The 72,089-nt window shown below is 36.1% G+C and overlaps 3 protein-coding genes across 13 annotated transcripts in view; all 3 read left to right on the forward strand.

The window, feature by feature from the left end:
* LOC131151894 (uncharacterized) overlaps window positions 1-10,791 on the forward strand; it is an 18,496-nt gene extending 7,705 nt beyond the window's left edge. For both annotated transcript variants that reach the window (XM_058103361.1, XM_058103362.1), the window contains exon 3: window positions 10,204-10,791. In XM_058103361.1, coding sequence (XP_057959344.1) covers window positions 10,204-10,457 — 254 coding nt within the window. In that variant the 3' untranslated portion in view covers window positions 10,458-10,791. The remainder of the gene's footprint in view (window positions 1-10,203) is intronic.
* Window positions 10,792-22,800: 12,009 nt separating this feature from the next.
* On the forward strand, window positions 22,801-44,224 carry LOC131151025 (B3 domain-containing protein REM14-like). 9 transcript variants are annotated; one of them, XM_058102185.1, is made up of 9 exons: window positions 22,801-22,939; window positions 23,043-23,397; window positions 23,465-23,544; window positions 23,805-24,033; window positions 24,645-24,721; window positions 24,826-25,093; window positions 27,607-27,733; window positions 43,897-43,937; window positions 44,029-44,224. In XM_058102185.1, the coding sequence occupies exons 1-7, from the start codon at window positions 22,865-22,867 to the stop codon at window positions 27,699-27,701; spliced, it is 1,179 nt and encodes a 392-aa protein (XP_057958168.1). In that variant the 5' UTR covers window positions 22,801-22,864; the 3' UTR covers window positions 27,702-27,733; window positions 43,897-43,937; window positions 44,029-44,224. The 9 variants fall into 9 exon arrangements, with proteins under 9 accessions (XP_057958168.1, XP_057958170.1, XP_057958171.1 ...); XM_058102187.1 differs by having other exon boundaries at window positions 24,648-24,721; XM_058102188.1 differs by having other exon boundaries at window positions 23,474-23,544.
* Window positions 44,225-50,172: 5,948 nt separating this feature from the next.
* On the forward strand, window positions 50,173-53,810 carry LOC131151027 (B3 domain-containing protein REM8-like). Of its 2 annotated transcripts, none has more exons than XM_058102194.1 (5): window positions 50,173-50,288; window positions 50,435-50,791; window positions 50,888-50,967; window positions 51,228-51,465; window positions 53,497-53,810. In XM_058102194.1, exons 1-5 carry the CDS (start codon window positions 50,219-50,221, stop codon window positions 53,733-53,735), a joined length of 984 nt encoding a protein of 327 aa, XP_057958177.1. In that variant the 5' UTR covers window positions 50,173-50,218; the 3' UTR covers window positions 53,736-53,810. The 2 variants fall into 2 exon arrangements, with proteins under 2 accessions (XP_057958177.1, XP_057958178.1); XM_058102195.1 differs by having other exon boundaries at window positions 50,179-50,288; window positions 51,272-51,465; window positions 53,497-53,625.
* The last annotated feature ends 18,279 nt before the right edge of the window (window positions 53,811-72,089 follow it).

Here is a 72,089-nt window from a genome sequence, read left to right on the forward strand (position 1 = left end):
ACTTCCATCAGATCGAACTTTGACTGAGTAAACCCATTTACAACCCAGAGGAACAATGGTGGGAGGACAAGGCTCAATGTCCCAAGTGTGATTAGTCTCTAGAACGGCAATTTCTCTCTGCAAAGTTTGTCGCCAACAATCATGCTTGGCAGCGTGTGAGTAGGATGTGGGAATATCTAAATTGGACAATGCAGCAGTAAGAGCTGAAACAGAATTTCTAGAACTTGAAGAGGGAAACCCATACCTATCGGGGGGTACAAACACTCGAGAAGAGCTACGTACCAGAGGCTCTGGAGGTGCTGCAACTGACTGAATCTGGAGCATGGATCAAATATCGGATGAGCTACCGGAAGAGACTGTGGGCGGGAGCGTTGCGTATACACAATACTTGGTTTAAAACGAGAACTGACTTGATGAGGATTCGAGAACTGCTCCTCAAAGGAGGGGACAATCACAGTAGAAGAGGAGGGTACAGAGGACAGATGAAAGAAATGTTGATTTTCAAAGAAAATAACATTCCTAAAAATGCGTGTATGATGTAATGTAGGATCATAGCAAACAAATCCCTTTTGACACACATTATATGCCACAAATGCACATCGAATAGATTGAGCAAATAATTTATGTCGCTTATGAGGAGGTAAATTAACAAAACATATACAACCAAAGGTACGAAGGTTATCGTAACTAGGTTGCTTAGCAAATAAGTGGAAATAGGGAGACTCCATGAGTAGGAATTGAGAAGGTAAACGATTAATTAAGTAGCAGTTTTCAGAGCCTCAACCTAGAACAAGGATGAAACAGAGGATTCCAGCAAGAGAGTACGTACCCCATCTAGGAGATGATGATTTTTCCGTTCGGCTACTCCATTCTGTTGGGGAGGTAGCAGGACATGAACGTTGATGAATAATACCTTTAGAAGCCAAAAATGCCCGAAACTCAGTAGACACGTATTCACCACCAAAATCTGCCGTAATGTCTTCATAGAAGTAGAAAATTGATTGTCAACATACGCTAAAAACTCAATGAAAGTACGAAAAACCTCAGATTTAGAGTGAAGAACGTAGACCAAAGTAAATCTTGCTATGATCAACAATGAAAGTCACATAGTATTTAAAATTTTCATATGAACTAACCGGAGAAGGTCCTCAAACATTGCTATGGATAAGATCAAAGCACTGAGAAACTCTACTAGCATGCAAGGGGAAGAGAAGAGTTTTGCTTTTACCAAGTTTGCAAGAAGCACACTTTAAGAGATAAAGAAGAACGTTCTTTATTACCAAGTAAACCAGAGTTCAATACATGATATCAGATCTGAGTATTGGGATGGCCTAAACGACGATGCCACACCCTACTAATATTTTAAACATTATTACAAGCAAAATACTTAATAGAAGAAACTGGAGAACATGTTGGAACATGCAAAAGTAGTGGAAACAAGCGCCCCCCTTTAGGTCCCTTTGCGATTGGCTCCCTCGTTACCTAGTCCTGCACAACACAACCATTACAAATTAATAGCACAATTGTTATCAACTAATTGACCAACAAAAATAATATTCGTGGAAAGCTGAGGAGCAAGAAACACATCAGTGAACTTAGAAGAGGCATCTTCGACAACAACTATTGGTAAAGAACTGCCATTGGTAGTCTGAATAGCTAATTGACCAGCGTAGGGCCGAACATGACATAGGGTAGTGGGTTTGTTCGTCATGTGATTAGAGGCACTCGAGTCCACATACCAGAGTTTAGTAGAATTGTTACCTTGGAGCCTCATTGCTGATAATGCCGAAATTAGCATTTGTTGCACCATTTTGAGTGTGTAGTAGTTCGCTGTAGGAGGTGCAGGATTAGAGGAGTCACTTGAAGAGGAGCCAGGGCCGCAAATGTCATTGTGGGGGGTACACTAATAGATGTTTGTAATGCTTGGGCCTGACGATTCTTCGGGCGGATACGACAGTCTTTGATAATGTGACCCTTCTTCTTGCAATAAGAGCAAAATTTCTTGGAACAATTAGCAGCGATATGCCCAAATTCTTTGCAGCAAAAGCACTACAAGGTGCTAGAATGCACAGGCGATCCTCATCGTTGAGCAGCATAAGCCACAGGGACAGACCCTTAACTACCTTGAGATTGTGCCAGAGTAACTTGAGTTCTAAGCCGTTGTTCTTGACGAAATAACTCACCAAAACAAACATCAAGAGAAGGAACAGGAGAGCGATTTTGTAGATATGAGCGAATAGAATCATACTTGGGGCGGAGTTTCATAAGAAACTGATCACGATGACTAGTCTCGTGAAGACGTTGAATGGGAAGAGAGGAAACAGGAACATCCGCAGTAACCAGATAGAATATTCGTTCCAAAGAGTCAGAAACCCCGAATAATAATCTTGGATGGAATGATTGTCATGTTGAAACATGGCAATCACATGCTCTAACTAAAAACGGTAGACACCGTTATCATGATGTTGTACTGTTTTTAAATAAGTCCACATGGATTGAGTGGTGCGATAAGGTCGCAAGTTGGGGACAATATGTGGTGCAACTGAGCCAAGAAGCCAAGACATAATCCGAGCACCAAGCACAACCCATGAAGGACAAGCCACTTAATCCTTGGCACCAAGCACAGCCCATGAAGGACAAGCCGCTGACTCTTGGGATTTATCAGGATTGGGTGCACAATCCGTGCCATCAATATGACCCCAAAGATATTTTCCTTTCAGGAAAAGTTCAAATTGAAAAGCCCACGTAGAATAATTGTTGTCCGTAAACTTGGCACACATAGGTGCGGAGTCCATGCTAAATAAAGGAGAAAATCGAGAAGCTAAAAAAGACAGATTGTGCTGAAAGAAAAAGACCAGAAAATCTAGAAGCCCAAAAAAGGGAAAAAACAACGCAGGTACAAAGAAAACCAAGAACAACCTGCCTGCACTAAAAAATAAATCTTGAACCAAAAAAAAAACTTGCTGTGCTGAGAATCACAAGGACAGAGAAGCACCAGAAACAGCAGCATAGAGAACCAAGACCAACTTTCCTGCTCTTAAAAAAAAAAGAAATCTTGAACCAAGAAATCTGCTGTGCCGAGAATCACAAGGACAGAAACTTGCTGTGCTGAGACAGAGAAGTACCAGAAATGGCAACAGAAAGCTGTTGCCTGCTTGCCGAGAATCACAAACAGCAACAGAAAGCTGTAGCCTGCTTGCTGAGAATTTCAAGGACAGAAACCTGCTGTGCCGAGACAGAGAAGCACTAGGAACAGCAGCAGAAAGCTGTTGCCTGCACTAAAATAAATGGCAAACCAGATTACCTGCTGTGCTGACAGCCACTCAGCCACAAAAGTATTGAGAACAGAGAACAAAAAAAAAAAAAAAATTCTAGAAAAGAAAAAAAAACCACAACAGCCACAAAACCGAGAAGACAAAAATTTGAAGGGGAAAAAAAACTTAGCAGTCGGCTGGCTCTGATACCATGTCAAAGTATTTTGTGAATGGCCGAATGATTTGGCCTTAGTTCTGTATATTATATATAGACTTTACAAGAATGCTATACATGGAAAGTAAATAAGGTCCAGCATGATTGTAGCCCTATACATGTGAACTATAATCTGTTAAGCCCTATACATGTAAACTAAATATGTGCTAACTGTACAAAATAATGAATTGAAAAATAAGGAAATAATTGTGGGCTGAAGTAAGGAAATAAATCTTTTGCTTTGCTGTTTGCTGTTCCGTTGACAACCCCCTCTTCTTATTCCTTCAAATATCCTCTACCACATCATTGGCCACTAAAATATTGTCAAAAACGCCCACCCCAAAAAAAACGCCCACCCATGCACTTTGAGCGCTAGAAATAGTATTAGCAAGCACCGCACTCAACCCATTAGCTAAAACTTTAGTGATAATCTTATACACACTAGAGACAAAACTAATAGGTCTAAAATCCTCAGCCTTAATAGGTCTGGACTTTTTAGGCACCAAGGCTATAAAAGAGGAATTAATGTTTTTGCTTAAAATTCCATACCAGAGAAATCAGCAAATCGCCCTTAACAGCCTCCCAACAATCTTAGAAAGCAGCAGTATTAAAACCATCTGGTCCTGGAGCCTTATCCCTTTCCACCTTGAAAACTACCCCTCTCACTTCTCATCAAGCAGTCTCTCTAACCAACTCTTTTGATAAGCAGTTATAGGACTCAAATCTAAACCCTCTAACATCAGTTGGCAATGATCCTCCTCAAATACAAATTTTGAAAGAAGTTAGAAATAATGTAAGCGGTTTGACCTTGGTCATTGGTGACTCTCCCTCCCTCCACATCTAACTCCCCGATCAAATTCTTATTCCTCTTACCTTTTGCCAGCCTGTGAAAGAAAAGTTACAATCACCATCTTTAACCCACTTGAATTTGGTCTTTTGCCGCCAAGTCCTCAATTCCTGGAATATCACCTCTTCCAACTCATTCTTCAAGAATCTTCTAATCTCCTTACTATCCGAGAGGTTAGTCTCTTCCTCCTTCCTATACAAAAAAGCTAGCTCGCCCATGAGTCTAGATTTTCTAATTCTAACATTGCCAAACATCTCCTTATCCCAAACTTTCAGTTTCTTTTAACATTTCAGTTTTTCATGAATCTGAAACCTTCCCAAGCCCTATCCATTTCCTCTCCTCAAGACTTCCTGACCAAAGGCTTGAAAGGCACATGGTCCAATGACATATTCTTGAACCTAAAAGGGGGTAGGACCCCATGCCACCTTACTAGATTCCAACAAAATAGGAAAATGGTTGGATGTGGTCCTAGGGAGAGTACTTTTGAGTTTTGAATGAGGTTCTGAAACTCATCCTCCCATTCCTTGCTGAATATGAATCTATCCAATTTACTGGCGACTGCTGTTCCATAATTTAATTAATTCCTATAAAATAATCAGTTTCCTCAGAACAACAAATCACAACACACAAAAAATATGGATTTGGAGATTGTGGGATTGCACTTGGGAGTAGTGTTCGTAGTTGCTTCCCTACCCATATTGAATAGGGATTTCATCAGTGGTAGTTCATATCCAGTGAACCAATCCAAACAATCATGCAAACATTCAAATGTTCAAACATTCATGAAGTCGGTCAATAAGTTCCCTTGAGCCTGATGCTTAATCATGTCATTGGTCCAACATCCTATTCAATCAATGACATTCATACCTAAAATATATACTTCAACGACTGTAGAATATAGTAAACATAAACCCTAATCATGCTCCTGCTCATTAGGCAATGAAGAATAAAAACACAAGCACCCAGTTGTATACATCGAGTATAAAAGGTACCAAACTTCTAAGAGTTTAGAAAATTTAAGTTTCCTTTTCAGCATAATTCTGAAAGCTTCCTTTGTTTAGTCCTTGCGCTCCTCACTCCTCTCTAATTCTAATTGGCTCAAAGGATGCGGCTTAGGGCCCTATCTACAGGCAAACATGTGCCTTATGGTCATGGTTTTGCCTTGTTGGCCACCAAGGGTCTAGAATATTCCAAAATAATTAATGATTCAGAAATAGGGCGTCTCAACATTAAATAAGAGAGTAAACACTAAAAAGCAGCAGAAAAGGCAGGTGCACAAAGCAAATTTGAGTGCCATAGATTAGCATTACGGTGCCTGTTGAGGTGTTGCACACTTGCACCTCATTAAAGGCCTATTCCAAGTCTTCTTCTTTTGCGGGTTAATCCTTTTTTCCCTCAAAATTTTCAATTTTAGAAAGTGTGTTTTACTCCTAAATTTGCATTGTTATCTTTTTTTAGTCTAAAGTTAGCCTGAAGTGATTACTTTTTTCAAGCAAGGGATTTTTATGACTTACGAGAGTGGGCCTCTGTTTGATTAGGCTAAGAGACACGCAAAATGTATATAGCATAAAATTGATGGAGCACATTGCTCATGGAATTGGAAATTTATAGTACTCCATAAACTATAAGTGGAATTCTGGAAGGGATTGACTTTTTCTAATGATATGCTTTTATTTTTTTGTTCTCTTTTTTTTTTTTACAATTTTATTTTGATTTCTTCTTTCTATTGGGTGTTTCTTGTCCTCTAGTTTTATTTCTTTATGTCAATTTATTTGATGGAAAAAGAACATTTATTAGAATAAGAAAGAGAATGTGCAACGACGAAGACAAGGAACTCTCATAAACAAAAGGAAAACAGAAAATTAAATACTATCAGCTCAAGGAAGCCTTCCAACTGTGCTTAACATCCTCACAAGAACTCTTAGGACAACCCTTACTAAAAGCCCAAAGGGATGCCAAGTACGTGTCGTGTCTAAACCGGATCATTTCTTGTCTGAAAGTTCCAGTCAAATCCCCCATCAAACATAGAATAAAACACACTTCCAAAAACTACCAGAACCCTCACTCTTCCTGAATCCTGTAAGGGAAATACTCAGCATCTCTTCCACCGACTTCGTACATGCCAAAGCCTCAACAAAATCAAATAATCTATTTGACATGCCTCAACTAAATGGACAGTGCAAAATAAATGGGAAACAATGTCTGAACTGTTACAACCAGGGGTGCCAAATGGTTCAGTTTTGGGCAAAACTGAAGACTGAACTGAATTCTGCAGCTTATAATTATTGTAAACTGCAACCAAACCACAAACTGATGATGATTCAACTAATCAACAAACTGCATTATACCAGTTCAGTTCAGTTTATTAACTGAAAAATAAATAATTTAACTTTCTGAAGAGGCCCGGATGGAAGGCCCAATGCTGATCTAATAGGTGGAGAAAGGCCCTGATGAACAAGGCCCAAACTTGGGTTAAGCTTTGGCTTAAGGCCGTCATGGGAGCCGCTAGGCATTGAAGAGGGGCCTGGTGGATTTTTATCACAAAGAGAGGACTCCCACATCTTTGAAGCAACGGATGTGGGACAACTCAAGCACCTACACTTGCACACTTGCACTCCCCCATCTTGGTGCTGTAGCATTTCTATTTGTCCCACTGATTAGGAAATGTGGGTTCACCAATCTTCCTTGTATATAAAAAGCTTCCGTCTTGGGGTATGAGGCAGTATGTGTCAAGCCCCGAACCCAATGGGGGTCTAGGGTGCGACTTTCTATAAATATGTAATAACTATAAACAACGGAAGTAAATAAAACCTCAAATACTTTTATACCAGAGTACTAATTAATTGTGGTCCAAAAATATCTCCAATAACAAAGTTAACATTCTTTAAAATTCCAAAATATAATAACATATCCAAATGGTATTACATTAATATTTTTTAAACTGCTCTCTCTAATCCCGCCCATGTGCTTGTTTTGCCTGATTTCTAGTATGTTCTTCAAAGCTATCTGTAAGGTAGGAGTTGAGACGATGCTCAGTAAGTAAGATTGATTATATCAGTGTGTGACTAAAATGAGGTTTACTATATCATAATTTCGTACCAGTAAACATTTAAGATTATAACTTCAAAATTGCATTTGAAAAACTGTAAAACATATATAAATTTCTCACTTGCCTTGTAAAAATATCTCTTAGGCCTTGCAACTGTAGGCCCTGTTCTCATATATATATATATAAATACTTTCTCTTATACTTTTTCTGTAAAAATCTTTCTTTGCTTTGATACAACAATTGTAACTTTCCCTTTGGGGCTTATTGGCCGTGGCAACAACGGGCACCTATCAAAGCACTAGCTGCGAGTGGGGGACATTAGCTGCCCCAAACTAGTAAGCCCCCGGGCGGAGAGTCCTACTTCGCTACAATCATTCATAAGCGAGAGGTCCTGTGGATTGGGAGACATTAGCTGTCCCTTTGCTCTGATACCAACATAATTTGATTTGAAGACATCTCTTAGGCCTGTTAATTGTAAGTCGTGTTTACCTCCATGACTGAGTTGAGTGGTCTGAAAACTGAACTTAGCTGGCTAGCCGACCAACCTAAATCAAACTGTAATTTTAACTGTAAGTGAGGATTTTCCCTATTGAGTCCTTGTTCGGAGCTAGGCGTGCATATATATATATATATATATATATATATATATATATATATATATTTTCACATACATATATGCATATTATTTTATATTCTCTACTTCTGTATATATATTTTTGGGGTTATTGCAGTATGTCTCATCAAAGCTAAGCCTTTTGTTAATTTTTTGCTGTAACAAATTTTCTATTTTCATTTAAAATTAAATTTTATAATGATTTAATAAATAAATCTACATAATATCTAAAATTTAAAGAATTATGTTATATTTCGGTTATTTGGTGTTTTGGGTTGAGTATATTTCTAAAACTAAAACCGAAAACCGATTTTGAAAGATATTTGAGACCGAAATCAGGAACCTTGAATGGAAACCGAACTGAAATGTGAAACAGTGTAGTTACGGTCCGATTTTTGTTAATTTTTGTACTCCCCAAGTTGCAACACAGAAAACTCACCTCAGGAGACAAAGCTTTTGAAGGCCTCCTACGTGCTTAGGATGTTGGTGTTAACTCTATTAAGGGTCACTACCCAAACAAAAACTTACTCTTAGAATGGCCTTTGGCCTTCCAAATGCAATGATCAAGTGCAGAAGACATATTAATCTTAATTAAGTGACGAAAAAGACTTACTATTTACCCAAAAAAGGTCCAAAACCTGCATCTTGACATGCCCTCCTATTAACGATATGGCAATTTTCCAAAAAAACAAGCAAAGAAAAAGCTCTTTCATCTCCCTATCATTCAAGTCCCTTTAAAATGAAGATTCCCCAAGTAAAAAAATCACCATCTGAAATTAGAAAGGAAGAATTGACAACATTAAGGAGGAAGGAAAGATGATAAAGTCGAGCAAAAGTAATCTATAAAGCTGAATCAAAGTAAGCTATAAAGCTGAATCCCCTACAGAAACATCCTCCCATTAGTGAGTATGAGCACCATTACCCTTGTTTAAACCTGTCAGAGGAGTAAATATATTCTAAACTGACAAAATGAACCTCCAAGTACACTCTAGATGAAGGTCTAGAACCTAGATTAGCATCCCATCCATTCAAATGCCAGCCAGATTTACTTTGTATAAATAGTGCCATGGGGAGTTCACCTCCAGGGGAGACAACCAGAACCATTTGCTCTCCTCTCTTAACTTTTTAATGACCCTGCCAAGAATTCTAAACAAAGACGAACAATGCAATGGAATGGTATAAAGACTAGCTTGGATAAGAGTGATATACGACCACCTGAAGAGAATAAAGAACCTTTACACCCACCCAAACTCTAACTGCCTTAGTAACAACAGTGTCTAATAAAGCTAAAGAACGGGATTCCCCATCCAAAGGGTTACTTGTAATTCCTAAATAAGTCAAGACCAATGTGAAACACCACACCTAGATAAAGAAGTTAACTCCATAACTCTTCCATTGAACTAAGATTTACAGCCCCAACACCACCCCTTCCCCAGGTTAATTTTAAGATTAGAAATACTCTTTAATCTGATCCATCATATCACATTATCACGTTTGTCTCACTGTGAAAACGAAGTATTATATAATCACTTATGGTTCCTAGGCTCAAGGCCTTGATATTAGTTACTCTGAGAATCCACTTTTTATCTTTTTCTCTTAAATTATCTATTATTTTGAAAACCTTTGTTTACATGCCCTTTTAAGGGCCAGTTTGGTTGAAGAGAAGTGAAAGCAGAGAAGAGGAAGGAAATGGGTTTCTCCCCACTTCTGTGTTTGGTTCACTTAAGATGGAGAAATGAGAAAAGAATGGAGATAGAAAACAAGAGAAATTAGAGAGACTTTTTCCTCTCCCCCAAATCAGGCGAGGAATATAGAGAAGTGGAGAGAAACCATGCAAAAAAGGCTAAAGATGCTTACCCTGCATTTGGGAGGATGGAATTTGGGACTTGGATTTAGATTTGTATGAATTTGCATTAAATCTAGTATAAAATTTTATTTTCTTCCAAGTCCACACAAATCCAATCCCAAACCTTGAAATCCATGCTTCCGAACACCACATTAGACAATTTTAAAAAATAGTAATGCAGGGGGGGCATTTTTGTATGCAATAATTGACCTTTTTTTTATATTTTATATTTTGTAGTTTTTTTTTTTTTTTTAAAGTTATCGTGTTTCTGTCCACTTTCTCCCTTATCAAATAATGTTTGGTTTCTTTATCCTCTCTTCACCTCTCTTAAACCTAACTAGTCCTAAGCATTTTGTTTCTTCAATTCTAATGGATGGTAGGTGGAAATGTATCAACTGATCACACTGAGGACATAGATGAGACCAATAAAGATGATGGAAAAGAACAGGTTGCTTCAATTGATGATCATCTTACACCTGCTGAGAGGCGGTATATTGAGCAGAGGGGGCAAATTGATCTTCACAGAATGGCTAAGACTGCCAACAAATCGCATCGTGATCGGATTCAAGATTTTAATCAGTATCTAGCAAACCTAAGCGAGCATTATGACATTCCGAAAGTTGGCCCTGGTTGACTCATCCTTGCTGACCAGGGAACTTCCACTGCTCGCCATTGTTCGCAGTTATTGGGGGGGGGGGGGGGGGGGGGTCCAACAGTCTGGAAAATGCAATTTTCTTCAATCAAAAGTGTTCATTATGTATTCTAATGGTCTGGACTTTGCAATGTGATGAGATCTTTCACTGCATTGTCATAGTCTGGACTTTAAAGTGCAAAGTAATGGGAACCTTCACTGCAATATTTTGTATGATAAAATGTTATTTGGACAAATTGATGTGGCTGCATCTGCATGGGAGGTCTAATGCAGAAGCTTGTTCAATAACTATTCTTTAATGCAGGAACTCTTTTTTTCACCTACCCCCCCCTATAAAAAAAAAGGAAGTAAGGAAAGAAGATAAAAATTCTTTGAAAGAGCTGTGGCTGCCCTCCATCTGCTAATCTCTAATTAATACATGGGTTTCTTGACAGAGGCCCTGTCTCTACCAACTCCTTAATGCGGGGGTGACAAATAAGTGCATGCTTGGACGATGAGAATGGATTCTCTCTTTCTCTCTCTCTCTCTCCCCCAGTATCCTGCTAAAATAGCTTTTTAGAATCCGTAACAAGTAGGATATGTAACAAGTAGGATATATATAGGGGTGTGTTTGAGTTGAGTTGAGTTGAGTTGACATATCAAAAGACATGAAATCGACTCAGACTTGAAAATGTTAAACTCAAAATTCGACTTAATATCATATTTGAGCTTGATTTGATTATAAATTAATATTCAATGTATATATAAATATTTATAATGTACATATAATATAAAAATAATAAGATTAAAAAGTTTGATTAACTCGAGCACTATAACTAAGCTTGAATTTGACTTGTTAAAATATTTGAATAGTCTGAACTCGAGTAGAACCGAGTCGGATACGAATAGCATGTGAGTAAACTTGACTCATTTGCACCTTTAGATATATTTGAGGCATAATTTGTATTTGGCTTGTCAAAAATTACCCCTATCATTTGTTGTTTGATCTATCTTAGGACATTATTTATATTCTCGTCTTTGTTAGGGGTTTAACATATGATGCGTCAGTGTCAACACATGCCATGAACCCTAAACCAATCCATGAATTGACTAATGGATGGCCAAGCAAGCTAAACAAGAGCCAAACAACAATCATAGAAATTCACATAGAACCACAAAATTGGTCACAGTTGCAGCTAGAATCTTTTCAGAAACAATCAAATTCCACCAACTTAAATTTTATACAGGCATCTACTAAATCGAATTCATTTACATCCCTTGAAGTTGTAATCATCTTGTTTTTATAAAAAAAATCAAAATTCATTTTACATGAAAATTTTGCCAATGGGTGGACTTTGACTTTAGATGAGATTGAAAATAAGTTTGAAATCTATATATGGTTTCTTTAATTTTGGTTCTCATGCCATATCTCTACCATTAAAAAATGAGATTCTCCTTCTCTTTTTAACATTCCCAAATGTCCTTATAGCTATACAATAATATTCCAAAAATTTTCTTATAAATCTATAAATATTCTAAAAAATTTCCTATAATAATTACTAATAAATATTCAAAAAACATCCCATAATAACCTATAATTACCCGAAAAGAATATTATATTAAATACATATTTATTATTTTTTTAAAAAATAATTTATTAGTTTATTTTATTACAATTATCACTCAAAAGGCGGAAGCGGGCATTGCGCATGCCCGTGGCTAGTGTTGAGAAGGAAGCTTCTGATATGAACAGGGGCAGCGGCGCCGCCACTCACCGGCAGCCAGCTCTGGAAATGGGAGTATATCTCCAGAAAGCGAGGCAGGGGATACGGCGGCGATGGCAGCAGCAGTTCTGGCGGGGTTTCCGGCGGGGTCGGGTGGGAGTCGTAGCCTCGTAGCTAGGTTTTTCTAGGGACAGCAATTAAATGACTCAATTAGTGGGTGATTTCTCAATTGGCGATGGGCAGTGCGGTGGTTCTCCGGTGGCGGAGGGGGTGGTGGCTCTGTGCTGGTGCGGCGGTGGTCCGTGGTGGGCAGCGTTTGTGTTATGGTCATTTGGGGGGGGGGGGGGGTGGGTTGGGGGGAGGGGATGAGGAGATGAAATGGGTATAATGAAAGATTTGTTTTCAGTTTTTTTTTTTTTTTTGAAATCTAAATCTGGAGAAAGAGAAAATATGGGCGGGAGTTCTGAACTTCCGATTCAGGTGTATGCATGGATGCTGTTAACAGTGAGGTAAACGGTCAAGGCCCTCTGTTCAAGTCTTCAGTACATCCGAACTCATCAGAATCAGAGACCCTTTCCCTTCTCCATTAATGGCATCTTCAAGAATCCCTCCAACTAAACCCCATTTCTTTAAGGCCCTCCTTCCAGGTTTCCACCAAGGACTAATGATCACTACTCATCTCGCTCTCTCTCTCTCAACCCATATTATAAATATGAATCAGCCTAGCCTGTTATTTGGAGATCTCATTTCTCTTTCTTCAACCTGCAGTGTATGATTCCTTTAATTTGTTCTTCATAAAATGCTTTTGAATGCAATATATATTTGTTTATTTATTGCAGTTGATTCCGGCTTCTTTCAATCAAGTACTTATTGGATGGTACTCATGGTGTATATTGCAAGCAACTGTCCTGAGAAGCAGCAGCACCGGGAAGCATTGGCTGGTTAATTAAGATAAACGGCCGGCGTCCAAGGACAGTTGGCCGGAGTTTGCCCGAGATCATGACTTGCTCTTGGGCGATTTCTTGGTGTTCAGGCATGAAGGGAACTTGATGTTTCATGTCATGGTCTTTGACCCAACTGCCTGGGAGGGGGAATACCCACCCTTTTCCATCCCACACCCTGCGAAGAATTTTAAAGGTAACCTTATGATTTCTCCCTTAAGGTGCAATGGCAATATTGATCTGAACCCTTTGCTTTTCATGCCTTTGTTTAGTGCTTGTTCTTAATCTCACTACACACATTGTTTTTTGATTTTAAAGAGTCCAACGAGATTTTGAAGAAGAATCCAACCATGAATATTCATCCTAAAGAAAAAAGTTACTTCTTTATCACTTGAGCATCGCTTTTTTTTTGGGCACTGTACCTTATTATAAGCATCGCGGGATGGTAAGTGTTTTCCATAGAATAAACTAGCAGAGGTTTTCATGCTATCTTGTAGGAAAATGATGGCCTTTTATCCAATGTATGTACATAGTATGGATATGGTTATAATTGATTTTTGGTGTTTGTGGTGGATGTTCATACGCTATTTTAGCTTTCACTTCACGAGAGCAAGTGGCTTGAGTGGCAGATGCTGCAAGTTGATCCTTATAGATGAAAAGGGAAAATCATGGCTAGTGAAATTAGGGCATTGGAAAATTGAAGGTCGAGTTTATATTGGGCATGGTTGGCATGATTTTAGTTGCAAATGGCCTAAGGAGTGGACACACTTGCATTTGAGCTAATTGGGAAAGGAGGCAAGCCCATTATTAATGTTCTTAAGATTTAATTTCTTAATGAATATCCATTACTGATCACTGCTCTTTTTGCTCCCTTTCCCTCTAAAAAAAATGATTGACTAGTCTAAGTCATTAGTGCTTAATTCCTTGGGCATTTTACTAATTACTACTGTGCATGGTGCGGTGGTGATGGATGGATCATCTGTGACTTTTGACAGTGCTGCATGCCTTCCCCCTTGGCTGTGGGACTTTTGACAATGCATGCCTGAGTTTTTTCCCGTTTTATTATTAAAAGGAAATAAAATATTAAATAATATTCTTATTGGGAAAAATTTTTTCAAGATACTCACGTAATCTTACAGCACCAATCTGCGAGATTTATCGGCTATATATATATATAAATTAAAATTTAAAATGCTTCTAACCAATTAAAAAAATAGAATATTTTAATTCGAAGTTAATAAAACAAAATGTGTTTTAATTGTAAAAAAATTATAAAATATTTTTTTCAAGGAAGGCTTTTGAATGTACTCAATTTTTTCGACAATTGAATTAATAATTATTTGAATTTTTTTTTTAAAAAAATAAGTTTTTTTTTAAAATAAATATACTAAAAATACTTATAATAGATAAAATTATTTTTAGATAAATATTTTTCTAGAAAAGTATTTTTTGTCAAAAATTCTTTTCATTGGAGCATAAATTATTTAAATCTCAAGGAGTTAAATTTTTAGACTTATTTATTCATAATGATAAACTATTATTGTAAAATTAGAGTATTAATCAAAAGAACGTGATATTTGCAAACATTTTAATAAAAGAAATTAGAAGATATTGATAGATAATCACGAATCTAATTTTACTTACTAAATTAGCCCTAGTTAAATAAAAATGAAAAAAATTTATTTCGACTTATTTGAGTGGGTAAAATCCTTAAAAATCATACTTCACTCGATTTAATATATATATACATATATATAGCTCATACTTCTATTATTTTGAAAATAATTTTTTATCTATTATTTGTCATAAACTCATAAAAAGATCACATTATTATTTGTTTTATATTATCAAGATAAATTAAAATCAAATTTATAATTAGTGTACAAACCAATAAACAAGTAGTAATTAAGTGATCTAAATACACTTAGCAAAATAATAGAGTGGTATCGATTCTATGAAATTAAAGTGATTATTATGACCTCCAGCAATTTCAGACACTTGTAAATGTTGCAATACCATTCAAACTTAAAATAACAAAAAATTGCTATCCATTGTCATTTTGGGTGAAGGTTTCCGCACTTTGCATGTTGCAACATTTATATAATTGTTATGTGTCATTTTTTATATTTGGCAGTATTTAATTCTTTGGAGTAAATGTCAAATCTTTCACTGTTTAGTTAAATAAAAATTATTTTATTCATCTCAATTTAATTTGAAAAAATATATAAATAAACTTCAAGAGTATGAAGTGTGCGTAAGACACATGACTATACAAATGAAATGAAAATAATCAAATGTTATACAAGTGAAATGAAAATAATCAATGATATATACAAAATTAATAAAAATAATCAATACTATACAAATGAAATCAAATTAATCAATGATATACATAAAAATGAAATGCAATGAAAATAATGCTAAACTACTCCGTGCCACAGCGAGATCGCCTCCAAGGTCGTGGTGACTGCCATCTGCGTTTGTCCTCTCCCTATTGGTCATCTGCATCAGGTGTCCTGTCCCGTCGTCTTGGATGTGGATCATCTTCGCCAAGAGGTATTGCATAATCATCATCCATGCGAAACGCACACGTTGAGAATTGATATGATGTCTCGGGACGAGAACGAGGTGGCATAGTGGGTGCATCGACCTCCTCCCCATTGAAAAGGTTGTCCAATAAAAATAACATCGATGGGGTAGCAGTAGAGTCAGATGAGGTGTCAGCCGGTCTACTTGACGGTTTGGCAATATCAGCTGCAGTGGAAGGCGCATACGGTGCTAACGGACTGAACACGTACTCCTCCTGTACAACTGGTGGCGAGGAGATGGGGAGATGAGACTCACTGGACGATTAGAGGAGGCATGTCGTCCTCCTCGTATTGGAGCTGGTCGACCTCTTCGTGTTGGTACATTAGGTCGACCTCCTCGTGTTGGGATCCATCGATTATCCTCTTGGACGAGGTCTAGTGCTGCACTCATCAATCGGTGGATCGCAGGATCGGACGAGATCTGGTCTACCTCAATGACTATGTCAGCCTACATGATATGAAAATATTTGGTTAACGTATGCAAATTGTAACGTATACATAACAAAATGAATTGTGGGTTAAAGTCTTCTTACGAGGCTCAAATATACAGCAGCGGTCCTGTCGACGAAATGGCGTGTGATAGACCTATACTAAGTGAAGTATGGGTCATTTGAATGCATCAGACCGTCCTCCATCACTCCTGGTACGATGTAGTCTCGCCGATGCTCCAACGCAGTGACGAATATCGCGTGCGTAGTCAACCAGTTTGTGACCCCTCGACCGCGCCCATCCATGCCGTGGAGGTCATCCCCAACTATATCTACCCGTGACGTCAGAAATCGGTCGGGAATGCCCTGTCGATACCCGAACTGTCGCATGACTTGGTTGAGGAGATACCACTTGATAATATGAAAGCATATGAGTGACACTCGGGCTACCCACAGGTCACTCCCGACTGCATGGTTAGGAGGCAGGTCGGCTAGAATCTCAGCCGTATATGGCATCCATAGGAACTGCACTTAGACATAAACAAAAGTTAAGCGAACTATAAATAACTGAAAGAAAGAAAGAAAGAGAATACCGTGTGCTATACTTTAATTGGTTTATACCTTATGCTCCCTGTAACAACCTCAAATAAAATATAACATAATAAATAAAATGGTCAACCTGAACCGTGGGTAACGGGGACACCTGTCAATCATAGCGGAAACCTAAGCAGCAGCAAGAATAAAATCTTAACCATTCATCCATAAAACATAATACCAGAGTTTACTACAACATCATAAAACTGTATTTTATATACATTCTCATAAGCGTCAAAATAACTCTAGGATCAAATACAAAATAATTCTGATTCTAGTACAAAATCTCACCCTCCTATTGGGGTAACACTACTGACTCCACGGCGGCTACGACTTGCCGGTCACTCAGGGTCTTTTGAAAAATATATTTAGTTCGGGGGTGAGACATTTCTCAGTAAGGGAAAATAAACTAAACACAACTGTGTGACAATATGAACATTTAATACAATTATACATATATAGTACATTTCATATATCAGTAAACTTTCATCATAACATACTAAATTCTCATGAACTTTCATATTTATTAATAAATCATAACGTACATAAAACATCTGTTATAACTGATAATACTGAAAACATACTCATGATGAATAACTAGCTAATGTTATGTATTATCCCCCACGACGGGTTGTGCAGCCCGAAGGGGGGACCCGACAATGGCTGGCCGACCACTGCCGAATCAAATATGTCTGTAAGTATGATGAGCCCGCCACACCCTGGTCCGGACTGCCAGGTGGACGTCCACACTCTACTGAAAGCGACATCGACTATCCATCTCCCATCCCCTCGTGGATGGTTAGCACTAATCTGAACGTAGATATCTGATCTACATATAGTTACGGTACCGAACTCCTGAAACTAAACTAAACTAACATCCGGGTTCTGATAACATATAATACATGATATAATAGCGGCCTCGTGCCGTTCATTTTCATAAATACGGCCTCGTGCCAAATATTTCATAAATATGGCCTCATGCCGAACAATTCATACATAAATTCCATTTTGAAAATAAATCAATTATCATGTATCTTAAAACCATAACGTACTGTATTCTTTCTTACTTTCTCAAACATACATCATTCATATCATGATACTTTCCTACGTAAAATAATATTCATGCCACACATTTTTGCTATATAACACTATACATTGTAATCTAAAATCGTAGTTTCTGGCATCTCATACATATATATACATTTTATCATCATAGCAGTATTTTTCCAAACGTACATTTCATCCGTAATAAACAAATATAACATATGCTTTTCTGAAAATAAATTTACTTATAATTAATAGTAATTTGCATGGAAAATAAATGCTTTAATTTATTCCCTTACCTGACTACTGAAAAAGCCCCTAAAAAATTTTGGTCTCATACCCGTAGAATTTCCTAATCAATACCCTGAAATTGAAAACTCACAGTACTAAACTTCAGTATTTCTACGTGTATATCATTTCCTATAACTACCGTAAAGTCAAATTTGGCTTAAAAACCTTACCTCAACCCAGGGATGATTTCCAACTTGCTTTCATCAATGATCCGCTCCGGCAAATTTAGAGAGAACTTCTTCAGGAGCGTCGTGGTGACTTTGGATTGTCGATCCGGCATAAATCTAGCCCAAAATTGATGAGAGAGAGAGAGAGAGAGCGCCGAAGGGGAGAAAGAGAGAAAATAGTTTACTTAGTTGTGAAGTTAAAAATCCAGATTTTTCTACTTATAGAACTGGATTCGTCGACGAGCCACGTCATTCGTTGACGAATCCTTTATTAATTTCGTCGACGAAATTCAGTCCTCGTCGACGAAAATTCAATTCTCGTCGACGAATTTTCTTAAGCTCTCGTCGACGAATTTTCTTAAGCCCTCGTCGACGAATCCCCTGTATTCGTCGACGAAGCCCCTGTATTTGTCGATGAAGTTGACTTCCTCCTTTTATTACTAGTTTCATTTCCCTTCCTTTTATTATTTAAATTCCATTTTTATTCGGATTGTCACACTCCCGGTGCATGTCCAACTCGAACCTGTACCAAGACAATGTGTGAAGCGCAACCATCGGTGCCTTCAAGTCGTCCCTCCATCTGTATAAGATGAAACGCAAGTTTCCGAATGTAACGACTGGTAAGTACTATGAATTAGTATTCGTAGTACTTATAGAGTGAATGAGGAGGAATAGATGATGTTAGTACTAAACGGTATGCGAGTGGGAGTGGATCAACCGGATGACCGTCCTGACCCCTCTAAATTTGCAGGAAACCTCGCTGCGTAGGCGTCAAGGAAGGAAATCTCTCCCAGGCCCAATCTTGGAGTAGGCGAAGGGGGCCAGCAATCTGTGTCTTCGAGTGGTGAGCGGCGCGACACATCTCCCTGTATAGCCACGCCAAAGTAGCGGACCTCAACTGTACGAGTGACACGCTCCAAAGTCCTCAAGGAGTGGAAGAAACATCAGATGCGCATAGCTGCCCGAAATATAAAAAAATATCACCCCACAGATCAAACACAACAAGTGGGCTCGTGCGTGGCATGCTATCGTTTGTGCATCTGCATCTTCCGGGAGCTGAAGAAACGCATCCCCCTCGAGGACCTACATACGGACGTGTGCACCAACCAACTCGCTGTCAGGTGGAACAACCCCTAACAAACGCTCGCACATAACATGTAGGGCGAGTATACCTTTATTTACGAACTCTAGCTAACCCTTTGAAGCACAACACAACGCAACGCATTATTCATAGTTATACCTTTATTTGAAAGAGTTTTGTTAATTACGTAACTAAAAATGATGACAATGGTAATATTTCTTTTACAACATATTTTTCTAAATAAATGGATTCGTTGATTATGAGTTTGGTCAAATAACAATAAACTTAAAAGGATAAGATTTAATTTTGGCTTTACAGGAGTTTGTTTGCGATTGAAGAATAAGCATGAGAGTAGTTGTAAATGTTTGTTCATAAAACAAAATACTTGCTCTATGTTATATATATTTAGTTAAATTAATATATAAAATAGCGGTAATTATTTATGCTGTGAAGATGAATAAAGAAGTTGACATTGCTAATACAACACCGTCGAGATGACCGACAATAGAAATATAAACTCAAGGGACATATGATTCTAATTTACTACTGATGCAAACAACTGCTAGCAATTTACCTTTATTTCTCAAAATGTGGTAATGTCTAGTGAATTGTCTCTAATTGTGGGATCATCCTCTACTTGAAAACTTAACTAGTTGGAATAATAATAATAATAATAATAATAATAATAATAATAATAATAAATATTTTTTAATTTTTGGAGGTTGAAGTTAATTGGGAGTTGAGGTAGGTGCAGTTTAATTAATGTAAAATATAAGTGTAGTTGAAATTAATTTTTGCCTATAGTATTATTAACTCTTAAAACTTAAGACTGTTTTTAGTTGCACAAAAATATTAATACAATGAGAATGAAAAATACATTTGAGATGAGAAAAATGCATCCAACGTCTACAAAATACATGATGGAGTAGATTTACATATCTCTAAATCACAACATTCTTATTTTATTACAATAGTTTTTTTTGAAAAAAATAAAACCATTTTATTAATATTATTATTGTTGCAAACAGATATGAAGATGGGGAATCTAAATTTCTCAAAATGTATGTCATGCCAATATACAGTAATTTTAACTTTGCAAATATTAGATATACATTTACACCTACTAATTATTAGAAAATATTTTCTTAGTATTATGTACGTGAGCAGTAAATTGAACAGGCAGAACATAAAAAAAATATATATAAAAAAGCAAATAAATTAAAACTAACCTTCGTCCAGATGCAGCTATGAATCGAAAAAATCCAAACTAAACTATGAAATAAATCCAACTCAATGTAACAAATTTAAACTCAGTAAGTAAAACAATGAAATTCACGTTTTTGCTAAATAAAAAATACCTACCTGATATTCTCCCTTAAATAGCTTTCCTCGCCTTCAAACGGTTACCTGCAATCTCTGCCTCTCTGCAATCGCCTGCCGTTTCTCCCTTTGCAAACGTTCTTCTGAGCGCTCGGGAGAGAAATGAGTAGATGAAGCAAATCTTGCAGGATAGACCTGCGAGATTTTCCACATGTCACACGTCGTGCCATTTCAGAGACAAATCTCGTAGCACCAAACTGCGAGATTTTTGCCATGCGTCGCCTTCCTAAACGCTGGAACTTTAAATCTCACAGTTTAGTGCTGCAAGATTTGCTGAGCCTGGTGCCATGCGTCATCTTCATGCTCATTGGTTGCTTTAAATCTCGCAGTTTGGTACTGCGAGATTTGTTTAGACCCGTGCCACGCGTCACCTTCCCATTCGTCCATCAGTTTAAATTTCGCAGCATTACGTGAGCATTAGTTTGAAAAATTTTTTTCTAAATAAAGTATTATTTAATATTTTATTTTATTTTAATAATAAAACAAGAAAAAACTGGTGCATGCCTTCCCCCCTGGCTGCGGGACGTGGCTGAACCCAAGGCTGCTGAGGAGGAAGCCCAGGGGATCGGGGGGGCTTACCTTTCATTCGTACATCAAGAGGCACCATCTCCAAGCAAATCTCAAATCTTCATCATCATCACCTGCCAACAGTACTAGTTATTAAATATACTTTCCATATTAATTAGATGATTAAATACATCTTAAAACAAGAAAACATTATTCCATCTGAGTTTTTTCCTTTAAAACACAAAGTTCCTTATCTAAATTATGTAATACAAATTGTATTTAAGTTTGACCATTAACCCAAATTCATACCCCAAACACAATATAAATGACTTTTGAAAATAAAAATATAGGGAAAAATGCCTATATAGCTCCTTGTGACACCCCTTCCCTTCAACTTATTCAATTCCTCCAACCTCCAAATTAAAAGTTCCCAACTAATCAAAACAGCTAGCAAGCAATTATTAATTGTAAATAATTAATACTTTTTAAGGTTAGTAAAAAATTAATATTTAAAAATAATAATTGAAGCCATTTTTATTAGTTTTAGTATTATTTTTATTGTCCTTATTATTATTTTGATAGAAATAAATATTATTATTATTATTATTGTAATTACGATTAGTTTTTATTATTTTTATAATAAAAATTATTATTTTTATTTTTTGCTGTTTCTGTTCTATTATTTTCATAATAGTATTTGTTATTAGTGTAATTATTATTTTTATTTTTCAAAGATACAAATGTCCAATTCCACTAATAAAAAAACAGAAAAGGCAACAACAACTCACAACAATGCAGCTGGATTCTACACTCTTCTGCCAGCTGCAACACCTATTGGTTCACACAAGGAACCGGAGCTTCACAGCCTCCGGCTGATTCAATTTATTCGTTTCTCCGCTGTCCTCTTCAAACTCATCTTCCTTCTTCACTTCACAATTCTCAACGGCGTTCTCGCACTGGCGCGGCGGCGAAGACGGGGGACAAGCCTCGAGCTTGGCACGTTTCCGGCCAATATCAACGTCAGCGACAAACTTCAACTGCCGAATCTCCATTCTCTTCCGCCTCGTCGTTCGCGCGCTTGGCTTAATCTTCGCCGGCGTCTCAGCCTCTCCAACAACTCCAAAACACATCCCCGGCATTCCCGGAATAACTCAACTAATTCTTCAGCTAGTTAATTTCCGCGTAAAATTTTTCTCCGAATCAGTTCCCAAATCGGCTTTCTTTGGTCGAGTTCCAAAACTAGACTTGGAAGTCCAGAACCCAAAACAAGAAAAAAAACTCTAAAACAAGAGATTTCAAGCGAAGCACTTCAGGACGCCATTAAAATGGGTTCAGCGGAAGCTTTTTCTACAGGGAGGGAATACCCCCACCTGCACAGAAAGATCAGTTCTGGGGCAACCCCCAGTACTGCGCGTCTCCTTCTGCCTTTCCTTTTCAAAAGCATTCCTCTTTTATTTTTTCACACAGAAGGAACACTAATGCCGACTCCCCTCAATTGCTCCCTATACCACGTGTCAATACTTTAATGGTGAGGCGCAGCTCCACATGGAGGAGTGGGCTCCCGTATAATTTCCAATTCTCGACACTGCTGCCCAACTCATCAAAAACTGAGACAGACGCACAGAACCCTTTCCCTTCCCTTCCCCCTTCCCCTTCCCCTTAGAAATGGAATGTTCAAGAATGCCTTCAACCAATCCTCACTTCTTTATGCCCATTCTTCCTGGTTCCAACAAAGAACTGGTCACTGCCACTCATCTCTCTCTTTCTCTCTCTCTCTGCTTTTCATTTTTACTCTCTGTTTAACAGAAAAAAAATACAATATATATTTGTTTATCTATTGCAGTTGATTCCGTCTTCTTTCATGATCAAGTACTTGTTGGATGACCCTCACGGCGAACATTGCAAGCAAGCTGTCTTGAGAAGCAGCAGCATCGGAAAGCACTGGCCGGTAAAGTTGAACGGCCGACGTCTGGAAGATGGTTGGCCGGAGTTTGCCAGAGACCATAACTTGCAAGTGGGCGATTTCTTGGTGTTCAGACATGAAGGGAACTTGGTGTTTCATATTATGATCTTTGATGCAACTGCCTGCGAGAGGAAATACCGATCGTGTGATCATCATCATGTGAAATTAGAAGATGATGATCAAAGGCAAGAGAAGAATGAAAGTTTCAAACCAGGTCCTCTAAAGGATTTCAGAGGTAAATAATATTTTGCATTATGGTTTCTTCCTTAATGTGGCAATACTTGTTGATTTTGATTTTGAAGGGTCTAAAGATGTCTTGAAGAAGAAGCCAGAGCATCCCTGTTTTTGGGGCACTGTACCGTTTTGTAAGGATCATAGAATGGTGAGTTTTCGCAAAATATTTATTCCTATATATTAAAAAAATCCATGTACAAAATTTTTTTATACCATCTCGCAAGAAAATAACAACCCTTTATCTGATGTATTGCGTAAGTTTTATAGCTACAAAATCACACATGGAGGAATTGTTTTATGAAAGCATTTTTCATCTGTTCAAACTACTAGTTCAAGCATGAACATAGTTTAAATATGGTCATAATTGATTTTTGATATTTGTGATGGATGCTCATATGCTATTTTTAGAGTATACCATCATACTTTGCGAGAGCAAATGGTTTAAGTGGCAAGATGATCCTAATAGGCGAAAAGGGAAAACCATGGCCAGTGGATATATGGCACAGAAAAAGTGACGGCCTAGTTTGTATTAGTCGTGGTTGGTCTGCCTTCCGAGTTGCGAACGGCCTGAAGAGAGGAGACGTACTGATATTTGAGCTGATTGAGAAAGGAGCCATGCCCATTACTAATGTTCATGGTAAGATTTAATTACTTCATGAATATTATCAACCATGTGAACATGATAGTGAGTTGACTTGCAATTATCAACGAGATGAAATTATTGGATTCTTTAACAGGGAGAAAGAATGCCTTGTCTGCTATTATTTGATTTAATAATAGTTAAAAGGCAATAATGGAGCATAGTAAATCCACAAACCTATAGCCTTTGTTTTGGGCAGATTCCTCCATGAAATATCTGCTTTAAAATGCTGCATTCTCTCAATATATCATATCCATGAAGAAAATAAACTTCTTGATTAGCTCCTTTGTGGTTTTCTGTCTGAGGTGTTGCTCTCTTCTTGTAGATGTAGACAATTGTTGAACCACGCTAATTTTTCTCTCTCTTATTTTTATTTTTCTCGAATGATTAATTTTTCTATATCAACATTTCGTTTCTACACACCAGTCACTATCCTTTTGCAGCCTTAATTTCCCTCTAAATATATAAAAAGATGAGGGAATAATTAAGTCATTAGTGATTAATTTATTTACAAAGGATAAGTATATATTTAATATTTCATGACAGTAGAAAATGCAATATTACGATGGATACATTTATTAACTCGTTATTATTACATGTTGTTGGAGAAGTCATCTCTCGCAAGTGCCTTTATCCTTATTTTGTTGAAGCTATGAAGCCGTACAACATCAAGAAGTCTTATTTGGTAAGTTATACATTTATGAACAAATCATAAGATGAATAATAGTAATTAAGTTATATTAATTTTTCATACATAAACAAATTAACGAATGCAATGTTGGGTTGCAGACTATTCCTAAGAAATTTGTAATAGCGAATGATTTATCTCATAAAAATTGTGAGATAATCCTCAGAGATCAACAAGCTAGGTCATGGCCCGCGACATTGATCCATAGAAATAAGGGCCTTGTTTGTATTGAAAATGATTGGAGTAAGTTTACTGTCGCAAATGACATAGAAGTTGGAGACATCTTCGTGGTAGAGCTTGTTAAGGAAGGAACGAAGCTTGTTCTGAACTTCTTTTCATGGAAGGAATTCTTTGCACAATCACTAGAGAGTAAGCATTAGAAAAGTTTTGTTATGTACAAATATGACTAAATAGTCACTGTACTTGTCTTCAATAGGAGACTCAACAAATTAGTTCTTCATATTTTAAGTATGCTACGCTTTTATGTAATAGACCTATCGTAACTGAGAAAGGGGAATTGGCTAGCTTGATATGTAATATTTGACACTTGTTTGGTTTGTGGTGGTTATAGAATAGGAATGATATTTATTTTTAGAACATGAATTACGTTTCTCCCATTCAAGCTTGGTATTTAAAACATGAATTTAAGTTTGTGAGGGTTTTAAATAAAATATTATAAAAAAGTTGTATGGAAAATTAATTTCATTTAAATCTACACTAACCTAAATTTGGTGTTTTAAGAAACAACCTTAGGTCAATTATCGCACTTGTTTTAACACTTGTATTAGATTGTTTGAATTTGAGATTTTTTTATTAGATATTTTTATTATTATTTTTATTTGAGCTAAACTCACTTCAATTTTGCAGGAAGTATCTTTTAAATTCACACAAGTTTACTCCAAGCTTGTTAAGAAATATGAATATACAAAAATTGAGAAATTAAAACTACTCATGTTTTAGATAGAGAACAACATTTCCATCCTCTCTTTTACAAAACATTTATAAAAGGGTATAGATGAACTCTAAAATATTTTAAGATACAAGTGATCAGGAAAGGGAGTTATAATCCCAACCTCTTTTTTCCTAATCCCTACATTACCCTATATAGCTTAAAATGTCTTTTGCTTAATTACTCTGATCCCAACAATTTAGTCGATCGAACTACTAGTTCAAAACTGTCTTGGTCGACCGAACCATAGAAAATGGTCAACCAAACTTGCCTTGGTCGACTAAACCTCGAAGGGTTCAAAATCGCCTTGATATAGTCGACCAAATCTCCAATTCAAAATGGTCAGGGTCAACCAAACATAATAATATGGTTGACCGTTTCTTAAATATGGTTGACCGAGACCTCTCGGTTTGGCAAATTTTTATCAGGGCTAATTTTCATTAAACTCAATTAAACAATTTTCAAAATACCTTTGATGTCCTCAATGACTATACTTTTTGCCCAACTCTATATATACCCATTCATTTGTTATAATTAGGAAGTGATTAACATATATATGCAAAATTTTTCTTTGAAAATTTATTGTACTAAATCTTTCATACTTCCATTTTTTACAAAATATAATGCAAAATATCCTTCTCATACTCATTTAAATTACATATCTTTGAGAGAGATTATTTTTGTGGGTATTCATTTATTCTCTTTGCAAGCTAACAACTCTCTCATACTTGCATTTGTTGATTGTTGATTTTGGAGAGTAGTTTAAAGTTTTTCCCATGATCTTTTACTTAAAATATTAGATTGGGAAAAACTCTTCGTTGACTTTAGAACTTGCATCCTTATTGCTTATTGCAAGTTTCATAAGCTTGCTTTGTGTTTTGATTAAATCATTTCTAGCAAGCTTAAACCCTAATATCCTTTGTGCTTGATATTTGGAAAATATTTCTTGGGATGTTTGCTTAGGGTTCTGGAGATGTTTTGAATATCATATTACAAATACATTATCTTAAAATCAAATGTCTCACTCTAACATACACATATTGACATACATATTGTTGAGAGTTAATACATTGGTTAATGAAATCTTACTTGAGCATTAATTCCTTATCATCTGTGAGTACATTAGTTGTATTGTGCATAGTGGTACATATCTGTTTGTGTAGAAACATTTGAATTATACGCAAAAATTGTTATCATCTGTTGTATTCCAGGTAAGGTCTGAGGGGGTATTGATTTAGACCGTAAGGATCAGGTTGTAAAGGTTGAGGTTAGCCCTGATAATTTGACTTGGTGTTGTAAACTGTGCTGCTCTACCCGTTAAGTAAGCATTAGTGGTAATCCTCTTGCTTGTGAGCTTGAGGCGGGGACGTAGACAGTATTGGCCGAACCTCGATAACATTTCTTGTGCTTGATTTTAATTTTCGCAATTTAAATTTCAGCACTTGAATGTTTGTGTTTAATTGTTTGAATAATTGATTGAGTTTATGATTATATAGAAAGACCCTAGATTTGTATAATACTATTTGTGAAATTTGAATTAACCTAGGAAGAAGTTTTAAAATTTCAATTCACATTTTTTTGGAAATATACCAATTCCAACAATTGGTATTAGAGTCTCGTTGCATATACTTAAACGTTTTTACAAAAGATCGCAATAACTCTCATTGGTGTATTCCCATCGGAGAGGGACAATCACTTACTAGTCCTCCATTGTTTTGTGGTATTAACTACACTCACTGGAAAATTTGAATGAGCATTTTTATAAAATTTATGGACTGGAGGGTCTCACAAGTGATTGATAAAGGAATTTGTATGCCTGTAATTGAAAATGATTATAATGTAATGCATGCAAATTTACATGCTATGAATTTACTATATTGCGCTTTAGATTCTAATATTTTGCTTGAGTTTATGGCATGTACAAATGTGAAAGAGATTTGGGTTGAGTTGGAAAAGAGATATGAAGATACCCAGGATAAGGAGACCTTACTCCAGAAGTGTCACACTCAAATAATCAGAATGTGGTAAATCATGGGGTAATTGCATTAGTAGAAGTAGAGGTATATGACTCTATCTCTACCACTATTGATGATTCTTATGTTGACTTCTATGATACGTCATATGCTAAATCATCTGTTGAAAACACTGATAATGGTGCATGTGATGATTCTGGTGAAGAATATTGCTATATATCATATAATGAATCATCTGATATTCCATGTGATAAATATGTTGACAAAGCATGCATTGATTCATATGATTGCTATAGAAATACATCTTGTACTGAATCATGCAATGAGTCAAATGATAATGGCATGCCCTTTAGCAAAGAACTAGAACATACGTTATCGCTTCTAGTTCATATGTCTAAATAGAAACCAATTTTGAAAAATGAAAATAAGATAGTGGCAAATCAACGGAGAGAATTGAAAGAATATTATGCCACTCTTGAAAAGAAAAAGATTAAAAAAATCTTGAAAATTATCTGCTTGAAAGAAGTAATGGATGATTGCTCTAGCATAACACCCTTAAGAGCTAAAAGAAAGAAATTCTTTAATAAGGGTCCATATTTTATATCCCATAGTCTTAAAATTTCTCATGCCTCATCTAGAGAAAATAGAACAAATAAGCAAACTCCCTCACATGCATATGAAGCTTGCTTACTTAGTAAAATGAAAAGGCACGCGTGGTTTGCTTATTTACTTAGAAGTGGCTGAGGCTTAGATAGGAAGATGATATGGGTTGTCATGATGGCGAATCTCGTAGGGCCAAAGGATAATCGAATCTCTATGGGAATTGCATAAATGTTCTTAAATTCATCCTAGGTCTTGGGATTAGGATTAGTGGTGACTAGAAAGCTTGGGAAGTAATTTGGCTTAGAAATTATTCCAATAGATCCCAACTTACTTGAAAAGTCATAAGTTATTTTTTGTAAAGCAAGAAATAAGTCAAAATCAGGTCGAAATTGCAGAATTGACTGAGTTCGGTCGACCATATGTGTATGCTTAGATGAGTTTGGTCGACTGTACCATTGACTTTGACCTATTCGGTCGACAATCTTGTTTATGCTTAAGATCTTCGGTCAAACGAACCCACTTTGGTCTACTGATAGTCGACCGTACATGAAACCGAATGTCACTCGGTCGACCATCCACTTCAAGTACGAAATCATTCGGTTGACCGAACCTTGGAAACTGAAATGTCACATACAATTTCGGTCAACCATTCCCTGCTGCGGTTGACCGTCCTGACTCATTTTATATAGGAATTTTAATGTTTCGATCGACCGAACCCTAATTGGGTTGACCAAACCTTGCGAGTTTATATATATATATATCCCCACACTGAGAAGTTCATTTTCACGTCCAAAAACTCAAGATTTCCTCTGTTTTCCAGTCTCCTTATAAACCCTCCTTCATACCTACTAAAAGGCCTTTAATATTCCATCATGGCTAGGGCAAATGAGCAAGTTGATGTTTAGGAAGTTGAGACCACGTAGGATAGCTAGTTTATTTTAGAGCGGGCAAGGACGAGATACGTAAGGGAGTTCCGGCCCAAAGAAGTTATCTTAGGTAAAGTCCTCGATCTCACCTTCATGGAAAATCATTTTAGAAATGTACTGGACATGTTTAGATATCAGGGCTGGGATGCATTCATGTCCTACCAACCCAAAGGGCACTATCCTACTTTTTTCAGACTATTTTATGCTAATTTGGGCAATGATGAGAATGGGTGCTACTCTAGGGTCTTAGATATTGATGTTAGATTTGATGATGAGTACTTGTCATGTGGTGTCTAGATGTAGTATCCTCCTGGATAAATGAACATGAGTTCACTATTGAAAAATTTTCAAACCTTGTCATGATTGGCCCTGATGTAAACCCCAATCACCCTCTAGACTATAGGTCCTTCAGTTTAGAGGCTAAAGTAGTTCATCATTTGATAACCTATAATATTCTGCCTAAGGCTGGGTCCAGGGTACATGTTTCCTATTTAGATTGCTTTGTCATGTGGTGTCTTTTCACTAGAAGGAAACTAGACCGGCCATGCTTGATGATGAAATGGATGCTTGCTAAGACTGCTGGGCGTAGGATTATCATGCCATATGGGGTATACTAAACTTACTGTTTAGGAGGATTGAAGTTACCCGATCAAACTATGCCCTGCTTAAGAGAAGGAGGAATGCAGAGATATGTTCTCCTTAGTCACCTTGAGGCTTATGAGATATGAGTTGGTCGGTAATATGTGGATGCCTACAACTGGTAGGAGACAGGCTGATCAGCAGGAAGTACCACAGGAACTGCCACCACAGCCTACATAGCCGTCAAATGCAGATTTGATGGCAGCCATCACAGGACTCACCAGTTCCTTTGCTGAGTATAAGGATTCCTAGTTCCAGATCACACAGTTCATATAGACAGATATCAGGGAGTTGGCTTCGTCATCTAGTGCTCAGCACACAGCTCTTCTGAATGAGTTTAGGGAATTTTCGATCACTTCAGAGTATAGGTACAGGGAGTTGGAGAGGCTCATGGTTGTGAATTTCAATAAGCTAAATGATCATATTCATGAGTTGCATGAGGATGGCGAGGAGTAGATGGACATTGCCAGAGATAGGGAAGACTTCTTTGATGATGGGGGTGGCGCAGAGGCCTAGAGAGAGCATCATGGAGATATTTGTTTTTCGTATCTCTTTTTTTTGCCTACTTTTTATCTTGGTCTGTATAACTAAACATCATACATTTTTCTTTTCATCGATTGCACTGCACTTTCACCCATTATCTATTTTGCACATCTGATGGTTGGGTAATTATTGATAGCTACCGTTGATGGTAAATCTGGTAATGTTGATGACTTTTTTATTTGATCATGCTTCGATTATCATTGTTGTTTATATTTTACCGTTTATATCTGGAACACCACCTGAATGGTTGATGCAGTGATGTGTAATACAGGTGCATATTTGTATGATTTTTATGACATGCAGGTTTGAGAAATGTCCATTTTACAGATGACGTGCTGTCGAAATTTCGACAGAAATTTTTCTAAAATAAAACTATATATAAATATGATTATGATAAAATCAATGATAAAATCTTTTTGAAAGGATAAGTGAAAACAAAACAAATATCAAATTTCATTCTTACATAATCATCAGATATTTAGGGGAGCAAGAATAGTTGCTTATACTACTTAGCGTGCTTAATGAAAATAATCTTGTTTAGTATAAGCAAATTTACTTCATCTAAGATAGATCTCAAATTGACAGGGGGAGCTTTTGAAATAAAACTTTTTACCATGTTTGCGCTAACTAATATTCTTAAGCTTAGATGATCATTGAAATGTATTGTGGCATACACTTGATTGTTACGTTTTTTATTGAACACCTTAAGTGGAAAATATAATACTTGCCATGTAGATTTTGATCTTCCCATATGATCTTACATGTGATTGTTAAATCTTTAGAATCATTGTTGTTATGCCTTTCTGATCATATTTTGTGTGTGCCTAAATGAGATACCAGAAAAACTGTGCTTGCATATTCTTTAAAGCTTTTATTTCAGCAAGCTCTGCCCCCAGTACTTCTTGATGATATCACAAGGAGAATACACACACACACACACACACACATATACACACACACACACATAGATATTTATATATTTACAGTTGTATCTAGCAAGAAATGGTTGAACATTGAATATACTCTTTGTTTCTTGCTTATGTGTCAAATTACTATACCCAATCTTTTAAAATCAAAAGGAGGAGTTATATATTCAAAATAGTAAATCAAAAAGGGGGAGTGTTTTTTAGGGGAAGAATCATTCAAGCAAAATGAATATTTTTAGAAAAGGGGGCTACCATTCTCAAGCTAAGAATTCTTTTACAGTCATCACACATTCTTCTTAGTTTAACCCTTTTGCTGATGTCAAAAGAGGGAGAAGTTTTATTGAGCGAAATGCATGAGTGCTTGTATTTGACAACTAAGACTAAATGCAAATGGTTTTGAAATGTCTTATGTCTTATTTTTCTGAATATGCCTGAACTAAATCATTGATTATTGATTATCTTTTTACGGTATGCATATTCTTAGGAGGAGTCTTTTCAGGCTGGACCTATTTTGTTCATGCATGTTTGTCATCATAAAAAAGAGAGAGATTGCTGACTTTCTGAGTTCGATATTTGTTTTGATGCTGACGAAACATGGTGAACTTATGTGTGTATTTAGCATGTGAACAAGTCCATAATTGAGATCACACATAAGGGATAGGGAGATTAGAGGTCAAGACGAATAATACGCATATACCTAGCTTACTCCATAAAGTGAAGAGTAAGGAGATTGAAGACATTTATTTTTATTGTAATTGCATTTAGTTTCTAGATCTATAATAATGATCTGTAATATTTGCATGTCATCCATGATAGAGTATATGCTCAAAGGCCTTAGAATGACCATATGAATCATCACCTATATAGCCTAAAATGCCTTATGCTTAATTACTCTGAGTTGATGAAACATTGAGGCCAAAATAGGGCTTAAATACACATTTTAAGTGGTTTCAGTCGATCGAACCCAAAGCTATATAGAAGCTTTGGTCGACCGAACTTACTAGAGTCAACTTGTTGACTATTCGGTTAACCATTCTGAAATGAACTTGCACTCCACGGTCGACTGAACTGACACATGGTTGATTCCCAACAACTTGGTCGATCGAACCACTAGTTCAAAACTGATTTGGTCGATCGAACCTTAGAAAATGGTCAATCGAACCTACCTTGGTCGACCAAACCTCGAAGGGTTTGAAATCACCTTGATACGGTCGACCAAATCTCTAGTTCAAAATGGCCACGGTTGACCAAACTCAATAATATGGTCAACCGAAACCTCTTGGTTTGACAAATTTTTACCACAGTAAATGTGGGTTAATTTTCATTCAACTCAATTAAACAATTTTGAAAATACTCTTGATGTTCCCAACGGTTATATTTTTACCCAACTCTATATATGCCATTTCATTTGTTATAATTAGTAAATGATTAGCATATAGATTAGCAAAATTTTTCTTAGAAAATTTATTGTACTAAATCTTTCATACTCTTATTTTTTACAAAGCATATTGCAAAATCTTCTTTTCATAGTCATTTAAATTACATAGTTTTGAGAGAGAGATTATTTTTGTGGGTATTCATTTATTCTCTTTGCAAGCTAACAACTCTCCCATACTTGCACTTGTTGATCGTTGATTTTGGAGAGTAGCTTTGTGATGCCCCGATTTTTCATACCAATTTTTTTTTTCGTATAAACTACACATATTAGCTGGATCAACCATTGATACCATAATGCATAACCCGACTTGCAAGTGGGTACCGGGTATACATCATACGCACATACATAATCCTAATAGTGGAAGTCATTTCATATTCACATATACATCCCACAGCGAATACACATACCAGAGTACAAAACCATCCATAAATACAAGTCTAATACAAAACCTCTAGGGAAACCAAACCTCCCTAGCTCAAAATACTCACCTTGGCTATTCAGGGTATCTGCTTCCCTCTATCTCGGAGCTCTATCACTAAGTCTATCTCGGTTTCTTGAAATATTTAAGTGATTGGGTGAGACACATATTAGTAAAACAGAATAAATTATCTACAGTGTGTGGCAATATTAAATTCATTATATCATAACATATAAGCATACCAATGTTAATATTTTCTAAGAAAATATACCTTTTCACATTTATCATCATACAGATATACAAGATAAGCTTTCAAAAGCTTTTACTTTAATTTCCAAAATCATTCAATATAACCTAAATTTATCAGCGAAGTTCTTGAGAATAGGGAAGTTTACCCACCCATACAAGCAGCTTCCTTCTATCTTGGTATCGTTTCCAGTCTAACTCGATTAACTCGGGTTCAGTTATAACTGATATTTATCAAAGCACTCACCTTACTCAACAAACTCTCAGGCGGTGTGTTTTACTTCGCTTTAATTATTTATTAACTCACACTATTCATTTCTCATTTCATTATTGTTCCCATTTTCATGTTCATTTCCATTCTTATTTCTTTTCCATTTTCCATTTTCATTTTCCATTCCCTTTTACTTTCCATTTCTATATCTTGCTTATGAGTGTCACCATATTGATGTATCTGTGTCTGTACTCATGGCTGTCTTGAGGATTTCGCTCCACGTCATGCTTCCTCCCATAAATAAGGTTGTGTGATCCGAAAGCTGGACCTAATCGCAGCTGGCCAACCCAGTTAGGTCAAATGTTACCATATATATCATGTCAGTAGTACGATTGGCTGGCCAAAGCCCTGATCCAGACTCAAGGGGCACAATAACTCTACTATATGGCTTAACCTACTGCCACGCCACACGCTCCACGAGCCCATGTGGTTGTACTGCTCCACTGACAACGGTACCATGTTCTCCTTATCATAACCCATCATTAGAGTTTCCATATTCTTCCATCAAGGTTTTCATCATCACATACCAACAATCATTATGTGGTATTGACATTTCATCCATTACATGTCTGTATTCCTCGTGCAAAATTTCACTTTTCATTTCTCACAATTTAATATTCATATTGTAGAATTAACGTGCAATTTTCACATTTCACATATTTACATTTCCCATAATCATATTTCACATTTTCATATTGTAGAATTAATATTACAATATTTTCATTTCCCATATTCACATTTCTTATCATCATGTTTCACATGTTCACATTTCTCATATTTATATTGCAGAATTTTGCATTACAATATACACATTTCAAAATCAGTATTTTCAACACATTTTATCATATATACATCTCTTTTCACAAATATTCAGTATTTCTCAAAACATATTCACATATTTCACATTTCCTCATTTTCTCAGAAAATATCTTTTTTGCATATTTTACTTTCATCATTTTCGCATAATTCAATTCTTATATCATAACACATTTTCATATAACATATTTCATATCTTATCACAGTTTAAACATTTCTCAACACAATTCATATGACACACAAATTTCATCTAATATTTATATTATAAATAAATTTTAGGTAAAATATCATATATACCATTTTCACATATTTTTCAACCCATAATTTTCATAAAAATACTGTTATAATTTATTCCTCTTACCTAACTTACTGAGATGCTCGCAATTTAATCCAAACCTATACCCAGGGTGTTCCCAATTCAACACCCTGAAATTTATATTTTTCTAAACTAAATTTCAGTATTATTCCATCTACTACACTTTTATCAGTTCAAAAATACCGAATATCTTATAAAATTTAAAATAACCAACTTACCCAGATTTTGGGATGATACCTAAGTTGGCCTAACCAACGAACTATTCTAGCAAACTTGAAGAGAATCATCCAAGGAGTAGCGTGAAGGCTGCTGATCGTTGAATCGGTGAAGAACGAAGTCGGAAATCTAGATAGAAGGTAGAGGAGACGATTTAGAGAGAGAGAGAGAGAGAGAGAGAGAGAGAGAGAGAGAGAGAGAGAGAGAGAGAGAATGACTGCAAGAAAATTTCGTTGAAATCCCGAGGTTGGTGTATTTATAAAATGCAGATTCATCGACGAGACACGTTACCTCGTCAACGAGTCTATGAAAGAAGTTCGTCGATGAACTTGTAATCCTCGTCGATGAAATTTAGGTTCCGCTGAACCCCTTTCGGTAAGTTCTCGTCGACAAGACACGAGTCCACGTCGACGAGATCCTACTAAGTCCCTTTAGAAAAATCCTTTTCTATTTTTTCTTTTATTTACTTAATTTCTATAATTTTTCGGGTCTCTACATTTTTCCCTCCTTATAAAATTCCGTTATCAAAATTTACTATTTGTATTGAACACCATCTTTTGTGTAAAAATCGGCTACTTATTTTATTACTTACCCTCACTTGTGGCGGAGGAATATCGTGGTTACAAAGGGGTTGTGGGAGATTACAACCATTGATATAAAATTCTCCTCAAAACCATTAAAATCTAAACACTACCTAATCTATACTATACAAATTAAATTACAAATCTTAACCCTGATTCCCGTCGAACAGGTGCGGATATCTCTGGTGCATCTGCTCCTCTAACTCCTAAGAAACTTCATCTACTGCATGGTTGTGCCACAAAACTTTACCAACGGTATACTTTTTGTACGTAGTTCCTATTCTTTTTCAATCCAAAATCAGCACCGGCGCTTCTTCATAAGATAAAGCATCACTGAGCTCCAGTGGCTCATATTTGATCACATGGGAGGGGTTTGAGATGTATTTCCTCAGCATCGAAATGTGAAATACATCATGGATTCTAGACAAAGTAGGTGGCAGAGCCAACTTATAAGCAATTGGACCCATTCTCTCCAGAATCTCGAATGACCAAATATATCTAGGGCTTAGCTTACCCTTCCTCCCGAATCTCATAACACCTTTCAATGGTGCCACTTTTAAGAACACATGAACCCTGGTGTCAAACTTCAACTCTCGCTAATAAGTATCGGCATAACTTTTCTGCTGGCTTTGCGCTGCACTGATTCTATCTCTGATGAGTCTAACTTTATCCTGAGTTTGCCATATCAGCTCTGGCCCCAATATCTGTCTCTCACCAATATCATCCCAATATAATGGGGATCGGCGCCTCCTGCCATATAATGTCTCAAATGGTGCCATCCCAATATTTGCCTGATATTTTGTTATTATATGCAAGCTTGACTAATGGTATAAACCACAACCAACTGCTTCCAAAGTCCAGCACGTATGCTCGTAGCATATCCTCCATTATCTGTGTCATCCTCTCTGTATGTCCATCTGTCTAAGGATGAAATGCAGTGCTGAACGACAACTGAGGACCCATGACCTCTTGCAAACTCCTCCAGAAACGAGATGTGAACCGTGGGTCTTGATATGAAACTATGGACACAGGCACACCATGCATTCTCACTATCTCCTGAATATACAACTCTACCAATCAGTTTAAGGAGTAGTTAACTTTGATAGACATGAGTCTTCGTAAGTCGATCCACCACTACCCAAATGACATCCTGTCCATGAAGTGCCGATGGTAATCCGGTGACAAAATTCATCACTATATGCTCCTATTTCCACTCAAGAATATATAGTGGTTACAATGATCTCGCCGGTCTCTGATGCTCAGCTTTCACCTGTTGGCATGTCAAGCACTATGCTACAAATTCCGCAATCTCTTTTTTCATTTCACTCCACCAAAACGAATCTCGAAGATCCTTATACATTTTAGTACTACTAGGATGTACCATATACAAGGATCAGTGCGCTTCCTCCAAAATCACTTTCTTAATCTCAAGATCGGCAGGTACACATAAACTGGTACGGAATCTCAAGGTCTCATCATCTGAGATACTGAAATCTTCCTCTAGACCATCCTGTACTTTCTCTATCAGCTCTACCAATTCTGCATCACTCCTTTGTGCCACTTTAATTCTTTCCTGTAGAGTCGGTTGCAACACTAGATTGAAATTAAATGCCTGATGATCACCCTCTACGAGTTCTATCCCCATTCTTTCTAGATCCATCTGAATCGAGTGCTGGATCTCCACTGCAAATACTGATACACCCACGAATTTTCGGCTTAAGGCATCAGCTGCCACATTAACCTTTCCTAGGTGGTAACTGATGGTGTAGTCGTAATCTTTTATTAGTTCTAATCATCTCCTTTGCCTCATGTCAACTCTTTTTGTATGATTTATGATCAGTAAAAAATTCACACCTACCCCCATAAAGATAATGTCGCCAAATCTTTAGTGCGTACACTACCGCTGTTAGCTCCAAATCATGGGTAAGATAATTCTTCTCATATTCTTTCAATTGATGTGAGGCATATGCTGTAACTCTCCCCTATTGCATCAAAATACAGCCAAGCCCTTTATGCAATGCATCACTGTAAATCACAAAACCCTCCAAACCTGAAAAAATCGTCAAACATAGGTGCAGTGATGAGTTGCTGCTTCAGCTCCTAGAAGCTCTACTAACATTCATCTGACCATTCAAACTTTACCCTTTTCCTGGTCAACCTAACCCTCAACGAATCTGCTGTAGTATCCAACCAATCCCAAAAAACTTATAATTTCCTGCACATTCTTTGGTCGTATCCAATCTACTACCGCCTCGATCTTACTCGGGTCTACTGAGATACCACCATTGGAAATCACATCTCCAAGAAAGGTAACCTACTTTAGCCAGAATTCGCACTTCTTAAATTTCGCAATCAGTTTCCTTTCCCTCGGTATTTGAAGTACTATCCTCAGATGTTCCTCGTGCTCCTCTAGTCTCTTTGAATACACCAGTATACTGTCAATAAATACCACCACAAATTGATCTAGATACTAGTGAAATACCCTGTTCATCAAATCTATAAACACCGCAGGAGCATTTATCAACCCAAACGGCATAACCAAGAATTCGTAATGGCCATAACGAGTCCTAAATGCCGTCTTAGGATCATCCTCTGCTCTGACTTTTACTTGATGATACCTAGATTGTAAATCTATCTCTGAGAAAACTTGTGTCCGTTGCAGCTGATCAAATAAATCATCGATGCGAGGAAGCAGGTACTTATTCTTGATAGTCACTTTATTAATTTCACGGTAGTTGATGCACATTCTCATCGACCCATCTTTCTTTTTCACAAATAATACCAGTGCTCCCCAGGGCGACATGCTGGGCCGAATAAATCCCCTATCCAACAGTTCTTACAACTGATCCTTTAATTCTTTTAATTCTGTCGATACCATTCTATACGACGCTTTTGAAATTGGTGCTGTCCCTAACACTAAATCAATAGAAAACTCAACATCATGATCAAGAGGTAGTCCAGACAAATCCTCGGGAAAGACATAAGGAAAATTCCCACTATCGGGATATCCTCCATCCTCAATTCACCCTCTGGTACCGCCTTTACACAGGCCACAAAACCCTGACAACCATCTAATAGCAATCCCCTCACCTGAATGGCAGATAACAACTGTGGTGGAGTATGCACACAAGACCCCACAAATTGATACTCCTATCCTCATGGAGGTCTGAACACTACCTCCATCTACTGAAAATCTATACTAATAGTGAGCAGCTAGCCAGTCCATACCCAGTATCACGTCGAACCCATGCATATCCAAGACAACTAGATCAACCATTAAAATCCTCCCGTGATATACACTGGACAATTGCTAAGTACTTTATCACATATCCCCACAACCCCTGTTGGCGTAGCCTTTGACAAAATGATACCCAACCGCTGTGTTTTTAACCCATAAAATTTAATATACTCCTGGGCGATAAAAGAATGCGTCGCCCCCAAATCAAATAAAGTAGTAGCTGTAAATGACAGAATTGAAACTGTACCAGTCACCACATCTCCTGCAGTCTCTACATCCCCTGGTGTCAATGTGTAGACTTGAGTTGGGGCAATATTCCTCTACTATCTGTCATGAGGTGCCTGATGACCTCCTCTGTACGGTCTTGGAGCATGCATTGTCGCTGGCGGTGCATGACAATCCCTCGCCATATGTCCCGGTTGATAACACCGATAGCAAACTATCTCCTTGAGCCAACATTCACTCAAGTGTCTCCTATAACATGTTTGACAAGGAGGGGGCACCTGACCGTCTTGTACAGCTCAACCTCTCACTATCTGTCTCCGTCCACCTCTGCTGTCCTGCCTCCTCCATGGTCCCCGACTAGACCTTGCCTGAACATCTAAAGACACATACCTCTTTCCTTGACCTTGCACTGCGGTGCCTCTCTAAAGGCCACCCTCAATCATGGCAGCTCTGTCTACCACCTCTGCAAATGTCTGAACCCAAAAGCCTATAACCTGCTCGAATAGATTCTGCCTTAGACCCTCCTTAAATTTTCTCGCATTCCTTTTCTCGTCAAGTATCAAATACGAAGCAAATCGAGATAGCTCGACAAACCTCGCCGCATATTGCTGTATTGTCATCGGTTCCTGCGTCAGATGCAGAAACTCTGCCGCCTTTGCACTCCGAACAGTAGCGGGAAAATACTTCTCGAAAAACATCTCCCTGAAACGACTCTACGTCACCGCTACAGGGTCCGGTCTATGCTCCTCCAACAACCTTGATGATCTCCACTAGTATTTTGCTTTCCCTATCAGCTTAAACATCGCGAATAGAACTTTCTACTCATCTGTACATGGCAACATTGCCAGCATATCCTCTATGTCCTGGAACCAATTCTCAGCTACCAGTGGGTCAACTCCTTTATAAAATGACGGGAGTCTTATCCGCGTGAACTGCTCAATCGTGTAGCTTCGCTCCCCTGAACCTCTAGTCATCTCAGCCATCACCTGCTGGGTGATACTATGTAATACAACATCTAAATCTCCTTTGCCGATACTGGATGACCCTGCATTATCACTACTCCCTAGATCCATCATGCAAGGGAGGTTTTAGAACTTTATCATCATAACTCACTATCACACCAAGCATACCAAAATCCACAATATATTCCGCTATACACATCTCTTTATTCCCATTTAAGATTCAATCCTACCATACGACGATAGTATCTATGGTTTTCCAGAAGTCGTCACCCTAGGAAAAACACAAACAACCACAGAACTCGTGCTTCCAGGTCTGAAGATAGAACCCTATATTCTAATCCCATCCTCTAACAATCATCTGACCCATATCTCGTTAATATCCATTCCTATACTCTGGTATTGTATTCTGCTATTTACTAAAGTCTGCAGAACCTAGCAAACCTAGACTCTGATACCAAACTGTGACGCCCTGATTTTTTATACCAATTTTTTTCCATATAGACCACACATATCGGCCACGTCAACCACTGATACCATAATACATAACCCGACTCACAAGTGGGTATCGGGTATACATCATACACACATACATAATCCTAATAGCGGAAGTCATTTCTTATTCATATATACATCCCATAGCGAATACACATACTAGAGTACAAAACTATCCATAAATACAAGTTTAATACTAAACCTCTAGGGAAACCAAACCTCCCTAGCTCAAAATACTCACCCTGGCTACTCAGGGTATTTGCTCCCCTCTATCTCAGAGCTCTATCACTGGGTCTATCTCGATTTCCTAAAATATTTAAATGATTGAGTGAGACACATCTCAGTAAGGCGGAATAAATTATCTACAGTGTGTGACAATATGAGATTCATTATATCATAACATATAAGCATACCAGTGTTAGTATTTTCTAAGAAAATATACCCTTTCACATTTATCATCATACAAATATACAAGATAAGCTTTTAAAAGCTTTTACTTTCATTTCCAAAATCATTCAATATAATCCAAATTTACCAGCGAAGTTCCTGAGAATATAGAAGCTTACCCGTTCATACAAGCAGCTTCTCTCTGCCCTGATATCATCTGCAGTCTAAACCGATTAATTCGGGTTCAGTTATAACTGATACTTATTAGAGCACTCACCTTACTCAGCAAGCCTTTAGGCGGTGTATTTTACTTCGCCTTAATTATTTATTAACTCAAACTATTCATTTTATTTCATTATTGTTCCCATTTTCATGTTCATTTCCATTCTCATTTCATTTCCATTTTCCATTTTCATTTTCATTTTCCATTCTCTTTTCCTTTCCATTTCTATATCTAGCTCATGAGTGTTGCCATATTGAGGTATCCGTGTCTGTACTCATGGCTGCCCTGAGGATCTCGCTCCACATCATGCTTCCTCCCATGAATAGGGTAATGCGGCCCGAAAGCTGGGCCTAATCACAGCTGGCCGACCTAGTTAGGTTAAATGTCACCATATATCTCATGTGTGTAGTACGACTAGCCGACCAAAGCCCTGATCCAGACTCATGGAGTACAAAAACTCTACTATATAGCTTAGCTTACTGCCACGCCACACGCTTCATGAGCCCGTGTGGTTGCATTGCTCCACTAGCAACGGTACCGTGCTTTCATTATCATAACTCATCATTAGGGTTTTCATATTCATCCATAAGGGTTTTCACTATCACATACCAACAATCATTATGTGGTATTGACATTTCATCAATCACATGTCTATATTTCCCGTGCGGATCCCCACTTTTCATTTCTCACAATTTAATATTCATATTATAGAATTAACGTGCAATATTCACATTTCACATATTTACATTTCCCATAATCATATTTCACATTTTAATATTGTAGAATTAACATTGCAGTATTTTCATTTCCCATATTCACATTTCTTATCATCATGTTTCACATGTTCACATTCCTCATATTCATATTGTAGAATTTTGCATTGCAATATACACATTTCAAAATCAGTATTCTCAGTACATTTTATCTTATAAACATCTATTTTCACAAATATTCAGTATTTCTCAAAACACATTCACATATTTCACATTTCTTCATTTTCTCTAAAAATACCTTTCGTGCATATTTTACTTTCATCATTTTCCCATAATTCAATTCTCATACCATAACATATTTCAATATCACATATTTCACAGGGTAATTCATTTATCACAATTTAAACATTTCCCAACACAATTCATATGCCACACAAATTTCATATGATATTTATATTATAAATAAATTTCAGGTAAAATATCATATACCATTTTTACATATTTTTCAACCCATAATTTCCATAAAAATACTTCTATAATTTATTCCTCTTACCTAGCTTACTAAGATGCTTGCAATTTAATCCAAACCTACACCCATATTGTTTTGAACTTAACACCTTGAAATTTATATTTTCCCAAACAAAACTTCAGTATTATTCCATCTACTACACTTTCCTCAGTTCAGAAATACCAAATATCTTATAAAATTTAAAATAACCAACTTACCCAGATTTTGGGATGGTGCCCAAGTTGGCCTAACCAATGAATTACTCCAGTAGACTTGAAGAAAATCTTTCCAGGAGTAGCATGATGACTTTCGATAATCGAATCAGAGAAGAATGAAGCAAAAAATCTAGAGAGAAGATAGAGGAGACAATTTTAGAGAGAGAGAGATAGAGAATAGCTGCATGAAAATTTCATCGAAATCCTGAGGTTGGTGTATTTATAAAATGCGGATTCGTCAATTAGACACGTCACCTCGTTGACGAGTCCACGAAGGAAGTTCATTGACGAACTCATAACCCTCGTCAACGAAATTCAGGCTCTACTAAACCCCTCTCGATAAATTCTCATTGACGAGACACGAGTCCACGTCGACAAGCCCAAGAAGGTTGCTCGTCGACGAACGCTCTGCTTTTGTCGACGAGACCTTGCTGAGTCTCGTTAGAAAAATCATTTTCTATCATTTCTTTATTTATTTAATTTTTATAATTCTTTGGGTTTGTACAAGCTTAAAGTTTTTCCTATGATATTTTACTTATAAATATTAGATTGGGAAAAACTCTTCATTGGCTTAAGAACTTGCATCCTTATTGCAAGTTTCATAAGTTTGTTTTGTGTTTTGATAAAATCATTTTTAGCAAGTTTAAACCCTAATATCCTTTGTGCTTGATATTTGGAAAATATTTCTTGGGATGTTTGCTTAGGGTTCTGGAGATGCTTTGAATATTTATATTGCAAATACATTATCTTGAAATCAAAGGTCTCATTCTCACATACACATATTGACATACATATTGTTGAGAGTTAACACATTGGTTAACGAAATCTCACTTGAGTATTAATTCCTTATCATCTGTGAGTGCATTAGTTGTATTGTGCATAGTGATACATATCTGCTTCTGTAGAAACATTTGAATTGTACGCAAAAATTGTTATCATCTGTTGTATTCTAGGCAAGACCTGAGGGGGTGTTGATCTAACCCGTAAGGATCATGTTGTAAAGGTTGAGGTCAATCCTAGTAATTTGACTTGATGTTGTAAACGGTGCCGCTCCACCCGTTAAGTGAACATTAGTGGTAATCCTCTTACTTGTGAGTTTGAGGCGGGAATGTAGGCAGTATTGGCCGAACCCTGATAACATTTCTTGTGCCTCCTTTTAATTGAAGATGATACTTCATTAGCTATTAAATCTATTGGAGATGCTCGTGTTCAAAATGGTACTTTTGTCCTACCTCTTAATAATGTTCTCCATGTTCCTCATCTGAAACATAACTTACTGTCTGTAAGCCAACTCACTGATCATTATCCCTTGAATTGTGAATTTTCTAACATGGGTTTTTGTGTGAAGGAACGGGAGACAGGCCACAAGGTGATGATGTCTCCCACAAGGTGATGATAGGACGGCACAAGGGTGATTTATATGTTATTTCCAGCCCCTATGAATTGCATTTTTCTAATAGATTTAAATCTAGCTCTGCAGAAGTATGGCACCAACGATTAGGACATCCTTAAGTTCTCGCGTTGAAATTGCTTTAGAATGAAGAATTAATCCAAGTTCAAGGAGTCAATAAAATGCGATCAATTTGTGATAGTTGTCAGTTAGGCAAACTTAATAAAATGCCTTTCTCTTGTTTTGATAATTCTAGTTCAAGTATTTTTAATAAAATTCATTGTGATTTATGGGGCCCATCTCCTGTTTTGTCTCTTGGAAAATTTCATTATTATGCATGTTTGGTTGATGATTTCTCTTGTTATACTTGGATCATACCTATGAAAACTAAATCTGAGTTTGTAGGTGCTTACCAAGCCTTTAAACAGTACGTAGCACGCCAATTTGAAAAGAAAAACAAAATCTTTGTGGAGAATTTTTTAATTCAAGGCTTGGTTCTCACTTCCAATCACAAGGCATAATTCATCAAATTTCTTGTCCTCACACCCTAGAGCAAACATGTATGGTTGAGCATCATCATAGAATAATTCGTGAATTGGGTATGACTATACTATTTCACTGTGGTGCTCCATTATACTTATGGGTTGAAGCCTTCACCATTGTTGTGTTTCTTCTTAATTGTCTTCCATATGTTGCTCTTAATCTTGATACCCATTATTTTAAGTTGCATGGTAAGCATCCCACTTACTCCTTTTGTGTGTTTGGAGCTAAATGCTTTCCCTACACTTGGGACACCCATAAAAATAAATTTGATCCAAAGACAATTCCATGTGTTTTTATGGGATAAAGTGACCAACACAAAGGTTACAAATGCTTCCATCCATCTACTCAAAAAATGCTCATCTCTCGACATGTGGCTTTCAATGAGACAAGCTTTCCATTCAAAGAGCCCCGTGGTTGTGACCTTGGCATTCCCTCTGATCAGTGGATAAGTATATTTGACTCATGGATGACTTTGCTTTTTGATCTTAGCTGATTCTTCTATGCCTATAGGGGATACTTCAGCATGTTTATCAACCGATTTGCCCATCCACGATGCTTCACCGATTGCAGCTATTAGACAGTCACTCTCCGTACACACCAACCCACTCGTGACCAATTCAACCTCACACTCCTCCGATAGCTCAGGTGACAACACTATGTTGTCACCTCCTGCCGAATTCCCTCCAAATCCTCCATCATGGACTTGAACACCAATTAGGATGACACACTTCTTGATTCTTCACATTCTGCTTCAACCATTCTCTCCAATACCAATCCTCTTATTGTGCCTTCTTTGTCTCAAGATCCAGCTTCAGCCACTGTTTTTGGTCCTTCTCATTCCGAGTCCCTCGCATCTCAGCCTAACGCATTGCAAACTTTGCCCAAGCCATCTTTGTCACAAAATCATCGAATGGTGACTTGATCTCAACTTGGAATTCACAAACCCAATCCCAAGTATGCTTTGACAATCTTGAGTCAAGAGACTCCCAGGGAACTTCATTCTATTAAATCTGCTCTCAATCATGATGGATGGAGGGCTGCTATGCAAGAGGAGATGGATGCACTTCACCATAATCACACTTGGTAGCTTGTTCCACGTGATCCTACTATGCATGTCATTGGCTCCAAGTGAATCTTTAAGCCGAAACTTAAACCCAATGGTACTCTTGATCAACTCAAAGCTCGTATGGTTGCAAAGGGATATCATCAACTAGATGGCATAGACTACACGGAAACTTTCTCCCTGGTTATCAAGCCCGACACAATTTGTCTTGTCCTCAACATTGCTCTAGTTCATCATTGGGATATCCGACAACTAGATGTTAAGAACGCCTTTCTTCATGGTCTCATTTCCGAAGATATCTATATGGAGCAACCACTCGGCATGGTTGATCCAGCATTTCCTAATCACGTTTGCAAGCTACAGTGAGCACTCTATGGCTTAAAACAAGCCCCGCGTGCTTGGTTTGATCGCTCTAGTGCTTTTCTCCTTCAACATGGTTTCTTTTGTAGCTTAGCTGACCTGTCTCTCTTTGTCTTGCATTCACCTCATGGAACTTTAATTCTTCTATTGCATGTTGATGATATGCTTCTCATAGGTTCAAATCCGCAGCTCTTAGACAACTTTATCCAGACCTTACATACCGAATTTGCCATGAAGGATCTCAGGCCAGTCCACTACTTTCTTGGGATTGAGATTACACATACCACTAACAGACTACATCTCTCACAATCTAACTATGCTCTTACTATTTTTGAAAAAACCCAGATGGTGGATTGCAAGCCTATGAGTACTCCTTTAGAGGCTAAGACTGAGGGTCTTGACAATGATGTTCCACTTGATGATCCCAGCTTCTACCGAGGGATTGTTGGAACCTTATAATACCTAACACTTACTCGCCCTGATCTTTCCTATAGTGTTAATTTTGCTTCACAATACATGCATGCACCCACTATTGCACATCTTAAAATGGTGTGTAGAATTTTGCGGTACAGCAAAGGGACTATTTCTCTTGGTCTCAATTTTACTTCTCACAATACACTTGATGTCTATGCTTTTTCTGATGCAGATTGGGCAAGCTGTATTACTACTCGACGCTCCACGACCGGATATTGTACCTTTCTTGGTTATAATCCCATCTCCTGGTGTGCAAAAAAATAGAATACCATTTCCCGCTACAGCACTGAAGCGGAATATAGAGCGATGGCCCACACTACTGCTGAACTTAGATGGCTCACATTCATTCTCAAAGACCTTAGAGTTTATTAACCAGCCTCTTGTGTTGTTTTGTGACAATCTTAGTGCTCTTCACATGATAGTCAACCCAGTTGTCCACGCACAAAGCAAGCACATCGAGTTAGATTATCACTTTGTGCGTGAACGGGTTGTGCTTGGTCTCCTTGTTATTTGTCATATCTCCACTACTCATCAAGTTGCATATATTTTTATGAAGCCCATGTCCAAAGCTTCTCTCATTTCCTTTAGCATCAAACTTAGCCTCTAGAGCTTGACACCTCCGAGCATGCCGCTACGTGGAGAAATAAGGAGATTACGACACTTTGGAGTAATAAGGAAGCATATGAATAAGGAGATTACGACACTTTGGAGTAATAAGGAAGCATATGCTCCCAATCAAGCATATTCTCGTAAGCAGCATGCTTATCAATCTGTTGAAATTTGTGATATTTGTCATTTAATGAGAAAGATTCGAGATTTGTGGATATTTGATGCACCAAATGAGTGCATGAAGATCCGATCCTACAAGTTAAGGCAACATGGAGATTTGTCTCTACCTTCTCCTTTATTTCTTGCACAAAAAATATAATCTTACCTTTTTTTATGTTTGTCCAGCATAGCTTAAATACCTATTGTAATCCCTTCTTGTTGCTTGCGTTGATAAAGATATATATGAAAATCAATTTCAGTTTTTAAATTCAAAAAATTCTCTAAAATAAATGAAATTATAAAAATTTTAAATTCATTTAATGGAGCAGGTAAAAAAATGTGTATTTCAAATTCACTGAGTAATTTTTTTTTTTTTTTGCATAGCGATCTTATTTCATTTTTATGGAATGATACAAACGTTTATATAAATATATATTTTTAAAAATATATATTATGATGTGACATGGTCTTTTTTAATAGCAGTAAAAAAAGTTCAAGAAAAAATAAGGCACGACTTCTTATTTTAGTTGCACAAATGAATTTATTAGATTATTTGCATTTAAATAGGTATTTTATTAGTTAGTATGTGACAATTAAAATTTATTAATTATACATCAAATAAATAAATTTATTATTTTATTCGCATTTAAATACTTTTGTTTTATTAGTTAGTGTGACAAAATTATACATAGAGTGCATTGCATATAAATTAAGGATATTTTTATAAAAATGTTTGTTTAATAATGTTTATACATACCTAAAATAAATTAAATTATTTTTTTTGGTGTGTAAATGTTCATTTATTTCTTCTAGTCGGTCTCTTAAATCGTTGTATATATTTTTATTTTTAAAAATAAAAAAAACCAGATGAAATAATTAATTATTATTATCGAAGATTTATATAATTTGTTTTGATCTTCAACTTCGTGGAAAAAAAATCCACAAGTTTAATAAATAAGGGGTTTTAAATTAAAATTTTTAAAATTAGTTTTTCAATCTGCTGATTAATAAGGAGTTTTTTCCCTTTTTATTATTAAAAATAAATAAAATATTAAATAATACTCTGATTGAGAAAAATTTTCCCAAATTAATGCTCACGTAATATCGTAGCTTGATGTTGCGAGATTTAAAGTGATGGGCAACTAGAAGGACGACGCGTGGCATAGAGAGATAAAGAGAGCAACCAGTGGGGAGGTGACGCGCGGTGTGACTGGGGCAAATCTCGCAGCTTGGAGCTGCGAGATTTAAAGGGAGCGGCAGAAGGCAATCTTGGGAGGGCCTTCGAAGTTCCTTGGGCGAAAGAAGCGAGATCTGCGAGCAAGGGTAAGGGAGGGTTTGGACTGAGAGCGCAATCGGAGAAAAGCCAAAACGCAGAGAAAAACTGAAAGGGCGATAACGAGCTTCCAGCCGAACCAGAAGGCGTGTCGCAGGGGTAGAGGAGGTGGCTTTTTCGCCATGGCTGCTACCAGAGCTCCTACTCCTGCAATTGAAAATTTATGTGAAGAAGAAGATCAAATACAGTAATTCATTTAAGGTTCGAAAAGAGAGAGAGAGAGAGAGAGAGAGAGAGAGAGAGAGAGAGAGAGAGAGAGAGAGATCACATTGAGGGGGTGTGAAGGGTTTTGAGAGCACAGTTGCAGTGGCGTTGAGTTGGGAGAGGTTTGAACATGGCAATCGATAGGCCATTTTAAGAGCCTCTGCAAGAATGAGAAACCAAATACACGAAAACAAAATACAAAAACAAAAGCAAAAAGCAGACTGTCGGAATTTTTGCGTTTCCCTTTTTAATTTTTGGCAAAATTCATGTTGATAATGTGATTGATTTAGAGGTGTCAAAACAAAATGTGAGATTTGGCTTCCTGCATAGGTTCTGATTCATTGCGAATAGGGATGGATTCTTGAAGCGAGAGCCTAGGCTTGCCGAGATTTCACCTTGGAGGTTATTGAACGACACATTGAAGTGAACCAAGGTAGAGATGAGTGCAAATTTTGGGGAAATCCTACCCATCAAGTTGTTCATGGAGAGATTTGTTAGGCTCGACAAATTTGACAAAGACTCGGGTATTCCCCCGGAGAGATCTTTTCCGTCCGGTAACAGAGATAACAGGGATGAACATCTAGAGATTTTTTCTGAGATTTCACCCATTAAATTGTTTCTACCCAAATCAAGCTCATTCAAATGTGAAAGGCCGGAGAGGTCGGCAGGAATGCGGCCTGTTAAATAATTTGACCGCAGACTAAGGATTTTGAGATTAGAGCAGTTGCTAAGTTCCGGCAGAATGGAGCCTGAGATGAGATTGTAAGACAACGAAAGAACGGCCAACGAACGCAGGAACCCAAATCTCGCAGGTCTATCCTGCGAGATTATCCACGTGTCACAACACTACTGGATTTCAAAGACAAATCTCGCAGCTTGGTGTTGCGAGATTTGTGCCACGCGTCACCTTCCCGCTACCGCTCCCTTTAAATCTTGCAGCTCCAAGTTACGAGATTTGCTCCAACTCCGCCACACGTCACCTTCCCGCTGGCTGCTCTCTTTAAATCTCGCAACACCAAGCTACGAGATTTGCTTCTCTCCATGCCACGCGTCGTCCTTCTAGTGGCCCATCACTTTAAATCTCGCAGCATCAAGCTGTAAGATTACGTGAGCATTAGTTTGGATAAATTTTTCCTAATCAGAGTATTATTTAATATTTTATTTATTTTTAATAATAAAACGGGAAAAAACTCGATTAATAAGACTAAGAGTTTTACCTTTTTAAGCTGCAGAAATAAAGTTCTTCTCTCTCAAAAACTAAAAATAATAAAAATAGATTTTTCTTTTACTATGTACACGTGTTACATTCTCTCAAACATGACATCTTCTCTTTGGAATGCATGCAAACTTGTCAATTTCCCAAACAGAAACTTCACATGCACACAGAGCTGCAAAATCATGCACAATAATAATGCAGCTGGCTTCTGCACGCTTCTGCCAGCTGCAGCACGCACTTCCTTTATATTACCAACTCATCAAAAACTGAGACAGACACACAAACCCCTTTCCCTTCGTCTTCTCCTTCCAGAAATGGCATGTTCAAGAATCCGTTCAATCAATCCTCACTTCTTTATGCCTATTCTTCCTGGTTCCCACCAAGAACTGGTCGCTGCCACTCATCTCTCTCTCTCCCTCTCTCTCGGCTTTTCATTTTTACTCTGTGTTTATACATATGTTTCGTTTTCATAATAATGAATAAATGCTTCTGCTAATCGGAAAAAATGCAATACATGTTTGTTTATCTATTGCAGTTGATTCCATCTTCTTTCATGATCAAATACTATTGGATGGCACTCACGGTGAACATTGCAAGCAAGCTGTCTTGAGGAGCAGCAGCACCAGGAAGCACTGGCCGGTAAAGATGAACGGCCGGCGTTTGGAAGATGGTTGGCCGGAGTTTGCCAGAGATCATGACTTGCACGTGGGCGATTTCTTGGTGTTCAGGCATGAAGGGAACTTCCTGTTTCATATTACGGTCTTTGACCCAACTGCCTGCGAGAGGAAATACCCACCGTCTTATCATCATCATGTAAAATTAGAAGATGATGATGATCAAAGCCAAGAGAATGATCACAGTTTCAAACTTGGGCCTGTCAAGGATTTCAGAGGTAAGTAATATTTTGTATTATGGTTTCTTCCTTAATGTGACAATGCTTGTTTTCAATCTCACTTCACTTCACATTTATTGCTTCTTGATTTTGAAGGGTCTAAAGATGTCTTAAGGAAGAAGCCAGAGCATCCCTGTTTTTGGCGCACTGTACCATTTCATAAGGATCCCAGATTGGTGAGTTTTCGCAAAATATTTATTCCTTTATTTATTTATTCCTATATATTAAAAAAATCCACGTGCAAAAGTTTTTTATACCATCCGATAAGAATGCGATGTGCTGTGTAGGTTTAATAGTTACGAAATCATAAATGGAGGAATTGTATTATGAAAGCATTTTTCATCTGTTCAAACTTCTAGTTTAAGCATGCACATAGTTTAAATATGGTCAGAATTGATTTTTGATATTTATGATGGATGCTCATATGCTATTTTAGAATATACCATTATCCTTTGCGAGAGCAAATGGTTTAATTGACAGATGGTGCAAGATGATCCTAGTAGACGAGAAGGGAAAATCATGGCCAGTGAATTTAAGGCAGAGAAAAAGTATCGGCCTTGTTTGTATTTGTCGCGGTTGGCTTGCCTTCCGAGTTGGGAACGACCTGAAGAGTGGAGACATCCTGATGTTTGAGCTTATTGAGAAAGGAGCCACACCCATTATTAATGTTCATGGTAAGATTTAATTGCTTCATGAATATTATCCACCATGTTATGGGCAAGATGGTGGTAACTTTCCACTCACCATGTTATGGGCAAGATGGTGGTGACTTTCCACTCACAATTATTGGGAGAAGGTAAAGCCTTATCTGTCATTATTTGATATAATGATAGTTAAAAGGCAATAATGGAGTATAGTAAATCTACACACACCCCCCTTTGTTTTGGGTAGAAAATAAACTTCTTTAAAAGGCCACTTTGCAATTCTCTCAATATATGATATTGAAGACGAACAAAATAACTTCTAGAAATTATTGGATTTTTTAATGGGGGAGAAGGTAAGTCTTATGTGCCATTAATTGATTTAATAATGGAGCATAGTAAACCCATACACACCCCCTTTGGTTTGGGTAGAAAATAAATTCTCTCAATATATCATCTCAAAAGAAGAAGATAAATTTCTTGATTAGCTCCTTTGTGGTTTTCTTTCTGAGGTGATAAATGTTTCTATAAATTTTCAATTTCATAGTGAATATTTATGTCTCTCTTTCTTGTCTCGTAGAATTAATTTCTCTATATCAACATTTCGTTTCTACACATCAGTGGCAACCCTTTTGCTTCTTTAATTTCCCTCTAAATATATAAAAAATGAGGGAATAGTTAAGTCATTAGTGATTAATTCTTTACACAGGATAAACATATATTTAATAATTTATGACAGTAGAAAATGCAATATTGCAATGGATACACTTTATTATTAACTCGTTATTATTGCCTGTTATTGGAGAAGTCATCTCTACCAAATGCCTTTGTCCTTATTTTGTTGAAACTATGAAGCGGAGCAACATCAAGAGTTCTTATTTGGTAAGTTACACATTTGTGTTCAAATCATAAGATAAAAAATAGTAATTAAGCTATATTAATTTCTCATACACAAACAAATTAATGAATGCAATGTTGGGTTGCTGACTATTCCTAAGAAATTTGTAATAGCGAATGATTTGTCACACAAAAATTGTGAAATAATCCTCAGAGATCAACAAGGAAGGTAGGTCATGGCCTGTGACATTGATCCATAAAAATGATGGTAGAGTTTGTATTGAAAATGATTGGAGTAAGTTTACTGTGGCAAATGACATAAAAGTTCGAGATGTCTTTGTGGTAGAGCTTGTTAAGAAAGGAATGAAGCTTGTTATGAACTTCTTTTCATGGAAGGAATTCTATCTCTTGCACAATCACTAGAGAGTAAGCATTAGAAAAGTTTTGTTATGTACAAATATGACTAAGTAATAACTGAACTTGTCTTCAATAGGAGACTAAACAATTAGTTCTTTGTATTTTGAGTATAGTACGCTTTTATGTAATTGCCCTATTGTATAGTATGCTTTTATGTAACTGACTTATCAATTGAGAAAGGGGAATTAGGCAGCCTGATATGTATTTGATACTTGTTTGGTTTGTGGTGGTTGCAGGATAAGAATGATAATTATCTTTGGTGAATTTAAGTTTGTGAGGGTTTTAAATAAAATAGTATAAAAAATTATGTGGAAAAATTAATTTCATTTAAATTCACTCTAATTCAAGTTTGGTATTTAAAGAGACGACCTTAGGTTGCATAGTATGAATTTGGGATTTTTTTTATTCCATGTTTTTATTATTATTTTTATTTGAACTAAACTCACTTCAATTTTGGAGGAAGTATCATTTAAATTCAAACAAGCTTGTACGACTCACTTAGGATCTTCATTCCCTAATTTTAATTAGTGAAAGTACACACTTTTTGGCAAAAATAGAATTATTATAATTTTAAAATGTTATGACTTCACAAAAAAATTATTGTCATCATAAAATAAATGAAATTTTAAAATGTTATGACTTCACGAAAAAAAAAAAATCACATGAATTTCTTGTACCAGAATAGTTATTAAATCATAAATGGCTTGTTTCAATTTGTGAGGGTCACCCGGCCAATCCTATGTATACTCGAAATCGAAATGAAATGTTTTCAGCTACTTTCCAAAATGCATGCATTTTCTTGTTTCATAGCAACCGGAGAAGAAGATGAGGCTGGCCGGAGACGAGGCGAGACAGGCGGAGAGGAAGAGGCTGGCCCCCAGAAAACGGCAGGAGATGGGAGCCTAACCGGAGCTGACGGAGATGAACATTCGGCCAGGGAACAGCCGGAGGAGACAGCCACACATATGCTCGCAGAGCACGTGATGCCGCGCAGGAATCGAAAAAACAGCAGCACGTCCCAGACCCGAAAGAGTCAGACTCGGGAATAGGATAGGGAAGAAGGAGTTTTTTCCCGTTTTATTATTAAAAAGAAATAAAATATAACATAATACTTTGGGAAAAAATTTCCGCTCACGTAATCTCGCAACTTGATGCTGCGAGATTTAAAATTTCAGCCAATAAGAAGCTGCCGCGTGGCACAGTTACAGAGAAAATCTCATAGTATGAAGCTGTGAGATTTAAAGCCTCAGACCAATAGGGTGATGACATATGACACTGACCAAATCTCGCAGGTTACGGCTATAATAAACATTTCTTTATAAATTATAACTTTCTTTTTTTACAACTTTAAATTTAAATAATAAAATTCTCTTTTAATAAATTTAATCATAACTTTCCCTTATAAATATAATTTAGAGTTAAATTTAAATTTAAACTTAAATTTAAAATTTAAAATACATAATTTAAAAAAAATCTTTACATAAAAGAAATTATTGATTATAAATAAGTATTTTGTCATAAAAATTTGGATAAAATCCAAAAAAAAATTTCAAAATATGATTCTCACCCCTGAATTTTCAAAAAAATACTAAAAATTTCTTATAATTCAATTTTATTGACGGAATGAATATTTTGTTAGTTAACTATTAAGTGCATGTGGAATAACAAAATTTGTCCTTAATAAAATGATATTTTAAAATGACATTAATTTAGTAAATAAAAAAAATATATATATATATGATTAATATAATGATTAAAGTCAAATAAGTGGATTAGAGACCGAACAAAAATTTCGAATTGACTGCTTTAATGCTTTGGGTCAACTAATTATATAAGTATGACAAAATAATTTGTAGTATTTCAAAATTTTCTAAAAATATAATTGGAAAAAAAGAAATTTCTCAATAAGTTATAAAAATGCCTAGTAATTATAATGTTGCAAAATGTTTATTAGATGTAATATTTAAAATTAACAATTAAAATTTATTATTTAAATTTAAATTTAAATTTGTAAAAAGGGAAAGTTATAATTAAATTTAAATTATAACTTTAAAAATTTTAAATTTAATTAAATTTTAAATTTATAAGGGAAAGTTATTTTTTAACAATTAAACAATTGTTATATTTTAAATTTAAGTTTATAAAATTTATAAACTTAAATTTTATATTTTAAATTATAATTAAATTTAAATAAAACACATTGTTAATTTTAAATATTACATCCAATAAATATTTTGCAGCATTATAATTACTAGGCATTTTTATAATTTATTAAAAATTTAATTTTTCTAATTATATTTTTAAAAAATTAACAATGTGTTTAATTGTTTAATTGTTAAATTTATAAGGGAAATTTTATAAGGGAAGTTGTTAAAATTATATATTTTAAATTTTAAATTTTAAATTTTAGTTTAAATTTAAATTTAACTCTAAATTATATTTGTAAGGGAAAGTTATGATTAAATTTATTAAAAAAGAATTTTTATTATTTAAATTTAAAGTTGTAAAAAAGGAAAGTTATAATTTATAAAGGAATGTTTATTATATCCGTAAATCTCGCAGGACTAATCTGCGAGATTTGGTCAGTGCCACGTGTCACCACCCTGTTGGTCTGAGGCTTTAAATCTCGCAGTTTCATGCTTCGAGATTTTCTCTACAATTATGTCACGCGGTAGCTTCTCATTGGCATCAAGCTGCGAGTTTACGTAAGCATCAGTTTGGAAAATTTTTTCCCAATAAGAGTATTATGTTATATTTTATTTTTTTTTAATAATAAAATAGGAAAAAACTCGAAGAAGAAGGCAGGAGAAGGTGCACGCAAACTGAAATACGCAGCACCTTATTCAAAAGTGTTCTTTTGGAAAACACCAAAAATCAACTCGCTGCCAAAACATGTCAGAGAGGAAATACACGCCCAGCAATTTACAAGCAGTCCAAGAAAAACACCCATTTTTTCTCTTTGGAGCCGTGTGATCAAGGGATGTAAAATTAGTCACTAAAACGGACACATGAATTATCGGTGCATAATTTAACAAAAATAAAGAAGAAAAACACCCAACAAAATATAAACCCAGCACCCAACACAAACTCTGAATTCTGAAAGCCCAAAACTCAGCTGAACAAAAGCGCAACTTGTAACGATTTCAAAATAATAATAATAAAAAATAAAATTTCAACCTTTTAATTTCTTACATCTATAAAAATAAAAAAAAAATAAAAAAAAAGTGAACATTTTTTTTTTGGGTAAGGTGCCACCCACTTTTGTATCTTTCAAAATAATTATTCATTTTTCAACCACCTCCATAATTAGCTATTTTATTTTTAAAAGTAGCATGTCAAACACATTTATTATTTTTCAAATACAACCTCCTTCATAATTAGCTATTTTTTAAATAGTAGGCTAGTACTTTTATTATCTTTTAAAATAATTATTTATTTTTTAAAGATAGCGGATTAACCACCTTCATAATTAATTATTTTTTTTAAAATTAGTAGGGCAACATTTTTATTATTTTTTAAAATAATTATTCTTTTTTTAAAGATATTGGATCAAACACCTTCATAATTAGCCATTTTAAAAAAAAAAAAAATTAGTAGGCCAACACTGGTTTATAGTGGCAAGAATGCAAGGAAGGAATAAGGAAGAAGAAAAATGTGAGAGAAAGATTTGAGTGGTGGAAAGAAAATTTCTTCATACTTGAAATTCTCATTCTTCCACTCTTTCAAACCTCATTTTTACATTTTAAGAGATAAATTTTCTAAAAAAATCGTTGTGATCGCTTCACAAGTTAAATCAATGTATGTTTCTAAATAAAATTTTGGTGGTATACTTTGATTTTTATTTTTGAAATTTGGAGGTATCCTAATTCGATTTTTAGAAATTTTCAAGATTTGTATCTTTAACCTTGTCGAAATATTGAATGTCTAAAAGATAAGAATTTCTTTGGAACCGAGGTTTTTGGCCAAAAATTTTGAAATTTGGTGGGTTGATAGTTAATATATCAATATTCTTGAGAATTAAATTTTGAAATTTTTTGAAGTCATTTGGTATGATTTTTGATTTTTCAAAGCTATAATCGGTTGTTGTCATATGGTCCGGGCCGGGTCATAAACCAACGGGCTGGGTCATAAACGGGTCAATGTTAAATGGATCCTAATCATATAAATCCTAATCCGCTTAAACGGGCAGGTCACGGTTACCCACTTAAACAATAATTATATATTTTGATTTTTTTTAAATTTATTTATTTATTTAAAAAATCCTTATAATACTTATTAAATCTTTAAAAAACATAAAAATGTAAGAAAAAAAAAGCTACGGACCGAGCCAACTTGAGAGAGAGAGAGAGAGAGAGAGAGAGAGGGAGAGGGAGATTTGAGATCTGAGAGGGAGGGGGACTGAGGGAGACGAGAGTGAGAGGGCAGGGGAGTGAGGGAGACGAGAGTGAGAGCACTGAGAGGGAGACGGCGTGCGGCGACGTTGTGAGGCGAGGGCGTGCAGTAATGGCGTGAGGCGAGGGTGTGCGGCAACGGCGTGAGGCGACGACGTGCGGCGACGACGGGCAGAACTGGGCAGAGCGCTAGAGCCGCAGAGGGCAGTGCCGTAGTGGGTCTGTGGCTATGGATGACGGCTGGAGGAGACGATGACTCGAGAGGAGTACCAGATCGTTCGCACTTCGCAATGGACAGCAGGCAGCAAGCAACAACACTGGCAGAGGATCTGAGGAGAGGATTGAGAGAGTGAGAAAGATTGTCATGGGTTTAGGACTTTAGGGTTAGTATATAAAGGGTCCAGTAAATGGGTCATCCGTCGGGTTTCCAACCCAAACACGATTAACCCGTTTATACACGGGTCAACTCGTGATCTACCCATTTATTAAACATATTGATTTTTCTAAACCCAAACCTATTTTAAATGGATGGGTCACGGATGATCCCACCACCCCTTTTGCCACCCCTACATATGCAGTTAAAGCCATAACCAGACTTAAGTTCAGAATTTATTTTATGACTTATACTTTGAATATGACTACGAAATTTGGTAAACTCATATATAACATATATAGGAACATATAAATTTAATTTAGTGATTTTTGGAGTTAAGAATATGACTTTTTGATTTTTCAAAAATGTTGAATTTTGGGATACTCAGTTCAATTAGGAGAACTAAAAGTTAATTTCAAAATTCAAGTTTAGTGACCAAACGATGTTGTATGGGTACAAAATTTATCTCTAAATTATAAGCATAAAAATAAGATCATTTTGGGATAAACCTCATATTTTTTGGAATAGCGATTTATTTAATACAAATGAATTTAGAATTAGACCTTTGAGGGGGTTTAAAGTGAAATTATAATTCATTTTCTAAATCATGGATTTGTGGTTATCTTGTGATAGATTAAGGATTTACTAGAAAGTTTTCAATTCTCAAGAAGATGAAGGTAAGTGAGTTTGATTATGTTAACTTTTTATAAAATATTCCCGAGTTTATTTTTAAAGAAATATTTTAATTTCTCCTGGGTAATTTACATCATTATATTCTATTAAAAATAAATATTTTTAACATGAAAATCGCGTGGCATAAGCTTATTTTTTGAAAAGTACGTTACATGTTTTATGAAAATATGAGTAATGATGAGATTTTCATGATGCTATTTTATTGCATAAATTATATATATTAGTATGTTTTTAAAACTCCTTATGACTCAAAGATTACAAAGTTACCAATGCTCGACACTATAACTTACAGTTTACAGAGATCAGAGTACACTCACATTATTTTATAGAGTGGTTTTATAGAATAGTGGATTTCTCTTAAGTACACACTTGGTTCCGGATTAGGACTTAATAGGAAAAATCTTACTTACAGTTAAAATTAAAGTTTGACTTAGTTTGCACTGCAAAAAAACTAGTTTTTAGTAACGAAACTATTAGTGATAGATTCAATTTCGTTACTAAAAGTGCGTATTAGTGACGATTTTAGCAACCGTCACTAATACGGTATTAAATTTGTTAAATTCCAATGTTTTCTTAATCTCCTTCCAAATAAATTTTCCAAACACTATACCCTATAAGTAACATAGGAGCCTCCCAACTCCCTAACTGAAGATCTAACAACATTAAACTTTCAACTTAAGACCTAATTAGGGAAACGAAGATCAAATGCATGCATAAAATCTAGTCAAAATAAAAATCTTTATGTATGTATGTATGTATGTGTTTGTGTGTGTATAAATTTAAATAGATCATAGTGTTTCAAAGCTTACTTTTTTTTTTTGGTACCACTTATAAGATGCAGTCATTACGCATTGGATTATTCTAAACTGTTTAGTGTAAATACCCTGGTTTGGAACATATCTTTATAGAAAATGTCCTATTTACAGGGAAAATGCTGTCAAAATTTTTCAAAACTTTTATAATTTTGGAAAATATAATCTCATGGACTTTCATGCATATCATTGTCTTTTTTCTTTTGAGTCATAAAGTTGTCTTGAGCACATTGAACATCTGAATGATGCAAAAATCTTCTAAATTGCATGCTTTTGTGACTTGCAGGTTTATGAAATGTTCCATTTACAAACGGCATGTTGCCGAAAATTTGTTAAATTTCTCCCAAAATAATCAATGTCATATACCATATTTGTGAGAATGATTATAGTGTGTTGAATGTTAAAACACTTTTGAAAAGATGAGGGAAGTTCAAATGAAATTTGAATTTCATCTCTAAATTTATTTTTGCATATGCTAAGTGAAAATTTTATCAATAATGAACTCATTTGCATTATTTGATTATTGTTGTTGTTTTAGAGTCCTAAAGAAGCCATACAAACCATTATCAACATCTCATTCTATTTTTTCATAAAACTATAGTCTAATATAGATTGTTTCTGGGATGCATAAACACATTACATTATTTAATACTGATTATATAAAGATCTTGTGTACTCATAAAATTCATTAATTACTGGTTGGATTATTGTGAATTGTTTAGTGTAAAACACCTAGGTTTCGAACATATCTCTATGGAAAATGTCCTATTTACAGGAGAAATGCTGCTAAAATTTCTCAAAACTGATAAAACTTAACTATTTAAAATACTATTAATTTTTTTTAACTTTGTCCGAATGTTCGATTATTTTTCTATCAAATCATTGATACTTATAGTACGTATATGGTCAAAAATTATATACTAAGTTTTTTTTTTTTTTTTTATAATTCATAATTTGTAGGGTTTGCGACTGTCACAACATCAACATGATGTCATGTACTACAGTCGGATGCAGCTTTTGATTTTATTTTTTTTTTGTATTTTTTTTGTTATCTGAACATATGAGATTCATGTATAAAATATTCAGAATTTGTATAATGTATTTGTATTTGATTTTGAATTAGAATTTTTAATAATTTATGAATCTTTTTAATAATTATGGTTTAATGTTATCTATGCAAAAATGTAATTACAGATTTTCACAATAATTAATAATTAAAAAAATATTAATTTTAAATTATTAGTGACGGTTTGAAAACCGTCACTAATAATTGTCTATAGATATTAGTAAAGGATCAAAACCGTAACTAATACTATACTATTAATGACGAATTTAAAATTAATATTGTCTATAGATATTAGTGATAGTTTTTAATTAATAACATGTCATATGGCGCCCAACGTGGGTCCCACTGCTGACGTGGTGGATAATGTGGCGCAAGCTCGATTGTTGACATGGCATTTGACTAGACTACTTACTTGGCGCTAACATGGCGCATTGACTTGATGCTGACTGGATGGACACATGCTAATGGGGTGTTAACTTAGCGCTGATGTGGCACGCTGACGTCAGTCGTCTTCTTCCTTCAACCTCACCGTTCACTCGCCAGTGCGTGGGCGCTTAAGGACACTTGCCGATCACCGATGGGTGCATGAAGGTGCGTGGGAGCACGTGGGAACGTCACCTGGCCCTCGATGGCGCGTGCAGGCATGTGCGGCTTTGTTCGAGTTCTGGTTACCACCGTTGGCTTCGTTTTGACGAGAAGAACACATTGGTAGCCTCAAAATTGAGTTTTGAGCTACTAGACAAAGGCTCTAATCCAGCAATTTTGCTTCCATCTGGCGATTTTGCTCTAACCTTACTCTAATACCAATTGTTGGGATGGATCTATGAGCAACAATCACACATGAGCAAAATAAACAACCCAAAAATGGAACACCGAATTTTACGTGGTTCGCTCTACTGTGACTTATGTCGTCGGGAGCACACAACAATCCACTAAAACCGGGAGAATAATATAAGGAGGAGGAGCACCTCTGCCCAACCTACTCTATCTCTCTCTCAACACAACTCTATGTTCCTCACACAACACTCTCGCACGCAGTTCCTTCACTCTCTGCGCACACTGCACTCACAATGTCAACGAATGCAGCTAGGTTGGTGCGGCTGCCTACTCCATTACGAGGCACACCCTAACACAATGTACGCTTTTGCACACTTGATGCCAAACAATGAGGACATTCCCCATTGTTTCATTTTCGAATGCTCTTTGATTTTGGGAAGCTCCATTCATCCCCCAAGTAGAGAGCTATTTGCATGTTGGAGTACAAATTGTTTTGCTTTCTGGGTTTTTGCTATTCCTAAACTAAAAATAGATATTAATTAATACAAATAGGTCAACCCCGTACATCCAAATTTCACAGGGAGGATACCTTGTCACTAAGGAAAACATAGTGTGAAAACCACCAGCACCTCAGCACCCCCATTTTTACAACATCAACCAACATTATGGGCAACATCTTGGCGTTGAAAAAACTTTCCATATCCTATTGACCCACATCATTGTTACTAAGATTTTGTAACAAAAATAAGAAGTGGTGAAAGGTAAAATGCTTATGAGCTTGTATAATTGTGAGCTTGGTATTCCAATTAGGCTGATTATGCTGGTGTTTGATCTCCTAGAGTAGTCCAGGTAAGGTTAACTTAACAAAAACACAGAGTATCTGGAGCTTATGCAGGATCCAATTTGGGGGTGGGGGGGGGGGGGGGGGGGGGGGGGGGTAATGCTTCCTCTTAAAGCAGTTTTTAGGAAGCATTTTGGCATTCAAATATTTAAATGGATACCACCATAATTGCTCTCTATGAAGCACCTAGGATCTCTCCTTTTAAGACCTCCAACGTGAAAGTTATAAACTTTAACCTCTGAAATGTCTCATATGAGTCAATTTTGCATGTTATATTATGTGTAATAAGATTAATGCAAATAATCACATTGCATCTTGAATAATAGACAAAGGATTTAAATTTTTCAAATTAAAACTCTTTGTATTACTTAAAGGACCATTGATATTTCTATCAAAAATTAAGAAAATAAAAACCAAAAATGAAAATGAAAGTAGAAAAACTTGATTGAAAAAATGTTCATTTTTTGTTCTTGAATCATATAACAATTACAAAATAATTTAAATAATAAAATTACAATATATATATATATATATATATATAAAAGTAGAAATAGATGGTGTTATAATTATTTTACTTAATAATTATATTTCAAAACTCACCTTGGTGCTGCAAGAGCAGTCTTCTTTTTTCTCCTTTTTTTTTTTTAAAGAGGTACTACAATAATCTTTTTTGTAAACGAAAATTGAAAAATAGTACAAATACATTTAAATGATTCATTTTCCCCAAAATTTCATGAATTTTATGGATTTTTTTTATTTTAATTATATCTTAAATCAAAATAGTCATTTATTCTAATTTTAATTAAAATTATGCATAATCTTTAAAATGAATGGCATATTAACTAATAGATTGATTTATTTGAAAATTTTGAATAATAAGTATATAAATAATAATAATAAAAGGTATATACTATCAATTTGTTTAGAAACATTTACAGACAAACCCCTCACTCACTCAAGATAGGACTTCTTAGTCTTCTGCTCTTGTACTAATCCATGGATGTGGAAGCAAGTGACAATTTATAAAGACATTTTATTCAGATCCACATAAATTTAAATCTAATGTCCAAACTCCAAATTCAAAATTATGGTCAAGTTATAATCTAGTATACAAAATTTATTTATTTATTTTCAAATTCACTCCTCTTGTCATAGATTTTCTTGTCAATTTGTATTATGGGTAATATCAATGTTCTCTGTTGTTCTTTAAAAAAATTCTTTTTGTCAATGTGAATATTATGTTGCTTAAGAAGATTTATATTGGATAGTTTGCTCAAAATTTCAAGGTTAACTAAGATTGAATTTAAAATTAAATGTAAAATCATCTTAAGAGGTAATTAAATGCTTTTCTTAGGCCATCTCATGCACTTTTCTTTGCACAAATGAAATTACGAGCCAGCATTTAGTACGTTGAAATCTATAGCATATAATAAAAGTGAATTTGAATACCTAAGTCGTTGACAAGTGGTATTTCTCTTTGCATTATTTGACCCGGATGGATTTGGAGTGAATTCGGTTAATTTAAGAGCTGTTTTTGCTTATATCTAAGCGGATTAATTTGTTTATTAGACTTGTTCAATTAGAGTTAGAATGATTTACTTATAGCTGCCTTTGTTTTTTTTTTTTTTATTTAAAATTTTCAGCAAACCAACTTAAATCAACTGCTAAGCCAATTTACAGAAGCATTAATGGGTGGTGGGGAGTGCACATTCATCAACTTACTTTGCAAATCCAAAAACTACTTTGATAGGTGCGTTTTCTCTATTTTTCTTGGGCGCATGATAGCATTTGTCATGTGGCAAGAGCTTATTAGGCGCCAACATGCTCTATCTAAATAGGTCGATGAAGGCCTGGCAAAACGGGTTATGACCCGTTGGGTCACCCGGATCCACCCGTTTAAAACGGGTTCGGGTTTAAAGAAATTAACCCATTTAATATTTGGGCGGGTCACGGGTTAACCCGTTTATAAACGGGTTTTTCGGGTTTGGGCGGGTCACCCAGCGGGTGACCTGTTTTTTTGGATCCTTGCCTTAATGCATAATTCCATTTCCAGCCTCCACTCTTCACTCCAGGCGCCGCTCCAGCTTCATAGTCGCGACTCACGACTCACTCACGCAGTCACGCACACGGCACACGGACAAGGCACATGCCTTCAGGGTTTGGCTTCAGTAATTTTCAGAGTCTCAAGAGACTCAGTCCGTCAACACAAAAAAAACCCTAAGGGCTCTAGGTCTCTAACCCGCGCCGCGGCTCTTGAGTCTCAAGCTCTCAGCCTCTTCCTCTCCTCTCCTCTGGATTTGGTGCGCTGCAAGCCTGCAACGTGTCGGACGGCCCCGACCTGTCCTCTCCTCTCCTCTGGTGCGCTTCTACTTGCCGAGTTGCCGGACCTGCCAGTGCTGGGAGCTTGCAATCGATCCACTCCACCTTGAGTCGTCGTCGTCGTCTCCAAGTCTCCTCCAGGCTCCACGAACCACAGCGGACCTGCCAGTGCTGTGTGTGTTTTTTTTTAATTTCACATGTTTTAAAAATTGTATCATTAAATGGATGTATTTTTTTTTTACATTTTATGTTCTTTTTATTTAGAAATTAATAAATAAAATGCAGTTGTTTTTTTTTTTAAAAATGTCATTTTATATGAAATTTTTAAAAATTTTAAAATAAAAAAATCATATTTTTTAGACGGGTGACCCGTTACCCGCCCGTTTATTAAATGGACGGGTTAGGGTTAGCATGTGTGTGATCCATTTAACATCGACCCGTTAATGACCCGGCCCGTTTATGACCCAACCCGTTAGTGACCCGCCCAAACCCGACCCGCCCGCCCGTTTTGCCAGGCCTAGGTCGATCACCCTCATTTTTTCTTGTACTTATAATGTGTAAGAATTTTGAGGCCTATTCGAAATTTGAAAAATATTTTTAAAAATAAAAAAATATTAAAAATTGTACACTTTAATGTTTGGTTGTTAAGAAAAGTAAGAGAAAAAATGACAAATATATTAAATTCATCAAGAAAATTTTGATTTTACACATTATTGATATTTAACTTTTCAATTTTTAATCATATTAAAATAAATATGTATTTTCGTAGAATTTAATATAAAAGGAAAATATAATTAAATTTCCTCCCTATTTTTTCTTTTTCTTTTGCTCCAATCAAAATTATTAATCCCAACAAGCTTTGATAAGTCTAAATTAATAAATGAACCCCATACTCACACATAATTGAATGTATGAAATGAAGTACTAATTGAATTGGGAGAGTAGACTTTATCATCATGATTAAAATAGATGGATGAGTGTTATGGTAGAGGAGATGGAGTTACTGCATAAGTATTAAATGTGGGAGTTGGTGGAACTTCTAGAAGGGAAGAGGGTGATAGGATGCAAGTGGGTGATTTTTCCGTTGTTTTATGTGAATGACATGTTAATTACTGGGAAGGATTTGACTAAGGCTAATCAGTTGGGAATTCTGTTGATAAAATGTTTTGACATTAAGGTTTTGGATATGACCAAGAAGAGTCTTGGGTTGAAGATACTCAATGACAGAGTTGCAGGGAGATTGAGATTATCTCAAGGTGGCTTTGTGAACGGAACTACAGAGAGATTGTGTTGTCTCAAGGTGGTTTTGTGGCAAATCAATGTAAATTGTCTATCGCTCAACGCCCAAGGACGAACAGTGATATTTGGGATATGTCAAAGGTCCCTTATACTGGTGCAATGGGGTATTTCAACAAGAAACATAGTGTTCCATCAGTTGTGGGATTTGTCGATGCAAACTATGTAAGGGATTTGGATGACAGAAGGTATACAATAGGGTATGTATTTACTGTTATAAGAATGCCTATTTGTTGGAAATCTAGGATATAGTCTTAGGTTGCACTATTTACAACTGAGTTGGCATTTTTGGTAGTAAGCAATGCTATCACAAACAAGTTCAAGCATTGTTTGGACTTGATTTATGTCTCCAGTTGCTAAACGGGAGGCGGTCCAAACCTAATGTCCCAAGGTCAAGGTGGAGCAGAGAGTTTATTTTTTCAGTCTTCTCCTAAGGGGTATATATTCACCAAGATGGAGATTGTTTTAATATATGACTCATATGATTGAGTGGAAGACATGTACAAAGAGAAAACATGAAGAAAATAAGAATGTTGATTTGCAAGAGGAAACTGTCGATGGTTTCCCTGTAACGTCAATGGTTTGGTTCAGATTTAGTGAAACAGTCAACAATTTTGAACCTGTTACATCACTGTTTGTTCTCCGTATTAAGCCTTCGACGGTATCTCTGCAAACTGTCAACGGTTTGGCTCGGTTACTCAACATTTGTTTTCAAATTTTGAATTGAGACATTGGACAAGTTGGGTTTTGGAGGGAAAGCCTCTGTGAAACTTATATTTACATGGTTTATTTTGTAACTGTGTAATGTTCATGTCTTTATACATAAGATAGTGAAATTTACATCGTCGATTGCTCCCGTGGATGTAGGCATTGCCGAACGACGTAATTTTTTGTGTCATTATTATTGCTTTTATTATAATATGCATGATTGTTGTTTTGTACATTTCACTGTTGAGTGCTGCATTATACGACCAATTTATTCTATTGTGCATTCGATTTTCACAACACTTTGCTTTTAAATGCTTTCTAAAAGGGCCACTTTCTTTGAAGAGAAAAGTGGAGAAGACTTATAAGAAAAGAGAAAAAGGGAATCGAAATGGGTTTCTTTCCACTTTGTATTTTGGTTCACTTTAGATGAAGAAATGAGAAAAGAAATGAAGAGAGAGAACAAGTGAAAAAGAGAATGTTTTCTTCGCCATAGTTTTTAGAGAAGTGAAAAGAAACAATGCAAAAAGGACTAGGGTACACTTAAGACAACTTTAAAAAGCAGTAATGTGGGGGACATCATGTAAATAGTAATTAATTTAATTTAATTTAATTTTTCATGTATTTGTCTACTTTCTTTTATTATACCAGACAATATGGCAAAAAATTAGTTTCCTTTCTCATTTTCACCTCTCTCAAATCTAACATTAGTTTCTTTTCTCCTCATTACTTCTCTTCAAGTTAGTTGGTCCTAAGCATTTTGTTTCTTCGATTCTAGTGAATGTTAAGTGGAAATGTAGCGACTCATCACACTGCAGGCATAGATGAGCCCAACAAAGATGATTGGAAAGAACATGCTGCTTCACGATCATCTCATGTGACTCACTTTGAAATGAGTAGCACAAATATTATCCCAAGTATATGAGTTATATCGTGTAATAAGTAGCCCAAAAGGTTAAATCGTCTCCTCAGGGAATGCATATTAATTTCAAACTTGTGTTAAAATAAAAAGAAGAAAATAAGAAAACAAATTTACTGAATATAGTTCAGATTCAATTTCTGGGTTTTGAGAGTTTGTGACAAAATTAAAACGGATCAAAACATAAACTACGGACATCACATGCATAAAATTAACGACAAGAAATAGATAACGATAAATAAAGACGGGAAAATCAACCTAACTAGTATTTCTCACTCAATGATTCATCCATACAATAAAATAAATGATAACAAAATCAAATGAGTAAAACAATCTTATGTTTGAATCCAGCATCTTTTTTTTTAAAGGTCTGGGTTGACCTGCCTTCAACCCTGTTGAAGGCCGCAGAAGGCTGTGTTTGGTCGGGCAGAGCTGGCATCTCTAATGACTGATAAAGAATAAGGAAGCTTTGATTGATTCTGTGTTGTATTTCACAAAATTGGGCAAGAGATCTGTCCAGAAAGCAGGCATGAAAATCACCAAGGAATGCAGAAGGAAGGACCTCCTCATCAAATGCAAAAGAAACAAGCAATGCTCCTGCCCGGCAGGGGACCATGAAGCTTTTTCTTACATCAATCCATTTATGTGCTGAAAGATGCGGATCCGCAAATGCAGATCGGACCAGTGCGGACTGGGTCAGCCAGGTCAACCCTTGTTTGCAGAATTTCTGGTTTTAAGAAGTTGACTGAACCGACCTGGTGACTGGTTTCGGTCAAACCAGGTTGGACCATCCAGTCCAGTGCGTGTTTTAAAATCATGTTCCCTCTGAGTCTCCTCCTGACCAAGTAACTGAAACATATTGCAACTGAATCTCTCTCAAACCACTCACTCTAATGAAACTATAAAAAAACTGCACATTAGACAAAAACCTACTCCTGCAACCCTTTTCTCCAACTGGAATCCACAAAATTATAGTCAACCCCAATCACTCATCTAGAATAAGACAACCATACACAGCCCCCAATTCCTCACATAACTGAGATCTAAAGGCAGGTTAGAAAGGCCATAAACCAAAGTAATCTACCAGTACCCCCTGCCCTCCACTTCCAACAAGAAGGAAAAAAAGCCCTCAATTTAGTTTACTAAGTTAGCCATCCAAGTGTCCCAAATGAGAAAGATAATTCCAGAAGTCCCTTGAAATGATAGTATATCCCAATATTTACCTCTACCTGGTCAAATTTCCCTAATAATGCACGGTCTACACATTCTAACTTTGTTGTCATTAACACTAAGATCTCAGGCGAATCTCTAACGACCACTTCCCAGACCAGACCCCTTTTCTTAGATTTCCTAATCCTATGAAATTTCAACTCATCAACAGCATATTTTAACAATCTTAACCACACACCCCCCCCCCCCCCCAAGGGATAATTGATTGAAGATTCAAAGCTTGAAACAGCCATTTAAGCTCCTTATCAAAAGGAGACGTCAATTTAAAGCCCATCTCTTCCAGAAGGCCTTGCAGATCTCGATTATCTCTCTCATCCCCTAAAAGACAAACTGCAAAATTCTCCAACCCCCCCCCCCCCCACCCCTGGTACATAGAAAAAAAAAATTTGAACTACTAGCAGTGGGGTGGACGAAGATCGCCTCTGCAGTAGGGATGACTTGGGATAGCTGTGGGTGTCCTCGGCGGTTTTGGCTATGATGGCTGGTGTGCTGGAGTTGCAGGAGTAGCCGAGGAGGTTGCAGAGGGATGGATTACAGCAGGCTGGGTGGTGGCCGGAGTGGGAGTTATGGCTGGGTGTGGGCGAAGAAGAAGGAGAAGCTCCCGGCCGTCCTTTCCTGTGCGCTGCGCCCCCTCTTTATAAAATTTTCAACCCTAAAAAATCCTTCTTTTCTTTTCCTTTTTCATTTCCTTATTCTGTTCATACTTTTATGGTAACAATATATTCAATAATAATGATAATAATAATAAAAAAATAATAATAATAATAATAATAGTGGTAATAACAATGAAAAATAATAATAATCATAGATAATAAAAATAATGAGGCAATAATAATAATAATAATAATAATAATAATAATAATAATAGTGGTAGAATAATAATAACTAATATTTGAAAATAAATAATAATAATAATAGTAAATATGATAATAGTAAAATGGTAATAAAATCATAATAAATGAAATTTAAAAAAAATAGCAAAGATAATAAAATAGTAATATAATAATAATAATAACAATAGCAAGATAATAAAGTGATAATAATAATATTTTAAAAAAAATAATAATATTAAAAATAATAATAAAATCAAAATAATAATAATAATAATAATAATAATATAATAAAATAAAGATAATAAAAACACTAATAATAATAATAATAATAATAATAATAATAATAATAATAAAAATAATAATAATATTAAAAATAATAATAATAATATTGGGCCTGGGTAAAAATGGGGTGTCTACATACGTTATGTACAATACCAGAGTGCTAGTATGTAATATCTGAATACACATGTATCACTGTTCCCAAAATAACCTCAATTGGTGAGGGCTACACAAAAATGCTCTCAAAAATGATACTCACTCTGCTAACAGGGCACTACAAACGCCCTTCTGTTTGCGAGCTTGATCTGCTCACCTACCTGAATCACCTGAAAAATATTTCAACACTGGGATGAACCAACTCTCAGTAAGAAGAAATATGCTATTACTAGTGTATGATAAATGAGCTAACAATAATGTGCTAAATCTGATTTCATATAAACATGTATAACTGGATATATTAAGTAGAGTATCAGTAAGAAAATGCATCCCCTATCCGTGTTGCTTAACATAACAGTATTGTAAGTTATAACTTAAAATACTTCTAATATACATAAGTAGGGTCCCCGAACTAGTAAATTCATACGTATGTAATAAAAACTGAAACTGTTCCCTGTGGCTATCTGTGTCATGACATGCCCCTCATGATGAGGTTGTGCGGCCCATAGGCTGAATTTATCCTAACTGGCCAATCAGGAATAAATCACTGAACTCCATCAGTCAACCTGCCCACCTCAACCCATGTCTGGATGGGGAGCCTAACCTCTTCAAGGGCCTAGGTGGTCGACTTTACCACGCATATCTGAATAGGTGGTTGCACTCGTAAAGTAACGTATTATCTGTAGCAACGGTACCGTGCTCTATAGCTGCAAGTCCAACATAGTCTGATATCATATAATATATTTCTATACATAACTAACTGATTTACCATGATTCTAAAGTACTGGAATAATCACGATGCTGCATAACGTACTGAAATCTGAATAATCATAGCATGGAACTGCATATTCGTAATACTGGAATTCGTATAATCATGGTACTGAGATTCATAAAATCATGGTGCTGAAATATCGTAAAATCATGGTACTGAAATCCACAAAATCATAATACTGAAGTTCGTATAACCATAATACTGAAATTCATAAAATTGGGAAACTAAATTCTTAAAACATATCCCCGTACCATATACATAATCACAAGCCACAAAATACTAAAATACGTAATTTTCGTAAATAAATAAACTGTATAACATTTAGAAATTTCATAGCATAACATATTTCCCTTACCTGACTACTGGAAAGCCCATAGGGAATATAAGCCTAACACCCGCAGGGCCTCCTACAAAACACCCTGAAACCAACATATGCCAAAACTAAATATCAGTATTTTTCCGTCTATATCATTTTCTATAACTACCACAATGCCAAAAGGAGACTAAAAAGCCTTACCCTGAATTTGGGATGATTTCCAACTCTGATTTCCCGACGATCGGCTACGGTAGATGCGTAGAGAACTCCGCCCGGAGCGTCGTGGTAGCTTCGGATTGTCGATCTTGCGACTGGTGGGGCCGAAAATGAAGAGAGAAGGGAGAGAGAGTCGTAGGAGAGAGAGAGCGGCGAGAGAAGTGTGATAAAATCTTGATTTCCACTATTTATAGAGACAGGTTCATCGACGAGACACGTCACCTCGTCAATGAGCCCTTCACAAAATTTATCGACGAGACCCTGTGTTCATCGACGAAATTCAGAGCAGCCCGAACCGTCTCTCGGTATTTTCTCATCGACGAAGCCCTGTGTTCGTCAACGAAATTCTAAAGACCTTCCTTGACGAGACCCTGTGTTCGTCGATGAAGCTAGGCAATTTCCTAAATTTATGATTATTTAATATTATCTCCAAAATGCAATGTCGTCAATGAAGTCTACGGCCTCCTTTTGTTTCTGTTTCTATTTCCTCTCCCTCTAATATTTAAAATGCTATTATTTTTTGGGTCACTACAGTGGAACTTTCAGAAGGGAAGAGGGTGATAGGATGCAAGTGAGTGATTTTTTTGTTATTTTATGTGAATGACGTGTTAATTGCTGGAAAGGTTTTGACTAAGACTAATCAGTTGGGAACTCTGTTGATAAAATATTTTGACATTAAGGTTTTGGATATGACCAAGAAGAGTCTTGGGTTGAAGATACTCAATGACAGAGTTGCAGGGAGATTGAGATTATCTCAGGGTGGCTTTGTGAACAGAACTACAGAGAGATTGTGGTTGTCTCAGGGTGGTTTTGTGGCAAATCAATGTAAATTGTCTATCGCTCAGTGCCCAAGGACGAACAGTGATATTTGGGATATGTCAAAGTTCCCTTATGCTGGTGCAGTGGGGTATTTCGAGAGGAAACATAATGATCCATCAGTTGTGGGATTTGTGGATGCAAACTATGTAAGGGATTTGGATGACAGAAGGTATACAATAGGGTATGTATTTACTGTTATGAGAATGCCTATTTGTTGGAAATCTAGGATATAGTCTTAGGTTGCACTATTTACAGCTAAGTTGGCATTTTTGGTAGTAAACAATGCTATCACAGACAAGTTCAAGCATTGTTTGGACTTGGTTTATATCTCCAGTTGCTAGACAGGAGGCGGCCCCAACCTAGTGTCCCAAGGTTAAGGTGGAGCAACGAGTTTATGTTTTCAATCTTCTCCTAAGGGGTGTATATTCACTAAGGTGGAGATTGTTTCAATATATGACTCATATGATTGAGTGGAAGACATGTACAAAGACAAAACATGAAAAAAAAAAATAAGAATGTTGATTTGCAGGAGGAAACTGTCGATGGTTTCCCTATAACGTCAACAGTTTGATCCAGATTTAGTGAAAGAG

Source organism: Malania oleifera, chromosome 3 (genome assembly GCF_029873635.1).
Source record: "Malania oleifera isolate guangnan ecotype guangnan chromosome 3, ASM2987363v1, whole genome shotgun sequence".
NCBI classification, from domain to species: domain Eukaryota; kingdom Viridiplantae; phylum Streptophyta; class Magnoliopsida; order Santalales; family Ximeniaceae; genus Malania; species Malania oleifera.

Excerpts from the sequence above, each read along its gene's own strand:
- LOC131151025 (XM_058102185.1), top strand. The coding sequence starts at position 22,865 with ATGGAATGTTCAAGAATGCCTTCAACCAATCCTCACTTCTTTATGCCC. Across the intron at positions 23,398-23,464 it reads TCCTCTAAAGGATTTCAGAG|GGTCTAAAGATGTCTTGAAG; the intron begins GTAAATAATATT and ends TTGATTTTGAAG. Across the intron at positions 25,094-27,606 it reads CTTTGCACAATCACTAGAGA|AGATTTGGGTTGAGTTGGAA; the intron begins GTAAGCATTAGA and ends CAAATGTGAAAG.
- LOC131151027 (XM_058102194.1), top strand. The coding sequence starts at position 50,219 with ATGTTCAAGAATCCGTTCAATCAATCCTCACTTCTTTATGCCTATTCT. Across the intron at positions 50,792-50,887 it reads GCCTGTCAAGGATTTCAGAG|GGTCTAAAGATGTCTTAAGG; the intron begins GTAAGTAATATT and ends TTGATTTTGAAG. Across the intron at positions 51,466-53,496 it reads ACCCATTATTAATGTTCATG|CAACCGGAGAAGAAGATGAG; the intron begins GTAAGATTTAAT and ends CTTGTTTCATAG.